Genomic DNA, 56,230 nt, shown 5'->3' on the forward strand with positions numbered 1-56,230 from the left:
CTACTGTTGCAGGACTTTCACCCAGGAGACCAGGAGTTTGTGTTCTGTGTGAAGTGAAAAGACAATGTTGGCTCCGCAAGTTAAGTTACGTAACCAGAAGGCAACGTTGACTTATTTTAAATGATATAGGGTATGTAAGTCATTTTTAGGGATGCACAGATCAGACTTTTTCAGTCCCAATACTGATACATGGGCTTTGTTGTGTATCCATTACGGATTACAGATCAGAAAGCAGTGTTTAATTAATAAGCTGCATGCCTCACTGTGTGGAAGTTTAGACTGATTAGACTGATATTGAATATCAGTAGCGGTGCAGCTCTAGTAATTTCAACCCAAACCCTGATCTTTTATTCGCTGAATAGAATGTAGCTTTGTTTCCTGTGGCGGCGGCACGTCATTTACCACCACCACATAATGCGCGGTTAAGAGGTCGTGGTAATTCCACGTATTACTTTGAGATTACGCTGCAACGCCGTCTCTCAAATGTCAGTCAACCGCTGCCATGGGTAATGGGCCCATCCACCCGAAGGGTTAACGCTTTAAGCAGCTGCAGTATCATCTTAGTGAACAATGGCTTACTCATAAAAGGAGGAGAATTCAGTTCAACTTTAAAGTCCTACATGGTCACTTCTAACCTCTGGAGTATATTTTTCTCGTTAAGGAATGATATAATGACATAATACTGCGGCGGCTACCACTACGGGACAACAGCCGCAGAAAGAATCCCTGACTAAACATTTAGAAAAATGCATGGCATCCAGATAGGCGCCTGAGATACCGAGCGCTGCGGACAGAGGGGGAGAGAAGGAGGGACAGGCGAGAGGATTGGTCTGGAGGGGTGAGACAACAGGGGACGCGGCGGGGCTGCCTCCACTTAGCATGTTGTGAGTCAAAGGTTCGCCGTGGGTCACGAACTGCAAACTCATTCATGAATAAAACAAATCATGTTCCTCCGATTTCTTGTTTCAAACTCAAACATCCCAGTTCCTCTGGGAATACATGGGAGGTTTTCTTTCGTCTTATTCTGGGCTTTGGAGAAAGCATGCTGCATTTTTCATAACCATGGAACTTATTAAACTGGAGAGTTGGCAGAAAGCAGGCCAGATTTTCTAGCCTTAGCCCTGGGATATTAGCAATAATACTACTCTGGTTCGCTACCGTTGGTCTTGAGACATGGCGCTCTTTTTTTTTTTTTCCTTTTCATTGTCAACTTGATGTTTCGCAGAGCCCTCTGAATCATAAAATGTGCTTACTCCAGAAAAAAACAAAAAATGCTCCGAAGCATCGCTGGCCGAAGTGTTTTCAGACCACAGATAGTGTGACAAGCTGATTAAAATGCCCACAGACTGGGAGAGCAAGACCTCCACTCTATTCACTCCACCCAGGCACGTCGTCACGACAACGACGGACGACAAAGGGCTTTCTTAGGCTATTGAGTTTTGTGAAAGAAGAGGCGGCCGTGTCTGTGTGTGTGTGTGACATGGAGTGGAGATGTGGCTGTACAAGCTGTAGGTGGTAATGTATGCAGCCCGTCCACAAACAAATGAATACGCATGCACGTCCCACTGCCACCTCCTCAGCATTCTGCCACACAATGACCATGCCAGCGTCCTCTGATGACGTGATGCTTCATCCGAGCATATGGCCCAACCCCAAACTAGCCACAGACGAGCCGTTTGAGCTTGCTTTGTCTCTTTGTAGACAGAATGCAAATCCCTTTTTGTCTGTTTATTTTTCCAGTCAGCTACGGTGATAGTTGTGGATAGATTCAGTGTGTTTGGTAGTGGCTCTAAAGCTCAATGCCTCAGTCAGGGTAATGTTTGATCTTCTACATTGGTAGTACCAGTCCGGTGAAGCTTTCTGGAGAACTCAGCTGCGCTTCCTTCGGTCCTCAGCAAACACACCTGCCATTCCTGACGCGGTTGCGTCACGCACCCAAGTCGCGGCTACTCTGAAAAACTTGTGAAATAAACTCTGATTCATGAGAAAAAAACACACTTAAGTGCGGTTACTCATGGTCAGAACATCGGTAAAATACACAATGATTCACTGAAAAAAAACACACCCTCAGCTGGTTACTTGCCGTCAGAAACTCTGCTGAAATACACTTGTATTGATTTCCAAAGAGGCGTGATCGTCGCATACTTACATAACCGCCGCGGTTTAGTGTTGCATGGTATACCGATACTAGAAAAGTATTCTGTTTTTACCTTTCACAATAAAAGCCCTAGAAATATACACTGCATTGCTGATTATGAGAGGGCACTTAAGTTCACTCGGAGCATTTCGCTAAGAGGCAACTGAACAAATGGACTACAAGTACTGCTCATACTTATCCCTGCAAGGGTTGAACCTGTTATAAGCAAGAGTTTCTCAAGTTCTGATTGGATATCAAAATGTATTTACACACTATGGTAGAATAATTCACTCCTGTTGTTTTCTGGCTTCTTTTCACGTTCTCCACTACCTTGTATTGACACCGTCAAACGTGTTCTGTTTTTTGGGGGTATTGTGACAACACTACCGTGTTTTATAATATGAATGTAATTAGTTAGTATGGCTAACTTGCATTATTTGAGTTAGTTTGGAGTGGCGCTGTTCCTGTGTCAGCTATCAGCCCGTTGGTTGTAACGTTATCCATCCAACCAGCTGTTTATATCCAGCAGCAAAGGGAACTGCAGTCAATGATTCCTTGTTTCATAGTTCAGAGGAACTGGTCCTGGTGTGTTACTATGGTACATTACTTTGGTCAGTTTTAGATTGCTTGATATTCATTTCAGGTTTGCTTAGATTTAAAGGAATAGGTCAACATTTTGGGGAATATGTTTTATTAGCTTTTCTACCCGGAGTTATATGAGAAGATCAGAACCCTCATGACTTTCATTACATGTGAAGCTACAGCCAGCAGCAACTTAGCTTAGCATGAAGTTTGGAAAGTTTCTTATTGCTTTGATTGGGTTTATTAACAATGAATCACTAGTGGTGAAATTGGCAGGAAGAGAGCTTAAAGGTTAGCAGCACCGGAGCTTAAAGCTTAGGAAAAACAGTTATCTTGATGTGTTCAAATGTAATCTTGTAGTTTTGGGCGAAACTTGAAGCAGTGAAAGTGAAAGTGTCATTTTGTTTTTGCATTGTCATCCCGCCGTTTCCCGCGTAGTCATCAAGTGTAGCCGACCGGCTGACTCTCCTACTGGTGGCCAGAGAGCGGAGGCCTGTAATTGTGGCAGCATTTGTTGGCTGTGCTGCTGTTTGCTCTCCAAGCCTATCAGCAGAGCCTCTTTCTAAGGATGTGGCCACTTAACACACTCTGTCTCTCACACACACACATACACACACACTAACACACAAAGATAATGAAAGCACGCAGCACTATATTCAAACATGCATTTTTAGATTTATAACGGGCATGCTTATTAAGTGGCCACGTTTTACTGCACTCCAGGGCCACTTGGGTCCCACAGCCGCTTGCCTGTCCCCGGTTTAAAAAGTTAAATCAGGCCTCAGCTGCTATTGTCAATCATTCTCTCTCTCTCTCGCTGTCGCTCTCGCTCTCGCTCTCTCACACTCTCACACTCACACATCCAGTCCGCCTACCTCCTGCTTCCTCCTGACTGCTCTTTGATCCTTCAGTCTGCTGAATGTTGAACTGAAGAGTTCCAGCACCATCAGTTCCAGTTTCGTCACATATTTCCATGACATCGCTAGTCTCCTCTCTCCCCCTTAGTCAAGATCAGAAGGTCAGAGGCCTCGTTGTCGGATGCTCAGAGAAACCAGTTGCACGTTACGTAAAAAAAAAATAACCATCTATATAGATATTATTCATTTTGCATTATAATATAGATGGATGACCAATTTATAGAACATGGATTTCAGAAGGATGTGAACATATGAAGTGTTTTAATAATACAAAATTAAAAATGTAATTTATGAAATAAATATGGTAAATCCACACACATTGAACACATTGAATTAAAAAAATAAAAAGTTAAATAATTCAATATAATAAAAGTCATTGTTTTGTTTAAATGAAATGAAATAATGATGTTTCTCCTTAGGACACTTCTGACCTGGTTGATCATTTAAAGTGTGGGGTTCCATAAAGATGTTAACATTACATTATTTCCTTTTTTTTCATCTGCATATTGATGAAGCTGTCATAGTGTAATGAATGGCCTTTTTGGTCTGCATTGATAATGCATTTTGTAAAACAAAAAGAAGAAAAAAGAGAGCTGGTGTGTGTGTACAGAACAAGTCCATTGGTCTCACAGTGGACCTCAGGTCAGCGAGGCATAACACCTGCTTATCCCCAGGGAGGGCGTTACTGTCTCCAGGGTGAAAAGATCCTGTCATAAAATTGTGTGTGTGTGTGTGTGTGTGTGTGTGTGTGTGTGTGTGTGTGTGTGTGTGTGTGTGTGTGTGTGTGTGTGTGTGTGTGTGTGTGTGTGTGTGTGTGTGTGTGTGTGTGTGTGTGTGTGTGTGGACTCTCTTTCCAAGGGAAGTGGCTTTTATCCTGTGTCCGTTCAGCGCAGCCACTCGGTGGAGAGAGATGTGAAAGGGACACTATTCCCTCCGGCGGCGGACAGAGAGCCCCTTCAGCACACCGGAGGGCTGGGGAGAGAGAGACTCTCTGTGTCTGCTTTTGAACCAGGGGGGGGAGAAATAGCCATGGACCCTGGAGAAGGCGACGGAAGTGGAGAAGGGCCAAGCATGTGTGCATCTGTCTCTCATAATATTAGCGCTCTCGCTGATCTAACTAAAGTAGCGAGACACAACCAGCGTCTACACGGTATGTGGATGTGCTCAATAGATGTAAATGTGGATTTGGAGTGACCTCCAGTTTGTTGTGTTTGGTCACGAGTGGAAAGTTGGACTTGGTTTACGCAGGCATTCCCTTTGTTTAGTTGGGTTCACACTCAAAGTAGCTTGTTTTATTGGAGTTTTTGTCACTCGTCGTCCCGTCAGGCCGGAGAAGTCATAAGCAGAAAGGGGAACAAGCATGATGGGCGGACTGCAGCAGTGTATGCACGAATCAGGCAACCCGGTCGAAATGGTTGTGAGCGGTCAACGGTTAAACCGTTGATCATTAACAGCCCTGGTGTATATTTATTTACCTTCAACAAGCTAATTCACGTCACTAAACAACTGCAATCTGCCAAGTTTGTGGGCAACCAGCGAGAACCGGAGAGTCCGGAATGGAGGAAGCCATTTTATTAGCTGCGTAACACCAGCATCCGACTTAAAAATATGAATGCAGAATGGAGAGCAATGCCTGTAGAGCTACGCGACATGAAATAGGGCTGAGCCACTAAAACAATTCTGTGTACCACTCATATATTTGGAAGGTTAGAAGAGCAGCACGGTTGAATGGTTTTTAGCATAGCGCTAACCAGACTTAAGCCGGCAGAAGTCTCTAAAGTAGCACGCAGCAGTGAGATGGCCAATGAGAATTGTTAAACACTTTACATATTTAATCAACCCTCAACAACCGGACCCATTGTGATAATAAATAAATATATTACAAACCATAAATAACCTTCTGGTTTCTTTGTTGGTTCTGTGTTAAGGAGAATACTCGTTTACACTGTAAATTCAACATTGGTATTGTTATCAAATATATGTTGTGATGATTATCGACGTCAATCAATATGAAAAAACAAAGGAGATAACTTTTTGGCCATATCGTCCAGACCTACTCCTAACGAAACTCGACACATCCAATGCATGACCCAAGAGCTGCCACTAAAGCTGGATTCATGCTTGGTGCTAGAGGTTAACAGTGCAGCCAAAGATACGATGATGTCACCGTGGGGATTGAGATGTCGCCTTTCTTCAAGACTTCCTTCATGTAGTTTCTGTCAGCATTAGAAACTTTTAGGAGAAAATACAGCAAATGCTTTGATTTTCTTGTCAAGAAAAAAGTGTTTTTAACTTAACTGTATCAGTCTCATGAACACCACTCTAATGCATACGGCAAGTCTTTCCAGACCTGACTTTTAAATCAATTCCAATTGTTAACTGGCCAACGTTTGTGCCTGTTCTGTATCTTCCTGCCTCCGTGTGGTCATTGCTGATCTCAAAACACTCTGATGCTCTTCTCTCTACATTACTCTCTGGAGTGTCGCAGAGTTTGGGGGGCCCCTGGGGGCGAGACCCAGCCGACCCACCAGAACATAACAATGCAAAGCAGTACTCCATGGCTCCAGGCCCACTGTCCCCCCACTGTCCCTGTGCTGCTGACCCCACATATTTTATAGGGTCTTAGGCGTTCAGTGGGCTGTCACGGCTCATTAGGCGCTTTAGAAATGAACTTGCACAGCAGACTCTCTCAGCGATTAATAAACATGGACAGAGAGAGAAAGGGAGGCAGATAGGAATGGTTAGGGCAAAAGTTCACTGAAGAGACCACATTCTGAGAAGTTTATAGGGACGTAGTGTATATCAACTGTTCTACTACTACCGATCGGGATGGATATGTCACCCTGCCGTCCGCAGTTCAAAGAAAGTCATTTTGGGTTTAAGTGAAATGTTGAAGTTGAGCTTCTGTTTCAGAAGTACAGAAATTCTGAGTGAGTCTGATCATCTGTCCCTGACCCTCAGTCAACTCACACTTCTTCAAGTCAAACCGTCTCTTTTTGTAGGCTCGACCTATAATGAAGTTTGTGCTCTGGTCCACTGTTTTGTCTAGTAAACAATTTAGTCATACACACATCACACATTGGTTGTATAATATATTGTATAAAGTCGCATCCTTAATGAGACGGGTTGGTGGGAGACCTTACGTACTGAGGACAGTCCAGCCGGTTGACAGTCAAACTGGGAGCAGAGGGCCCCATTCCTCCCTCCAGCGTGAGAGGGCGCTGCGGGCCCTCAGTCCAAGGAGAGGTCCGAGCAAAGGGTACTGTAAAGCGCTCAGCCGGAGCCGAGAGCCACCGTCATCCCAGGCCTTTCCAAGCCGACTTGGAGCCAGTTGCCCCACACCTCCACAGAAGAAATGCGCCCAACAAGAGCCAACATCCCAGGGAAGAGGTCCCATGAGGGGATCCTCCCACACCAAGCTGCCATACCTGTTGAATCCCTCGGGGAATCCTGCATGGACCCCACTGGTTGAGAAGACTAACTATTTTCAGCAAATGACCACATTTGACTATGTAATGTGCTCAGAATCATCACTGAAACTCATGCCAATGGATTTTCTGACGGTTTATAAGAAAAGTTTAAAAATGGAAGGAATCATCGTATTGACGAGTCAAATCTTATTCAACTAAAAGAATTGTGATTCGGGTACAGCCCTAGAAATCACTCATGTGTTTATTCATATGTTTGCTTGCATGTGAACATTTGCTCCTTTTTGTGACCTCCCGTTCCCCTCCCCAATTCAGTTGACAGCCTAATGGTCTACCAGAGGTTATTTATAGGCGTTGGACTGTGCCTCCTGGCCGAACATGCTGCATTCCAGACACAACTGATGAGCTCTGGAGATTGTTGGTGAACCCTCTGCTCCTCTGAAGGGTGGCGGTGCTATTTGGATTAAGCACTTCCACAGTAGGGAGTAAAAGAAGATGTTTCACTTTCAACGGTGAGACCGACTGTGGCAAAGGCCTGGGGTCTCATTTATAACCGTTGCACACGCACAACACGGGGTCTGAAAGAGGCGTACGCCACTTCCCACACAAACTTTCCCACGCATGTCACAAACTTGACGGGAGAATGTGAGCACCTGTACGGAAACCCCTGACCCATGCGTACGAACATTTTGGAGACACGGGAAATTAGCGACGCACATGGTGAGGTGGTGAAATGAAGCCAGACTGTAGAAAATACATGTGAGGCATCATTACAGAAATAATGATGCCTCACAATTAATTTCACTTCATATCACACGTTACTTTCACTTATATATTCTCTTCATGATAAACAGTCAAACCAGTGTTATTTGGGCTTGTACTCGTGAGCCATAACTAGAAGCACATTTCAATTGTTAGATATAAACCAACTCAAACCTCTAATCAAATTTCACTTCAGATTTTATCAGCACTGTCTGCTCTCCTCAGAGGAAATGAAATTATCATCATATATGTGTGTATATATATATATATATATATATATATATATATATATATATCTTTAAAGAACTGCAGAACAAAGAATACTCTTCTAATACTTTGCATATATTACCAAGTACAATTTTAGTTTTCATTAAGTGTTGCTGCTGTGAACACGACTTTCACATCTTCACCACCTGCAAATAATGAGTGTGTAAATAAAGGCAGGGACAGCTCTCGCACGATCCATATCTTCATTATCCTATTAGTCCTAATCATGAAGCCATAAGAAAACATAAGAATATAAATAAATACATTGTGTTCACCTATTAAACTTTATATTTTAATGATATCCAGGGTGGTGGATATCACCGATTGTCGTGATCATTTTGGAAGCAATCAGTCGGGTTGCTGTAAACATGAATACTAGGGTGAGACTCGTGACGAGTCATGTCGCACGTTAGATACTCTGGCACTGTTAGGACTCTGTAAATGGAAGAAATAGGAGGGAACGAGTGTTCTTCCTCTCGGTAGTCTCCGTGATTCACCGTAAAGACTCGCTGATCAGCAGCTCATTGATATGCAACAACGTTCATAAGGTGCTCTGCGTTGACCGTTTACGGCTGAATGTGGGCGTGTAGAGGGCGGGATGTGAGGCTGAACCAGCTGCGCACGTTTACAGCTTGATTTGGGATTCATAAAAGGAAATTGAGCTCTGGCAGGCGTACGCACGTTTTTGTGATCTGGATATTTTTCCGGTGTACGTGCATTTCCTCCTTTTGCACGTACGCCAACATTGAGTGTGGATCCTACGCACTGTTTTCTAAATGTAGTGAATAAATGTGAACCTCTTGGATCCACACACTCACTGGAATAATGGATCAGCTCTTACTTTAAAAGGCTTAAAAGTAACCTTGTTGATTCATGCCACTGAAAATCCACACACTTCCTCTAAGAATCACTTATTAAATGGATGATGATTGAAAGAGCTATCTAAGTTGAAGGGTCCTCGTCTGAATTAAGTGAAAGTGTCTCATAGCCTCAATAGGCCTCGGATAGCTTTTACATCAACCACATCTGTTCTCTCACAACCACAGTCATCAACTCTGATCTTGTGGTAGCTCATAGGAAGCCGTCATTGCTGTTTGGTAAGAGGAAGTTCCCATGGCGATGGGGGTCGTCGCTATAAATATGTCGGCCGGTCAAAGAGCAGGTGAGGACGCCCGGCTCAGAGTAGCAGCGAGCATTTGTCTAGGATTGTTCCCAGGCCCTCTGTTACAGAAGCTTAACAAGTCATTAGTCTAGGTACTTGACACACTTAACTGTTTCTAGATGTAGTCCAAGATACGTTCCTGAATAAGGACAATATGCTTTGGAAAGTATTCCATTATTCCATTCCATCCAACAAGTTGAATGCGCCGCAAAAGATTTAAGGTATCACCAAAGTTGTGACTGAGGTGACCGTGATTATCTGTCAGCGGTGGACCGACCATAAAGAGCCACGATAGAGAACTTGTATCTGAGAGCTCTAGATGTTCGGCTCAATAAAACATGAGGTTTGTTTTATATCTATATTTCATGACGACTATCCCTCCCCCTGTCTCAAACCACTGTGGATTTTTCTGTAATGGCCACTCCTCTTGACGCATTACACGCCCAACTCAAATCCTCTGACAGTGGGCGTGGAGGTTATTACTTATTATACGCTTTATCCTGCTCATGAATAAGTAAAAGAGGAGGCCTGGGACACACTCACCCACTTACCAGACACACTAAGACACATGCAGCTGCTCCTGGATGGCCCCCCTGGTTATGTACACAAGCACAAATCTACACCCACTCACGCAGAGATCCACGTTCTCCTCCCTTTCGACACCCCTCGTCCTCGTCCTGATTGCACCCCCAGGGGGTGGACAGCTAGGTGAGGTGGCGCTTCATGTCTGATGTCTTAGCAGTCTATTCACACTCCCATGTGATGGTAATTTTTCTAAATATCACAGTATAGTCATAGCTTTCTCGACACATTTTCCTCCTCTGTCATTACGCAGAGTGTTGGGGCATAAATAATACCAACAATGACAATTTCAATTTAGTTAATAGCCTGTGCATCTTAAGTCCCTTTCACACATGCATCCCTGAAACATTCAGGAACGTTCCCCCGCATGGGCTTGTGTGTGTGAACGGGAGCAGGAGATCAACATTCAGGGAAATCTGTGCCGTCGATGTCCCACCTCCAAGGTTGTTGTGGACGAAAGCAGTATCGTAGCAGGGACTGGACGGGGGATGCCCGTCTGACGGGAGACGCCCAACTAAGACCCCGCTCTGAATTCCACATGGTTTGCACCGGACAAAACCAATTCCTCGAGACGCCTCCCACCGCTTACACCTACATCTTCTTCTTCTCATCTGTTGAGTTTCATGGCGGTTGCACCATTAAGTGTTGCATTAAACATCATCTTGCCCCATCTCTAGCCTGAAAGGTTATCCCAGTAATGTAGTGATGTAGAGGGAACTGCGAAAGAAGCTTAATTCTGTTAAGAGCTCTTACACATCCCCGGTTTAAAGCTCGCTCCAAATGCTATACGGTGAACGGGAGCTATGCATTTCTATGCAACTTTTCCCTGTAAGGTCAGCGAGAGGTCTGAGGAACCTGTTCAATAATTAAATAGGTTTTTATCTCTTAATGCGAAAGGCTCTCAGTGTCCACAAACCACTCTCCTCTCCAGAGGTGTTGAGTGATGGCTGTCCAAATGGGGGAGTGAGAGTTATTGTTTTTGAATGCTCCAGCTGTAAGGGCCCGAGGCCATTTGTTAATATTTTAGATCCCAGATGAAACTGACAGAGGGGCGGGAGGAAAAACGTCACAAATGCAAATCTGTCCACCGCTTGCACACCACAGAGCCGTGCACGTTTAGTTCAGCAAGAACATCTTCACAAGGCAACATCGTGTAAAAGCAATTTTATTGAGGACGAACAACATGATGAGCCCCAAACGGAAGCTTGAGTCCAACTTGTTGGGTTTTCTCTCATTATAAAACGTTTTAGAATACATTACTACTCTATATACATACAGTATACATAGAGATTTTACTCCAAACTACATCGATGATACTTTCAAGACATGGGAAGTTTTACAGAATGTATAATGACGAAGGAAGGTTTCTTTTGAAAAATCTGTCTGTAGTAATAACTTGTATCGATATTGGCAAGTGACAGACTATTTGAGAAGTTTTAAAGCTCTCTGGGATCTCCACCCCTTTGTCAGAAACTGGGAGACTAAACATGAATAGAAAAAGACAAAACGACTCAAATATAAATGGGAGTCGGAACTGAGAACAAGCAGAGCTTCAAAGATATTTTCCTCTGCATTAGATCACTCTATTGGCAGGAATATGCTTGGGAGATGAATATAAGATACATAGGAACACCATCGACCATCGAGGGAATGTGGGGAAATGATTCCAATCGTACACATGTATTCTTTATATGTAAAAAAATAAATAAATACAAATCTACTGGTCAGATATTTCACACATACTAGAACAGAAATCCAGAAAAAAACAATGTACTCCTGGGAACACGTCCCAAAAGCCTACATAAGAAATTCTATCTTTATGGGATCCTCGAAACCGTTAACAAGAAGTGATGAAAAAATTATAATTGACCCGCAGCACATTATGTCAATATTAATTAAATATTTGTATAAATTCTATAAAATGAAATATTTACTAAAGAATATATGTAAAAACACATTTAAATAATGTAAATAGTCATACGTACTGTGAAGGTACTGTAGTAGTTAGTCACAGCAAGTAGGTCTACCTCTACGCACTGCATTGTCTGTTGGTAAAAGATAACAATTTATGGAAAGATCAGTTAAAACTGGAAAATCAATTACCTTGTAATGTAGATTTACATCACTTACAACAGCATGGTGTATCCAGTAAGATTGCTACTTCATTGGACATAACGTCGATTTTTTTCCTTTTGTCTTTTTACATTTTCTCATTCAAAGAAAAGATCAAAACTAAACTGTCTCTCAATACTTCCCACCTTCCCAAGCCTGTCTGTGGTACTACATCCATTCCTACAACAGCTTGGCACTGTCCTTTTTTTTAAGCAGCAGCAACTGAAACAGGAGTAGAAAAACGTGTGTGTGTGTGTTGGAACATGTCGGCCCGTACAACAGTGAAAACTTCTTCTCATCACATCTTAATATTTCTCTCTAAAACTCTTAAACTTGCACTGTACTCAACTATATAGAAGCAGCTTTTAACCTCAAACATCTGCTAGTGAAGGCCTCTAAACTGCTCCGTTTCTTTCCTCAGAATATTTGCCATGCCACATGGGAAGGCTCTGAACCCCACCCTGCTCTTACTCCTCATCGTCTTCGCCACAGCCCGCGGTCGCTCCTACCCTCGCTTCTCCCGCAATGACACTGAATTCCAGCACCTGGTGCTCCACCCAGACCCCTCCGTGGGGACGGTGTACGTGGGGGCCAGGGACCACCTCTTCCAGCTGGACGGATCGGACGGACTCCGGCTGGAGCTGGAGGAGACGACCGGTCCCGTGAGCGACAGCAAGGACTGCCTCCCCCCAGTGACCGAGTCCAACTGTCCCCAAGCCAGGAGAACCAGCAACCACAACAAACTACTTCTGGTGGATCCGAAGGCGCTGGAGTTGATCACCTGCGGCAGCATCCACCAGGGCACCTGCCAGAAACGCAGCCTGGCGTCGATCAAGAAGGTCCGCTTCTCCACCGAGAGGCCCGTGGACACGCAGTACGTCGCCGCCAATGACCCGTTGGTGTCAACCGTGGGGCTGGTGGTGGAGCTTCGCGGCGGTGAGAGGACAGTGATGTACGTGGGTAGGGGCTACACTGCCAGCCACCCACCCATCTCCACCCGCCACCTCTCATCAGAGCCCGTCTTCTCTTACGAGGAGACGGCCAAGCTAGCGGTGGCCGGGCGCCTGTCTGAATACGATCACCACTTCGTGATGGCGTTCACGAGGCGCACGTTCGTGTACTTCTTGTTTTACCGCCGCGACATCAAGTCTGCATCGAGGGAGTACCGGACCTATGCCGCCAGAGTGTGCCTGGACGACACCTCCTACTATTCCTACGTGGAAGTTCCTCTGGTCTGCCGATCCACTTCCTCTCCCTCCAGGAATTACAACCTGCTCCAGGCTGCCCAGGTACTTTATCCTAACTACTTGGTGTATGTGAATTTCAAGTCTTTCAGAAATGGTTTAACATCAAGGTATTACTGATGCTGGCTGTGTTGAACCGAGTTGTTTTCCCATGCCTTTGTTGCAACAGGTGGGACAAGGCGTCGGCCGGGAAGGCGAGGATCTGCTGGGAGTCTTTTCCACCCGCGGCGGCTCCACAAACAACGCCGCCTTGGATGCCTCGGCTCTGTGCGTGTACCCGCTGGATGAGCTCGACGGACACATCGACTCCACCCGCGACCTCTGTTACACCCAGGACGGCCGGGTGGAGGGAAGAGGAGAGGTGGCCTACATAGAGTACGAGGTCAAGTCCAGCTGCGCCAACCTGCCCATGGTAAGGATGTGGCGGATGAAGGACAGGGAAGGAAGCTGACTGTTTCCGTGACGGAGAGATGGGCTTTTTAAAACTGATTTTGTCAATAACGAGAGCAGGATTGCATGCTGGGTTTTTTTTCTGCTTTGACTGCTTGTTAGAGCATGGATGCGGGCCATAGAGTAGGGCATCATGACGAACTATATACTGCTGTCTTTATGTACCTTTAGTATATTGACTCAATTGGTTTCGGTGGTTAAAAAAAGACAAAACGGAAAGCACAGCCCAGTAACAAGGGATGACTGGATTGCCCAGATTAACTTTAGCAACAGGAAGAATGAAGGCATTGTAATGAGGCCCTGGTTGGAAAGCCCACAACTCCCAGATGCCCCAGGAGTAGCTTTTCCCAGCTGCAGCGCTCCGGTGAGCCCCTCTGCTGTCGCCCAGGTCCTGCCAGCCCTCAGAAGCATTTAATGGGACCATTAGGGATCAATACACCAAGCTAACCCTGAGCTGCTGTGCTGCTGCTTAATGAGCTCTGACAAGGGAGTTTTTTTTAAACCCACTGACATAAGAAAATAGAGATTATGGTTGAGAGAACGAGGGGGGGGGCACGCACATGGGAATAGAAAGATTAGTACACACAGCGACAGGGAGAAAGAAGAAAAGGAAACGCTGAATGACAGAGAGATGATTGAATGAGGAGAGGATGTATTAGATCACAGTTCCCCTTTAAACAACGATAAGCCATCTTTCTTTCTTTTTTTTTGATAAACTCTCTTTAGACTAACTAAAGATGTCTCATTCTACTTCCTCCTTCAGGGCCAATTATGTGCAGCCGGAGCTTTGAGACTTACCAGAAAGCAGGATTTAAAAAGCGTTTGTTTTGCAAAACCAAAACAGCCAGTGGCCTGTGTCTGTATGAGTCTGCTTTAATCTGTGGCGCAATACTTTTACAGAGTATCAAGAGCGTTTGAAGGCTCCTCAGGCAACAGCAGGAAAGAATGGGAACATGAACTTGTTAGTCTGAAGCTTAGGTGTTTGACATATTAAGAGCAATAAAACAAAAGTATTTTTGGTGCGTTCAGTTTAAATACATACGTAAGATCAATCGAACTTTCCCTCATGTGTTGCAGAACACCCTCAAGGCGTACCCCTGCGGCTCCGACCACACCCCCAGTCCCATGGCGAGCCGGGCGCCGCTGGAGGCCAGGGCCGCCTGGCACACCACGGCCGCCCTTCTCACTGCGGTGGCCGTCAGTGTCAGAGATGGACACAGCATCGCCTTCCTCGGAGACTCCAAAGGGACTCTGCACAAGGTAGCTCATCTCCACGTAGTGCTTTGAATTCTTTAAGCATGCCCCAGCATGCACTGGGAGGGAGACAGGGAAAAGCCCTGGGACACATCATTGGGATAACAGAGAAAAATTCAGACCACAAAACAAATTTCCTATTACAGCAGTTTCCTTATTTTCAGCCCTACCCAATGTGTCTGTCACTGCCTAACACGTCTAAGGATCAACATTATTTCTTAGCAAAGCAAACATGCCTCAGACTACGTAAAACTTTCGCAACCAAAGTCTTTGCCAGTTCCCATACACTTCTACACGGCTACAGCTACTGGTAGATTCCAGTCATTCCAGCACTCAGTTTTCCAACATACACAGACTAGCATACCGCCATGATCCCGTGCCATCTTTGAGCATGTGTTAAGATAGTGATATTTATGTATTCTTTTGGGAAGACTAGCAGAGTGTATTTCCTGAAAAAATATTTGTTATATGCCTTGCTTGTCAAGTTCTAAGTACTGCTTTCTCCAGTGTTGTCCAGAAACTGCTGTGTATCGCCACCTTTTTCAGCAACATCTGTATGTGATAGTCACATGTAGGCTGATTGTAGACATAACGCTGCAGAGGTGTAGTAGGTCTGTTTTTACAGTGTGTGCGTGTATGTGTGAGTGTTTGATGTGTGTGCAAATGAGAGAGGGGGAGACATTGTGCTTTTCGGTAGCAGATCAAAGCAGCACTCCATGTAGCCATCTGAAGTAAGCTACTGTAACAGGATTATGGTATAACAGCAGGACAAATTTGTGTGTGTGTGTGTGTGTGTGTGTGTGTGTGTGTGTGTGTGTGTGTGTGTGTGTGTGTGTGTGTGTGTGTGTGTGTGTGTGTGTGTGTGTGTGTGTGTGTGTGTGTGTGTGTGTGTGTGTGTGTGAATATGTGCAGTTAAAATATGAAGCTAAAGCTAGGTGAGTGTTAGCACAAACTCTGAAAGCAGGGCGAAACCGCTATGCTGACCTCCAGGGAGCCTGAGATTCAAGATTTCCATTGCCAATGAATGTAAAAACCAGGCGCGCGCACTTGATACGGGTGAACAAAAAGGCCATCAAACCTTTTTCGCGTCGCGCGCACAAATGTTTTTCTGAGAGCACGGGGCTGTAACGAGCATCGACCGCCCCAAGAGTTAACAACGCTCGCGTTCGTTAGTTGCAAACTGATATATTCAGTTCACAAAAAAAATAACTTTCAGTGCGTTCATGCATTACACTGTTTACCAAAATGTTGAGCTAGTTGATCAACCAATATCTTCCCGTTTGTCTCCCGAGCCTTAATCCAGTCACACACCTGTTGCACAGGTATCGCATCTTCAATACAGCATCGCATTCTTTAGAAAATGTGACATGCAAAGCTGCATAAAAGTCGCCGCCCGTAACAGAGCTACTTCCCATGCCATTATGCATTGAGTGCATCCCCTAATGGGACAACTGATTCTCCATCCTGTTCACAGCAATCAAGTGAGAGCCTTCTGGAAAGAGGCATGGAAACCTCTGCTAATCCCATCAACATGAGGTAACATGAGAGTTTGAGGGCCTGGGAATCACTTAAGCCAGAGGTGTCTTCCTGTGCTTCATATTAGATTTGGCTTTGCCGTAATCACATTCACGGCCACTTCTGCTGCGATTCCTGCCCAAGTGTGATTTGATTTGCGTTTGAGTTGTTAGCCGAAGAAGATATTCCTTTTTGTATTCTTTTTCTTTCCTTTTTTCGTCAGTTGTTCATTTGAGTCTTACACCAAAGTGTCTGATGTTTTCCTACAGGTATATCTGGGCCAAGACGGCCAGGTGGAGGTATACGCAAACACGACAATCCAGCTCAACTCGCCCATAACGGGTGACCTTTTATTGGACCAGACTGGAGCACACATCTACGTCATGACCAAAACTACTGTAAGTATACAAATGTAACACTTCTTTGGACAGTTATAGAGGTGGTGAAATGTCATTTTCTGTTTATAGCCTTCGCTTTTCTTTGAACTACTCAACAGATGTATGAACAGCCGTGCCCTTCTTGGCGCGTCTTGGCGCGTCTGCCCATTAAACCACTTGCCCAGATGTCTCCATACACAAGATCTGAACATGGCTTGTCATTCATCGTCAGACAAATGATCGTTTGTCAGAGTTTTTTCAGGCTTTGATACTTCCTCAAGCTGCGTCTCTCTCGCAGAGAAATAGGATAAAAGAATAAGAGGCAATGAACATAAGAGAAAACCGAGAGGCCAGCTGGTTGTGGGGGTCAAAGGCCACTAACCCCGCTGCAATGGGTACAACAGTCAGCAGGAGGTATAGGTCAGAAATAACAATGGTATTGATCAGGGAAAGTGGCCTCCATTGTGTTGGCACACTCCCTACTGAGTGTCTGTGTGGGAAGCCATAGATGCTGATGAATGGGTATGGGACACTGCCAGTCTATACATTGAATGGCTAGTCTCAATCCCAGACCACTGAAGGCCTTCATCTAATCAAGTTATATTTAACATGAATCTATAACAAAATATGATCACAAGCATTGCAGGTTGCAGTAGAGCTACTGATGTGTGCATGAGCTGATTTAAGTTTAGTTTCTTGGAGTTAGAAATGTTATTATAGTTTGTGTATGAGTGTGAGCAAAGACAGTGAACCACAGATTCTCTGGCTAGATAAATAACACTAAAGTAGAAAAAGATAAGAAGATTGAATAGTATATAAAAAACAGCTATAGTACATAAATAGAATAAGTACCTTACACAAACATAGTAGCTAAAAATATCTATTCTGTAACTAACTAGAAGCCAGTGTAAAACTTTCAAAACTGGAGTACTGTGCTCTGTTCCCGTAGTCCTGGGTAAAACTCTGCTTCATGGTCCCTCTGGGAAAACCAATTAAGAAGCCATTGCAATTGTTCATCCTCCCGGAAATAAAAGCATGGATGAGCTTCTCATGGTCACTTTGCGACACCAGATCCTTCATTCTTTCTTTTTCAGATAGAAGGCTGTTTTAGCAACTGCTGTGATATGACTGGTGAAATGAGATCTGAACACCAGATTTCACACTTGGTTTTGGGCTTTTAGAGCCCGAGATTGGAGTTTATTAATAGTGATTATTATTAACTTTTGCTCTTCCAATTATTTGGATAATTGGATTATCTGCTTTTAACAATGTTACAGTCTTACTGGCTTTAGTCATCAGGTGAGAGGACTAGATATATCTGAGTATCATCTGCATAACTATGATAATTAATGTTGTAGTTATGTGCATGTATGTAAATAACAGAAAGAAACACAACTTGGTTGATCTAGGAATTCAAAGCTCTGAGAAAAGCCAGTAAGTGAACCTTGAGTTTTATTTTCAATCTTTAATTTCATTGTCAAGATAACACAGACTCAACTAGTATCATACCTAGCTAGCGGAATATCTGTGAGCTAGCTGGTATTGTTATGGCTATTTTGAAGTAGGTTGGCAATACGCTTTCCTAGCCAATAATCAATGACTAGCATGATTAGACTATAATCTTAGCTGCAAGAGCACTAAAATGCAGTTAAGCCTACACACTGAAAGAGGCAAGTGGTAGAAGAAGCAACGTTAATGGATAATGGAATAGACCTGAACACTCATTAGTAGCTGAGAAAATGTGTCAAATTTGAAGCTCTAGCTTACTAGAGGTTAATTATCTTGCTAGATTTGATGGGGTAGTATCGCACATTTGAATTTGGAAGGCTAACGTTAACGTTAGCTAGTCAACATGGATAACTATAAATGGCGAGACTGCTTTTTCAGTCAGCTTGCAGCTGGCTTAACCACTACTTGGTCTTTAACATTATTTAATCATTACTTGCCTGTACCTATCCAGGTAAGCTAGTTAGCTACAAGCTAAGTAGTATTGGCTACAATGAAAGCAAATGGAAAGTAATTTTTATTCTATCGATTATGTTTTTTTAAAGAGTGTTACATATGAAAAATGGAACTGGAAACCATTGAAGCGTAATTTACGTGTCCGCACAACCAAAGTGACGACACACCCTCGGACACGGACCTTGCAGGGGTTCCCTGCGACGAGTTTTTTGTATGTTCATGCACATCCAAACATTTTTTAACAAAGCGGATGCAAACGGGCGGAGCATAACCAAGGCCGAAGTGCTCTCCAGGATTTGGCGAACAGTTATACTACGGCAATGATTATTCTGCTTACTCAGTCAGTATGTTAAGTCTATAACGATATGGTTAACAATCAAAAGAAATCCAAGGCACTCTGATGTAAGTTAAAAATCTCTTATGAGGTCTCATGCCTTAATGAAGGACTCCACACTGATTGTGAGTGAGCTGAGCAATCATAGCTTTGTTCTTGTTCATGCCGGGGAATGATGAATGATGATACAGTGAGTTTCCAAAGATAAAGTAGTGCAGCAGCCTTTGTGATGAAGTGTGTTAGAATGTTTTATTTTATTAGTCTTATGAGGAGACCATGAAGGTGAAAATGACACGATCACCACTAGCAGCACACCCCTGGTGTCCGCCTAAATTCACCACATGGATCTGTCTTTGAGTACTCTCTTACCTGTCATTTTCAGATCGAGAAGCTTCCGGTGGCAGAATGCGGAGACCACCTGGACTGTCAATCCTGTCTGTCCGCCAAAGACCCCTACTGTGGCTGGTGCGTCCTGGAGGGACGGTGAGTCAGTGGACATGTAACGGTGGGGCTACTGCCAATGCTCGCTCGCGCCCCCCCGTGTCTACGATTGTCTGTTCCTTGTTTCTCTCACCTCTCCGTGTTGTTTCAGGTGTGGCCAGCGCTGGGAGTGTCAGCGAGGGTCCGTGCGGGGCCAGTGGCTGTGGAGCTTCAACCAGACGCAGCAGTGCCTCAGTATCCAGCGCCTTAGCCTCTACAACATCAGCCGCGGGGAGAAAACCGATGTAATGCAGGGGGAATCGGTTTCCGATCACTTTCCTTTTCTTTTCCATCTCCCTCCTCTCTTTTCTTGACGCCCCTGTCCCATTCTGTCTCCCTCCCCTCAGATTACAGTGTCGGTAGAGGGCCTCCCAAGTCTAGGAAAAGGAGAGGCCTACTCTTGCTTTTTCCAAGACACGGAAGCTCCTGCTTTACTCACTGACATCGGTGTGATATGCTTGACCCCTGAAGCCAGCAGCCTGCCTCCCATTACTCATGGAGATGGTGAGTATTTTCTGAATTTGGTCAGCAATTGTACCCAATGGGACACCTTTTTTTTTTCAGTATGCACAAAACATTAAGGGTGTCACGATACTCCAAATATATGATTCCATTGGACTTTCAATAAAAAAAGGACTGACAGCTATGCCATTGTTAGGTTATTGGAATCTTGATTTTGTCCGTCTGTCCGTCTGTCCTCAGGAACTTCATGAGCGAATTTCGTTACATTCGGTCCCCATGTCCACCTTGACTCAATGATCAAGTCATTAGAATTTGGGGGTCAAAGGTCAAGGTCATTCTGACTTCACGTCCATCCCATTCTTGTGATATCTTTGGAACGCCCTGATATGGAGTCCAGAAGATTGTGTAACAACAATAACTAAAATGTTATAACAATCATTTATTTTTCCAATCAATTGAGCCGCTAGATGGCAACAGCATGCGTGGTGGTGAGGCATTGTACAGTACCCGCATGTATGATAGCCTGCAAACTGTAGTTTTTCTGTCAACGTTCCTTGTTTACATAACTTCCGGGGAAAACCAAATTTTGCCACACTGATTACTTCAGGGAAGCAGGATTTTCCAGTTCTGTTGTTTCTCTGTCATCTCAGAATTCAGCAGTGTCTGGAGTCTAGAAAAGTGCAGATGGAGGCTACCAGTAAGCTACGCTACTTCGTAGTTTTTTTTTTTTTCTCGTGCACTCAAAAAAATGGACGGGGGGCGGGAATATAAAAAACTACGGGGAGAATTGACTTTCCTGCTTTTCATATCGAAGCTCCATTTTGATCGATTTTTAATTGACGCTGGAAGTTGCAACACCTCTATGAACGCAAAGTTGAGTGCAACAAGGATATTTAGAAAACTGCCAAAGCAGCACTGTGATCCTTTGAAGTTGACATATATTCGTTCTGATGCAGAGTTCGTGATGGTGGCCCTGTCGCTGCGTTTCACTAACGTGACGGTAGTGGAGACCGAATTCACCTTCTACAACTGCAGCTTGGTGCAGCAGCTCTCTGGACGCAGGCCGTGAGTACACACACACACACACACACACACACACACACACACACACACACACACACACACACACACACACACACACACACACACACACATCGATGGATAGTTTCTTTTTTTAAATTATCATTCCTAAACATTCACTATATGTTGTTTTGGGGAAAATAGCATTTTTTATTGTACACTGCCTGTACCCATGCTGTGTGCTCCGCTAGATGCCAAGGGTGCGTCAGCAGTCGCTGGGGCTGTAACTGGTGTATCCACCAGCACGTCTGCACGCACCAACACACCTGCAGCCGAGGGGTCACCATCTACAACCACAATGTGAGTCAACGTTGAGTCTGTTAAATAGTAGTACCTTATATTCTGAGGTTTTTATTTTTATTTTGTCAAACATCATTAACATCAATAAGGGGGCACATTATTAGAGTATAGCCTCATTTGCAGCCTCTGACCAAGGAAGACATTTGAATCAAAACCTTTGTTAAACTGTTTTAACAAAAGCAAAACATTACATCCTTTATGAAAGTAGGGTTAGTTGTAGGAGAGTTGTGTTTGACTGCAATGGTTTTAGCTAGGTGTAATAAACTGAGTGTTTACTGTATATTTAGGGAACATTTTAGTGTCATTAAAATGCACACGGTTTGTATCATACTGCACTGTGCAACATGCTGCACATATTAGTGTGTTTATGTCTCTTCACTCTGTTTGGTGTAGTTTGTCTTTTTTATTAGTTGTTTTTTTTACCATAAATCTTTCTTTTTTTTTTCTCCACTCATGAGTTGTTTCTCAATGTATTTGCATACCCTTTCTGTTTTATCCTAATTTTGTCTTCCCCTGCTTTTTTTTTTCTTGTCCCCCTCTTGTCCTCGCTTTGTACACTTGTGCTTCTCCATCATCAAGTTCAAACCGCCAACACCCACCATCCCACCACCCGCCAGAAATCTGACCCCTTTACCTCCTACTGTCCGGGCTGCTGCAACAACAACAACACAGCCATCACTCACAGAGACTCCTACCCCCACCACAGCAGCTGTCCCTTTAACCTCCACCGCAGTGACACCACCCACCACCCCTACCGCCAAGCCCACCTCCCCCCTCACCCTGGCCACAACCGCCCCCTTTGTCGAGATCTTCAGCCAGGCCATTACAACGCACACCGATGCCCCCACCACAAGCGAGGGAACAACCGAAGGAAACGGTGGCACTGCAAGTTTGTCAGAGGACGAGGAGACCGAAAGCTGGAATATCACTGACAAAACCCCCCACACTACGTTACCCAGCAGCACTAGAGAAAAGGTAGACCGTGATGTGGGGTTTTTAGAGCCATCTGGCAAAGCCTTTGGCTCTTCCTCCGACGTAAGCCCGACCGCCTCCAGAGAAGTGTCCCGTTTAATAGACCTCTCTGTTAGCGACACTAAGGACGCCATTCCTCCGGTCAGCTATGAAGAGAATGACTCGCCTCTGTGGTCGAGTGAGCGGGAGGAGCCCGCCGTGGACTCCGCAACAGGTCCATCCGTTGCTGGTGCCAGCGAAAAGCCGCCCATCTTCACACAACCACCTGAAACAGTTATCGACCCCATCTCTGAGTCTGCAGCAGACTATCAATTAGATTCATCAACCAACTCTTATTTTCCGGTGAGTGCAGAAGCCTCGCGTGCAGCTAGTCTAGAAATCGTACCACGCTCCAGTCGCCATGAGAAACTGTTTAGAGTCCCAGTGAAACAACGTGTTTCACAGTTAAACCGAATATCTCAGCGGTGTGCATTTCACCTGAGGGGTCTAAATCAAATCCTGCGCATTTGATTGGAGTGTTAAAGAAAGTGGGCGGGCTTAGAGTTTAGCGCGATACGGAGCTAGGGAGGACTGTTTGCTCCTCACACACACACACACACACACACACACACACACCTCCCTTGTTGTTGAGAGAGATGGGAGGGACACTTCCCCACATTACATGTAGAAGAACGGCACCAGGCCTATCTCCGTGCCGCCAGCACCCGAGCTTCGCTCTCATCCGGCGAACATCCGCTTCCCGTCAATGAGTACGACCTCAGCCACATTGTTTTTGGAAATGAAAACAAAGTTTTTATCCACAGATATTCAAACACATATTTATTTCTATCTCTCCTTATTAGTTGTATTAACAACTACTATCCACAAACAGCAAAGAGCAGTTTTATATGACCGGTTGGGCTAGCTAGTTGTCCAAAGTTACATTTGATTGGATTACTTTTCGTAATTGCCCCTGAGTGCAGGATGGGTCATCAAACATTTGACATTGTAGCAGAAGCTAAAGACACTCTAACTGACTCTTAAAAGTGAAGCCAATGCAGAAGATCCTTAAACCTGCATTCTCTCTAATGTCCATCAGGGGGCGACTCCTCTGGTTGTATAGAAGTCTATGAGAAAATGACTCTACTTCTCTCTTGATTTATTACCTCAGTAAACATTGTAAACATGAGTTTATGGTCTCAATCTCTAGTTTCAAGTCTTCTTCAATACAGCATGATGTTCATTTAGTAAATGATGGTCCATTTAGAGTCAAATAGACCATAAAGCAGAGTATGCTTTAGGGTGGGGCTACCTGGTGATTGACAGGTCTCTACCAATGCGTTGTCTGTGCTCGTCCGGGTTTTTGTTTTGTCTTACAGCTTCCCCTTTTCACAGTGTGTTTACAGTTCATGAAAGTTAATTGCAACAATTGTACTTCCTTGTCATTTCTGGTTGCAAAAAACCAAGATGGCAACGGACAAAGTACAAAACTCATGCTTCAAACCGCAGTCCACAAACCGATGGGTGACACCCCGGGGACTATGTCGACTTCTTATGTACAATCTACTCTCTAACTCCAGTTCCACTGGGACTTCAAAGGAAAGGTTGTTCTTGCCGAGAGTTGGATGAGGAGAACGATACCACTCATTTATATGTGATAAACATGAAGCGCCAGAGAACACTTAGCTTAGCATAGAGACTGAAAGCCAAGGCGGACAGATTATAACGTGGTATCCATCTTCTGATCTTGGACTAAAAAGTGCATTACCCAAGCTGTGGACATTTTCCTGTAAAAAAAAAACACATGATAATTAACCCAAGAACATCTCAGCTTTAATCAACAGTAAATATATAACTACTTGGTCCTCTTTCTACAGCAAGGCCAACAATGACGAATACTGAATTCTGCACTGATTATCTTTACTAGCTCTCCTGTCAACAAGAGAGGCCAATCACAAAATCAATGTCATCTCAGATGCGAGGATGGAACTGAGAAATTCGAGGCACTTAACCCGACAGGTCTTATTGACTCCTCTACCCTCTCCACTCAGTCCACTCAGTGAGAGATGCACTTCCTCCCATGAGCTCAGGAACATCATGACATTTTCAAGTCAACGTTTCACTCGAACGTCTGATGTCTCATCCATGTGGTGTGTTTTTGTGACTGTGGTCGCTAAGTTATTGTTTAAATAGATTTGGAGGATTGGGGAAAGCCCAGCTCCATAGTTGGTAAGGAGGAATAATTAAGAGAACGCAAAAGTTCTCAGCAGTTTAGACCCACCATGTACAAATGATTGTGTAGTGTACCTGTTCACTGAGATCCCTTCGAGCAGGATGTAGATAAAGGTTTATAAAGTATAGCTGTATTTTCTTTTTTCCCTTATGTGTAGATATTTCTCATTGAAACGGTTTATAATGTTTCTTCAGGAGTGTCCGTGTGTGGAGAAAGTTCAGGATTCCTCTCTTCTCCCTGTAAACGTGGAGAGGAAGGTCACTCTGGTGGGACAACACCTGAACCTGTTTCAGGTAATGTAGCCATCTACTATCTTGTCTTAGCATTAAAGGTGGGGTCAGCCATTCTGGAGAAAGATCGCTGATGTTTGAACTCAACTACCCAAACAAATAATACCGTCCCCTCTCGCTCCCACTGCCTTTCTCTTGACACACCCATGGCCTTTCCCCTCTCCTGACTGGAGTACTGTTTGTTTCCCATTCACACTGTATCAACACGGCGCACTCACAGCGGACTGATGGACAAAAAGTGTATTGGACTAGAATCGTTGGGTGCACCTTTTTAAAGTTGTAATCATGCATGTTATTCATAAATCGTATAGCTTCAGCTACAAAGGTTCAGGGATTTGTTTACATGTTTTTAATCATTAAAAAATACTAGTTATAGAGATATTAAGGCTCAAATTAAAAGCTATAGTTCACAGGAGTTTTTATGCATAATGTATTATTATGTAAAGACTTCATTAGCTTTTGCAGTGACTCTTCAGTACTCACTGTACTCACTGTGCCCGCTCACTGCCATGTATGTGGTGTTCACATTTAGGACGAGAAGCTGGACTACGAGTGTGTGCTGGACGTTGAGAATCAGTCAGTGGTGGTCGACGCCTCCGTGGAGCCGGACGCCACTCAACCATCAGCCTTCTTTATCAGCTGCCAGCCCCACCAGGTCAGAACGTGTCTCAATGCAGTGATCCATCTCGGTGGTGTTGTGTTTAGTCCTTGGACTATTCGTGTCTTCTTTTTCTTTATGAACGGTTTGATTGACACCTCATTTGTCAGTCCCGATCTGATGGGGTACCCCCCCATCCTGTAGCGTCCATAATGACTGTAATTGTGTGTGTAACGGACCACAGTTGATCAGTGATCCGTACGATCCCCCTCACAGTTCCTCACACATGTGAACCGCAGAGTGATGACACAGTTTAACATTAACCATCACAGTGTGGAATACAGCTTTACCGACGATCAGTATCCACCAATATTCATTGAAATATGTGATCAGGACGTCATTTATGCTTTTTAGTCGCTGATCTCTGATAACGTGACAATAACATTTAGAATTGTTGATGGTTTACAGACTTCAGAGCGGTTGAAATGATTTTTGGGATGGTGGCAAAAACAACAACAAATGTTCTAGATCCTTGTAGACCAGCTGCTATAACCAAACAACAAAGGATCTGGATCTGTTAATATGGACTGTCAATGATCATCAGTTAGTATCGGCAGCAAAAAAAAATGTAATCGGGGAACTAGAAGTTCTATTTGTTCCCTTTTTTCTTTTGTGCTGATCCGATCTGAGACTCTGATCTGTGATCCGATCGGAACTGTGAGTTCTATGATCCGTGGCACCGCTAACTGTAAATCTCTTTAAATCAATGAGAGGAACCGATAAACCTCGCTGTCTTCACACGTATCAATAACCTCAAATCATGTACGTCTGCATCTCCATCAGTGCGTTTCATCAGCTCTCGTAGCCAGATAACGTGACACATGCTGGAACTGCTTTGCACGTGGCTGCGCATACCATCAACTCATATACCGCATCACAAATATGTATGCTGGTTCTGGTTTCAGTACGCCTACTCTGCCTCGATGGAGGAATACCTGGCCACCATCAACGTGAGGAGGAAAAACTACTTCCTCATCGACAGCGCCGAGGATCTGTATGGTGCGTGTTTTATGCCGGCGTGTCCGAGACGTGTTGTTTGACGCCAAATAATGTCACTTCCTCACAGACCTTTCCCCCGTCTCTCTTTTATTTCAGTGACTCTGTTCAATTGTTCAGTGGGGCGGTCGGATTGCAGCCGGTGTCGCACCGCCGACCCCAAGTACGGCTGCGTCTGGTGCGGCGGCGATGCCGGCTCTCGCTGTGTGTACCGGGACTCTTGCGCTGAGGAGGTCAAACACACCTGCCCCGCGCCCGTCATTCACTTCGTAAGTGTTATTCGTCCTTTCTTTGGAACACAATGGGGCACTGAGACGCTACAGATGTGTTTCTTGCTTTGAGAGGGACAGTAGGAGAAATGTACGGAAGGCCTGAGAGGCAGGTTCTAATCTGATCTAAAATGTTCTCTCTCCAGGTGAACAAAACGCTTTTCTCAGGATTCTCTTTTTTAGTTCTTTACATTATTATTTTTCTCCATCCGGGCTCGTCTTGTTGAATTTACTTTGCTCCCGTTCAGTTAATGTCAGCGCTGTTATGCTGTCTGAGGCAATAATCAGGATGTACGTTTCAAACATCTGGTCCTCTTGTGTTTCAGCTGGACCCGGTATCCGGTCCCGTGGAGGGAGGGACGGTCCTGACTATTTCGGGCTCCAACCTCGGCCAGAGAAGTGAAGACATCCAGAACTCGGTCACGGTGGCCGGGGTCCCCTGCAGCGTCATCCACAGCAGATACGAAGTCTCCTCGAGGCGAGTTGTCCTTTTATTCAAGGATGAGCAAATTATAGTTTGGAGGTCAAAGGTCAAGGTCACTGTGACCTCACGTCTGACGTTCTAGTGGCGTCTCGGGGAACGTATCGAGTGTAATTCCCTCAAATTTTGCACAAAGGTCCACTTTGTGCTTTAGGACACACTGATTAGAATTCAGAGGTCAAAAGGTCACTGACTTGACAAAACATGTGTTTGGTTTGAACCCAAGATGTCCTCTGCTAATAAGATAAAGGGATGGCGTGATGGTGGGTGGAGGCATACAGCAGCGATGCGGCGTTTGAAGTTGTAATAGTGACAATCGTACGTCTTGATCCCGCAGGATAGTGTGTGAGACCACGGGCAGCGGAGGAGAGAGGAGCGGCCAGGCCTCGGTCAAAGTGAGGGGAGGAGGAGTCGGACTGTCCGCTCAGATCTTCAGCTTCCAGGTAAACGCCTCAATAGTCAGTCACGTTTACATGGGCGGGAAAGGAAAAGAAGTCCTGTGACATTTTGTTCATGCAAGTTAGGTGTAGAAGTGCTGCAGTGCTGTCACCACAGCTCTACCGCACTGTTTCTAGGTCTGACGAGCTCACTTCTTTTTAATGTTTAACACCAGATTATTCTCATTTTTAAACTAATAGTCTTTATGTATAAAGATAAGAAAGCAAAATTCTATTTTTTCAAACCAATTATGACTACGTCCACTTCTTATATACAGTCTATGGTCTGTACTAATACTAATAAAAACACCCAGTTATATGAATAACATGTAACTTGCATTCTGTATTTGTACTGTGTCCATTTTTGATGGCAAGATGCGTTTTATTATTATATGCGTATTATTTATTCATGATTTGCGTCTGTATTTATGGATGTTGTGATTGTGAATTCATTATTTAATAACCCAGAATATGAATACGGTATCTTTTGGAAATTATTTATTCGGTTAAATGTTTCAGGGAAAATTAAAATGTTGTAACTCGTATCAAAGCCCGACACTCAGGAAGTATCAACCTCGCGTGACTCAATGTAAAATGAGGATCAATTATGTAAAAAAAGTGTTTGTCTCGCTTCTCTCTCTCCCCTTTTTGTTCAGTTCTTTGATTAACTCATTAATGGCGGATCAGAGATCAAAGCAAAAAGGCCATTGTGTTCTCCTTTAGTGCAGAAATAGGAGCTTTGAGAAGTCTTTAAGATGGTGAGGACATATCAAATAAGAGACTTGGGATGCCCCCAAAGAGTTGACGGTGACTGCACTCGTGCATGAAAGCTTTTCAACTTCAAACACCTGTTTTACAGCTGATCCTAAAACGAAGGATTGACTTGATCGCTTGAGGACATTTATGAGACTTCACTTCATGCAGCCACAAAAGGCGAGCACATTTAAGTGCATGCAAAGCAAGCGACTATTCCAGCAGCGTCTTATAATACAGAATCAGCTTTATTATGCTGAAGCAAGTGCTGAAACAAGCAGTTAAAAAACAAAAAAGTGAAGACATCTCCAGCATTTTAACACCCAGGTCACAAGCAGCACGCACTTTCAAGCCTTGCATGCCCCTGACACAAGTGTGTGTGTGCGTGTGTGTGTGTGTGAGAGAGTAAAGCACGACTCCGCCCCTCGTGCAGAGACAGACAGACAGACAGACAGACAGACAGACAGACAGACAGACAGACAGACAGACAGACAGACAGACAGACAGACAGACAGACAGACAGAAGGTTTGAGACGTGCTATTTTCCGCGGAGATCATTTATAAAGTACCGACAGCAGAACCGTAAACTCCGGACCTTATCAATACTCTGGTATTTTACTAGTTTAGAACCAAGTTTCGGGGGCATCCCTACACATAGATGTGTATTTTGGATGTTTTCTTTCCACTAGTCTGAAAGAAAAACCTGTTATGGAAGCAGCTCCCACATGGCTTTCATTAATCAGGCATCACTTGGAACTGTGCCGTGTGAAATGTAAGTGAACCACTGCAATGCACTGAAGTCACAGCAGCACGTCTCCTCATTACCATAACAGCACAAGGACTGTAGGTAGACTTAATTAATTAGCCCGAGTGACAAGCAAATGAATTGCTGTACTAAGCAGACCTTCTGGCGTTTTCCCAGAATGCCCCAGTGTCTCTTTTATCTGCCCGATAAATCACCAGCTCAGTATCGGATTATTGATCGTACGTTTTCTGTTTCTCTCTCTTGTGCATCTTTTGCATTTTATCCTGGACATCTTCCTTCTTCTCCTCGTCCCTCCACCACCAGGATCCCGTTCTGAGCGGCATCTTCCCACAAAGAGGGCCCAAGGCGGGGGGCTCCTCTCTCACCATCAGTGGCTGGAGACTGAGGACCGGACACCCGAGCGAGGTCGGCGTCCTGATCGGAGGAGTGCCGTGCGTGGTGTAAGTGTCTCTAAGCGACAGTGATTTAAGACTATTTTGAGTTATTAACATTAAGAGTTATAAAGGCAGACTTTCTCTATTTATATTTGGAATTCAAAAAAAAGTTCTCTCTCTCTTCAGGCTCAACATCCAGGAGGATCAGATCAGCTGTCTGACCAGAGGCAGCAACAGAACTGGAGAGCATGGCATCACCGTGCGGTTTGGTGGCACAGAGCGCCACCTACAGGGTCTGGTGTATCATTACACCCCCAACCCCAACATTTCAATGGCTGCTCCCTCCAAAAGCTTCCTCAGGTGCTTATCAGTCTCAATAACGAAATCTTGACCCATGTACATAATCTAGATTGCATAACTGCTAAACTGAGGTGATAGTCTATCTTAAGCTTGTGGCCTGGACACTGTGACTTTTTAACATCTTACTTTAGGCAGAATATTTGTCTGTCCTGATCGTCATCTAAAGGTCATGACAAGGAATCTTTTTCTTCTTTTCCACTACTCTGCCCTTCAGCGGAGGCCGAATCATCAGGGTCTCTGGTCAGAACCTTGATGTGGTCCAGGAGCCGAAAATGAGGGTGACCCTCAGTCCCCCCGATACTCTCCCTCCCAGGAGGAGGAGGAGGAGGAGGAGGAGGAGTGCCAGAGGGAGGAGTGAAGGGAGCTGGACCGGAGGACGGGTTCATCATCAGGGTCCACTGAAGAGATGGAGGAGGATCGTCCCGGAGGCGGACTGCCCCGAGGGAGCGCTGTGTCATGTCAAACAGGTATGGATCATACAGCTATGTGCATCTGTGAGGGTTTCTTTAGACCTGGAGAGCAAATGAGTGTAAAAAAAAGAAAAAGAAGGTTGTAGTCATAAATATAATTCAGAATGGAGAGTAGGGATTATGATCACAATTTACCTTTTGATTCTTTTTGTCTTTATTATTATTATTTTTTTCCAAAAACATTTTCATAAATGCAGATTTCCAAATGTACATTTTAGGACAAAAAAAAATCTGTATTAAAAAAATAACAAAGTATAAACTGGAAGAAAATATAACCATTTTGTCTTTGTAAGTATATATGTACACATACTGTATATATACTCACACATATACATATACATCATTTTCACTAAAAAAGCTCATATTTCTATGTTTTATTGCTCCTCCCTCCAGTACGAGACTCGCTGCACAGTCAATGGCTCCACCCTCATTCTGTGTCCGACTCCGGCGGTGGGTCCAGAGGCCAGGAGGGCCAGGGTCAAAGTTCACTTCCTGTTGGACAGCCTCCATTTTGACTTCGGCACCGTGGGGAACGGGGCCTTCAGCTATGAGCCCAACCCACAGCTCTACCTGCTGAACCAGAACGATCCCAGCAAACCGTACCACCACAAACCCGGCAGCATCATCTCCGTCGAGGTGGGCGCCAATAACTACAGTGCAGTAATAATAGTGATCCGCACTTAAACTCCCTATATACTTTGTAAATATTGTAGTTTCACTCATTTCAAATCTGCCCGCTCCAGGGAGAGAACCTGGATCTAGCGATCTACAAGCACGAGGTGGAGGCTCGGATCGGGGCGGGGGTGTGCTCCGTGAAGACCCTGACACACAACCACTTGTACTGTGAGCCGCCAGCTCAGCAGCCCTCAGTCACCGCTGGCAAGAAACCGGATGGCATGGACAGTCTGCCTGAGTTCACGGTGAGTTAATGTTACCGTGGACCTGGAATTCAAGTTGCACATTGAAGGATTCAAGGATCATTTATTGTCATTCTGCAACACAGGGATGCACAACGAAATGCAGCTGCAGCCCATTTTCAACACAACAAACTCATAACAAAAATCAGTAGCACATTCCTGTAGTAGATTCTTTTGAATTATCATCATAAAGAATGTAAACCGCAGCAACAACAACAATTCTCTGGGCAGGTGATATGGCCAACCTCTTCACATTAAATATTCTACATGAGGAAAGCACTGTCCATCAACTGTGACTGTGTTTGAGCACCAAGCATCATGATGTGAACACAGAGTCCTCCTCCTCTGGTCCACCAGAGTCCTGAGTCAACAAGTGCAGCTTGATCCTGGACCACAATGGATCCAGGTCTCAGTGAAGACCTCCCGCTGCTTTCATCCATCTTATTTTTCTGCCTCCCGGGCATCAGATGAAGTAACCTTAAGTCCTAGCTGGGTTAGCTTAGCTTCCATCTTGATGACTGTATTCTGTATTCTGGCTATTAGTGATAAACAAGAAAACAGAAATACAAAAATGTAGCGAAATTCACGTGAGCTACTGGCCATAGCACGTACATGCGCCACCACCAGTCATACTGATTTTTTTCTGCATTTGAAGCTTCTATTTAGGAAATCAAGCTTTGCTTGTCAGACTGCCCCGTTAATACAGGTGCGAATCTCACTTTGTGTACGGCTTAATGCCAACAAATACGATTGAAGCCGAATGTTTTGTTAGATTAAAACATGTCGTGGATTGTGGAAATGATTCTCTTATTTTGACAAATGTTGACTTTTGGACATTACAACACTTTGGAAATATTTGGATCATATAAGTTGGAAACAACACAGCCACCATTGAAATATAGGTGGACAAATAGTTACTAATAATGTAAGTGTAGCCTGATGTTGATCTGAATGAACACACGTGCAAAAAAAGAAGCTGTGCAGCGTTCTAATACTGATTTAGAATTTCAACGTCAGCCTAGACTCTGGGTAGGAGTGCGCGTGTGAAGGATTAGGATCTGAGAGTTTCATACTCATGTGTTTGATTCAAACTTGTTCCTCTTGACCTCTTTTTGTTTTTTACTTGTTTACTGTGTCAAAACGTCTCTGATTGTGTTTTCCAGGTGAAAATGGGGAATCTGAACTTCTCTCTGGGCAGAGTGCAGTACGACAGCCAGGCCCAGTCTACGTTTCCTCTGGAGGCTCAGGTGGGAGTCGGGGTGGGGGCCTCCATAGTGGCTCTCATTGTGCTCATCATAGTCCTCATATACAGGTAAGCAGACTTTTCCTTATAGTCCTCAACGGGCTGCTACAGTAGCTGGAATATGATTTTCAGTCATACAAGCTATTCTTTAGGTTTGATTGGCCGGTATCTGATTATATCAAAATCTGTTCTGCCGATTCCAATTTTTTGCCAATTTTTCCTACAAGAACTATAATTAATAACAAGGATCCAGAATTATTTTCTACCCTGTCCTGAAAAAAAATGTCAATCACCCGGAAGTCAGTTTAAACCATCAAAATCTCTAAATGTAATTGTTTTACTTTCCTATTGTCAAATATAATGATTATTTGCACTAAAACACACAATTCAAATGAGTAGGAAATACATTATTGCATTTTATTTTATTTTTTTAAGAAAAAACAATCGTGGCATTAGTAGTTTTAGTGATATATGATACATTATATATTAAAGCTACTGTTAGGGTGTTCAACAGCTCATGATGCCCTCTTTAATATATATTTTATATTGCTGTAAAAAAAAAATCTCAACTGTATTTAATAAAGTTTCTGTCCGAAAACTACATTTTCAAGATGTGAACACATGACAGCGGTATAATTGACCTGCTCCTAATACTCATCTTTACTGATTAGAGCTGGACAATAAGACATCATAGTGCAAGTCAATCACTCTGAGCAGCAGGCATGGGAATGAAATACTACATGAGTCTGATCAAGTCCTTTTGGACTTGTAGTTGTGACAAATTTAGTTTTCACTAGCGCTGAAGAACTTCTACACCTAGTGTGTGTGTGACGTCCTTCTTTTTTCTTCTTCCTTTGTTATTTGTTCTTTCTTTCTTCCTTCTCCCTGTTCTGATAACACATTGCTGGTTTATCTTTTAGCCTGAATGTTGTCTGTGTCGTTGTCGTTTGTCAGGAGGAAGAGCAAACAGGCCATGAGGGACTATAAGAAGGTGCAGATCCAGCTGGAGAACCTGGAGACCAGTGTGAGAGACCGCTGTAAGAAGGAGTTCACAGGTACACTCCTCTTCACTTAAAGGAAATAACATCAGCTCACCAAAATCAGGAAAGATACCCAAACCAATGCCCTCGTTACCTTTCCTCCCCTCCTTCAGACTTGATGACGGAGATGATGGACGTGTCCAGTGATTTGGTGGGTTCAGGGATCCCCATCCTGGATTACCGGGCGTACGCCGAGCGCATTTTCTTCCCCGGCCACCAGGAGTCGCCACTGAGACGTGATCTGGACGTCCCTGAGAGTCGCAGGCAGACTGTGGAGCAAGGGCTGGTTCAGCTGTCCAATCTGCTCAACAGCAAACTCTTTCTCACCAAGGTCAGACAACAGGGGAATGAATATTTTTAAATAAGAGCAGTTTGTCATTGGGAAAGGTCTTTACATCGATATTCCCATCCTCTCTGTCAGAGTTGGGGCCAATAGAATAAATAGAAAGTGTAATACAGATTTTCCCAATAACTCGCTGTTACAGGTAGAAGTTCATCTTCACATCTTCTCCCCGTCGTCTCCACAGTTTATTCACACTCTGGAGGTCCAGCGGACGTTCTCCCCGAGGGACCGGGCCTATGTGGCCTCCCTGCTGACCGTAGCCCTGCACGGTAAACTGGAGTACTTCACGGACATCCTGAAGACACTGCTCAACGATCTAGTGGAACAGTATGTGGCCAAGAACCCCAAGCTGATGCTCAGGAGGTGAGGGCGAAGTCAGGTGGTCAGATCATCGAGGTGTCTTCAGCACATTCATCCATAAATCGTGTGCTTACTTTCTTCTTTTTCCAGAACGGAGTCAGTGGTTGAGAAGCTTTTGACGAACTGGATGTCCATCTGTCTGTTTACCTTTCTGAGGGTATGTCCACTAGTATCTGTGACACCTGGCCAGAGATCAGTGAATAAAGGTTGTGTTCAAACACAAAACATGTTTGCGCAACATAACCTTTTCAATTTAATTATCTTTTTATTTATCTAAGGACCTCATTTATTTATCTTTGCACCTTTTCTTGAGCCCCAACATGTTATTTTACGGTTTCTGTTTCTTACTAAATTACAACTTTGGTACTGCAAAGTTGTACACAACAATCAATAATCTTAATACTTTTTTATACACAAATGACACATCTTTTCAGTTAAAATCAATTCACAATAACTCTCCATTGAAGCGAGTGCATATTTAGTTCAGCAGCTCGGTCAGGACGGTCACTGAACGACTCCTAAATGATGGTCTGTAGTGGGAGGACACTGTTGACCTTCCATTTTTCATGCTTGGCCAGGAATCCGCAGGGGAGTCCTTCTACATGCTGTTCAGAGCAATAAAGCACCAGGTGGACAAGGGACCTGTGGACGCCGTGACGGGGAAAGCCAAGTACACACTGAACGACAACAGGCTGCTGCGAGAGGACGTGGAGTACCGCACGCTGGTCAGAACACACAATATGAAATATACTCACACAGGCCGGGTTAATATGTTAACAATGTCAGAGTCATGGCAAGGACTGTATATTACTCCTACTCCTTGTTTTTCATGCTACTTTTCCGAATTGTTTATGGAATTAAAGGGTAACATGTATTTTTCAACCTGGATATGTCCCCATGTTTTTGGTGTCTAAATGACTAATGGGGACAGAAATGTATGAAATGGGTCCAGTATGGAAGGAGAACGCTGCAGCCGCTAAACTGGCTGCAATGTAATCCTATCTGGCAACTTCTCACCGTCGATGTACGTCGACTAAAAGTGCTTGTTATTGGCACTGACAGGCACATTACATTACATTACATTACAGTCATTTAGCAGATGCTTTTATCCAAAGCGACTTACAAGAAGTGAATTCAACATCGGTATTCAAGAGAACTACTAGTCACCAGAAGTCATAAGTGCATCTCCTTTGCTAAACAAGTATCTAAGAGCATAAACCAGGGCAAACGTACAGTGCAGAAACAAACATACAATAAGTGCAACGAGCAAACCCGCAATACAATAAGTGCAACGAACTAATACGATTACAATAAGTGCAATAAGCTAATACGAATAAAATAAGTGCTAAGTGGAAGGCTCAGGGTAGCACTTCTTGAAGAAGTTGTGTGGGAGAACTTGGGGCGCTCGAACACCAGACGAGCTGCAGCTTTCTGGACAAGCTCCAGCGGTCTGATGGCCGACGCCGTGGCTCCGGCAAGTAGAGAGTTGCAGTAGTCCAGGCGGGAGATGACCAGAGTCTGGATGAGCACCTGCTCCGTCTCCTCAGTGAGGAAGGGGCGAATCCTCCTGATGTTGTACAGCAGGAATCTACAGGAGCGTGTAACCGATGCGATATTTGCTGAGAACGACAGTTGGTCATCCAGGGTCACACCCAGGTTCCTCGCAGTCCGAGTTGGCCTCACCACGGTATCGTCCATGGTGATGGACAGGTCTCGGTGCGGGCAACCCTTTCCCGGGAGGAACAGTAGCTCGGTTTTGTCGAGGTTGAGCTTGAGGTGGTGTGTCATCATCCACTTCGAGATGTCAGCCAAGCACGCAGCTATGCGTACCTCCACTTGAGTGTCACCAGGAGGAAATGACAAGACCAGTTGGGTGTCATCGGCATAACAATGGTAAGAAAAGTCATGTGAGCGAATAACAGAACCCAGAGATGTTGTGTAGAGCGAGAAGAGAAGGGGGCCCAGGACTGAACCTTGTGGAACCCCCGTAGTCAGCAAGCGTGGTTCCGACACGGTCCCCCTCCATGTCACCTGGTAGGATCGACCTGTCAGGTAGGATGCAAACAGGGAGAGTGCAGAGCCTGAGATGGCCATCCCCTTGAGGGTGGAGAGGAGGATCTGGTGGTTCACAGTGTCAAATGCTGCAGATAGTTCCAGGAGAATCAGGACAGAGGAGAGAGAGTTAGCTCTTGCGGTGTGAAGGGACTCCGTCACCGCAAGGAGGGCTGTCTCAGTCGAGTGACCCACTTTGAACCCGGACTGGTGGGGGTCCAAGAGGCTGTTCTGATGGAGATAGGAAGACAGTTGGTTGAAGACAGGGTAGAGACCATGTGTGTAGGTGGTGGACGTAAAGAGGGAGAGGAGAGGGAGAGGGAGTAGGCCACGAAGTAGTGGTCAGACAGCTGGAGAGGAGTGACGGACAGGTTGGCAGTAGAACAGTGTCTAGTGAAGATAAGATCCAGCTGGTTGCCGGCCTTGTGGGTAGGAGGAGAAGGGGAGTGGTAAAAGTCAAAGGAGGAGAGGAAGGAAAGAAGAGGTTCTAGCTTATCAGTCTGGATGTTGAAGTCGCCGAGCAAGATGAGTGCGGAGCCATCGTCATGGAAGTGCGAGACTAATGTGTCGAGCTCCTCCAAGAACTCACCAAGAGGGACTGGTGGGCGATACACAACAGCAATGTTGAGCTTGACTGGATAAGTGACAGTAACAGCATGAAATTCGAACGAGGACGGGGAGAACTGTGGAACAGAGACAAGAGAGTATTTCCATTTAGGGGAAATTAGCAGGCCAGTACCACCACCTCGCCTCGCAGCAATGGGATTGTGAGAAAAAGAGTACACATCTGACAGAGCTGCGGTTGTGGTGGTGTTTTCTGGTGTGATCCAGGTCTCAGTTAGAGCAAGAAAGTTTAGGGAGAGCAAGGAAGCATAGCCTGAGATGAACTCAGCTTTCGGCACTGACGACTGGCAATTCCATAGTCCCCCCGCCACCAACTGCTCTCCATGAGCCGAGAGAGTAGGATAGATGAGGTTAGCGGTTTCACGGCACCTGGGAGTGACCCAATGTCTACGTGACCACCGAGCAGAGGAGCAACCAGAAATAGGGTGCAAACACATGGTAGAGAAATAGAAACTCCCCAAGTACAAGCTTGAGGGGTCAAGCTTGACGAAGTCTGGCTTGAAAAAGTCGCCCTGTTGCCTTTGTTCGCCCTAGCCTTCGTTTGCCTGACGCTCGAAAGCTGACGTTTCCAACCACCAGCAGTGGTTAAGAATAGCAATCTACTAACTGCTCATTGTCTGCCAGGAGTGCAAGTTCCTCCCCCTGCAATCAGCAGAGCTATTCAGTAGGAGTGACTAAATCACACCTACTCAGACAGGCAGAAACTCACAGCCCAATCACAACTGAGGCAGGCCTAAGTAAAGCTCTAAAGTCAACTAAGTTAAAGCAAGAATAAAATACCTATCAGATTCTGGGTGAGTCAGAAGTTCAGTTGTTGCTCCAAGAGAAGAATACAGTCACATATTGTTATTCTAAGTGTCTGACAACATTATGGAAAGAAAGAGAAATAAAACCTTTCTCCTTACTTTGCTTCACCATGTCTCGCTCAAGAGAAGTCACCGGAGGTGAATGGCTGCGAGGAGACAACGGTGGAAACCTGAATGAGAGCCGGTGTTGTCAGTTAGTTGTGTTGGAGAACAGAAAGTACAGCTTAGTGTGATTTCCACGATGTGGATGTGAGGCGAGATTTCAGAATGAGACTTCTCTTTGCATGAGACTTTGTTGGACACAATAACAAACAAACCAGTTCAAGCTAAAAGGGGGGAAGGGAAATACAAATTCAGACACTTAGAATAACAATATGAGCCTGTCCGTGCCAACAACAAGCACTTTTAGTGGACGTACCTTGACGGATTACATCGAAGACCGTTTAGCAGCTGGAGGCTGCAGCTACTGGACCAATAGGACTGAAATTACACAAAAACATGGGCAAATAGGGTCCAGGTTGAAAATACCAAAAATCCCCTTCAGGTTAGTTGTTGGCCTTCTTTTAGTACTATTCAAATTTGAATGACATAAATTGATAACTTTAGATTACAAGTTTGACTCAAACCAATATTATTTCCAATATTTCCACCACTAACCTGTTCCTAATCTGTCCAGACCCTAAATGTAGCGATGCCGGCCTCAGCCACCAGCGGAGGTGCCACCACGCAGACGGTGCCGGCCAAAGTCCTGGACTGTGACACCATCACCCAAGTGAAGGAGAAGCTCCTGGAGCAAACCTGGAAGGGAACCTCCTTCTCCCAGAGGCCACACGTTGACTCGTTACACCTCGGTAAGTCCAGTTCATTTCACAACACCAGGCTTCTCCTTAGTATCGGAGGAGTCCATCACAAAAACTAGTAGTGGTGTAACGGACCATAGTAACGGACCCCCCTCACGACTGTGTGAACCGTGGATTAATGACACACTTTAACATTAACCATCGCAGTGTAAAAATAAAGTTTTACTGATGATCGTTATCCACCAATATTCAGTCAAATGTGTGATCAGGACATCATTTATGCTTTTCTAGTCTCTGATCTCTGATAACGTTACATTGTAAAACAAACTGTGTTTAAACTGAGAGCTGGTAACGTTAGCAGCACCGCTAACGGCTAACAAATGAAGATTACATTATGATGCGTTCAGGTTCTGTTCAGTGAAAATGAGTATTGGATAAAGGAAAATTATAGCGTTATCATGATGTGATGTGATGAAATGTAGAACAAAGGGATCTGTATCTGTTAATATGGATCATCAATGATCATCAGTTAGTATCAGCAGCAAACAAAACGATCTGGAATCTCTAGAAGTTCTATTTGTTCTCTTTTTTCTTTGGTGCTGATCCGATCTGTGACTCTGATCAGTGATGTGATCCGAACCGCAAGCATTATGATCCGTTGCACCACTAATAGTTCTAGTGAGTGTGTTTCCATTTTTAGTATTCTTGAAAAAGCACAAGGTTCCTTAACATTTCCTTCGTTTTCCCTCCAGAGTGGCGTGCAGGTGTCGCGGGTCACCTGATCTTATCAGATGAGGATCTGACATCGGTGGTGCAAGGCTTGTGGAAGCGCCTCAACACACTGCAGCACTACAAGGTGAGCGCGAGTCACACTAACGCTGGAACGCACACACAACACACTGTTTGAGGCAGGAAGTGTGAACGTTGTTATGTGACTGTGCGACGCAGGTCCCCGACGGAGCGACGGTGGCCCTCGTCCCCAGGAACACCAAGAACCACGTCCACGACAGCCACGATTACATGCCTGGAGAAAGTGAGTGTCCCCACTACAGCATTCAGATATGGATGGTTATTAACAGAAACTTCTAGTAATAACAGTGTCACCTTTAACAGATTTGTTGATCAGTGCTGGATGAAGCTCCGCTGATATTCTTACCTGGTGATCTGATATTGAAGCCGGCACTTTGCATTACTTAACAAGAAAAGTGCATGTTACACAGCTTTTATAGACCAATGTCATCCAAAACATGCGCGCATGTTTGCAACGGAAGTGGCGGTTTGCCCCCCCCCCTCCATCTAGACGAGTCAGCAAACTTTAAACGTTGAATTAAAACTGGTAACGGCAGCAAAATGTCTCCATCGATATTCCAACAGCGGACTTGAGTTCTACAGGATTCACAATAGAGGATCAGGACCGTCTCAGAGCAGAAGGTGTTTCAGTTTAACGAGTGAACGTGTTAACTGGTGACTCTCGACCAAATGCGTCCATGGTTGCTCTTAATAACGTACATAAATAGCATAGATAATAAACACAGGTGAAGATGTATTTAAAATAGATTGAAGGCTTTCTCCTTTTACACCTTCATGTTCTGTTGGTGTTTTTAACAACATCTTCAGTGGAGTTAAGCTTCACAAGGAGCTCAGCAAACCACACCTTCACACACTCACAAGTTATTTGTCATCGCTGCACACTATGAAGAGCCGTAGAAAAACACCTTCACCTAAATAAACACTCATATCCACGTGTGTGTGTTATGTGTGCCAAATGTCACCACTGTACTAGCTAATGCAGTCGAGTTTTATCTGAACAGAGTGTGAACAACCAGGGGGGGACGCTGTTTGACTACAGTTGTTCTGTTTTATTGGGTCGGATGAAGTGGGAGAGATGAGTCACTTAGCAGCCGAGAAAAAGCCAAATACATTTAATTGCAGCCCCAAAAATATGAACCTTGATTTCACACCGTTTGAAAACAATGAAGATACCCAAACAAGTGCATGAACACATATATGACCCAAGAAATGACACAAAGTAAGACTGGGACAAAAACCAAAAGGGATGGAGGTCCAGTAAAGTGTGTGTGTGTGTGTGTGTGTGTGTGTGTGTGTGTGTGTGTGTGTGTGTGTGTGTGTGTGTGTGTGTGTGTGTGTGTGTGTGTGTGTGTGTGTGTGTGTGTGTGTGTGTGTGTGTGTGTGTGTGTGTGTGTGTGTGTGTGTGTGGGGGTGTGGTGGCGTGGTGGCAGGGTTGGAGACATGGGTGACAGTGTCAGCGGGGCAGGCACCACACCAGACCATCAAAGAGCTTTAACAACACCTTGCTCGGTGTATCTTAGCCCACCAGCCATACTGACCCAACCGTTGTCCTCTCTCACCAGAGACCCCCATGCTGGACGACGGGGAGGAGGGAGGAGTGAGGCTCTGGCATCTGGTGAAAGCCGGCGAGGAGTCGGAGCTGCCCAAGCACAGGAGAGGCAGCGTGAGGGAGCGGGGCGGCGAGAGGGCCAAGGCCATCCCCGAGATCTATCTCACACGCCTGCTCTCCATGAAGGTAACCCAGAGGATCAGAGCCGGTGTCCGTCAAGGCCGTGCCAGATGTGTGTAGATGTAAAAAACAAAAAGTGTTACAAGCGATTGTTGGTGGCGGTTGCTCCGCTGTAGATACACTAAGTAAGAATAAACGTGAGATTTTTCCAGACCAGCAGAGGAGCTGAGTGAGACAACTACGAGTGCAGATTTGTGAATGGATCTGGTTCTCTGTCTCAGGGCACGCTGCAGAAGTTCGTGGACGATTTGTTCACGGCGATCCTCAGCACCAGTCGCCCCGTACCTCTCGCGGTCAAATACTTCTTCGACCTGCTGGACGAGCAGGCTCTGCAGCACAACATCGTGGACCCCGAGACCATCCACATCTGGAAAACCAACAGGTAAACCGGTTGGTCACTAAAAGGCCAGGACCGGTCTCTGGTCACAAGTTATAAACACCCATGTTTTTACTATGACCTGTTCTAAAGATGCATTTGATATATTCTTTTCCTATTACATATCAATATGCGTTCTTAATAAACATCAGAACCAGTGGGTCACTGTTTTCTTCTCTTGCCAAACAGCTTGCCGCTGCGGTTCTGGATCAACATCCTTAAAAACCCTCAGTTCATCTTCGACGTGCAGACCTCAGACCACGTGGACGCCGTGCTGTCCGTCATCGCCCAGACCTTCATGGACTCCTGCACCATCGCCGACCACAAACTGGGACGGGTGAGCTCAACGTTTCAAGGCACTTCCAATGTCGTAGAAAACGAATGTTATACAAATCGAGGACGCGTTTCATGCATACGTCTTCCTCGCACAGGACTCCCCCATCAACAAGTTGCTGTACGCCAGAGACATCCCGCGCTACAAGCAGATGGTGGAGAGGTAAGAATATGGCAGCCAGTCGCCCCACTGACCCCGGGCATAAAAACATTCTGGAGGAGGGAGGGAGGCCGAGGACAATCTGTCAGTACCAGACAGAGGGTAGACCAAGCCCGCGAGGCTTCCATGCATGGATGGTCTGAGAGCAGACTGTTACACTTGCTACTGTCTGCTGTGCTTTAAACTCTGCAGATTCCACCGGTGGTGTGTTCAAGCTTTGTGACAAATAGGCCTGTTTTATAAGCCTTACTAGTCTGATCTAAATTTTAAAAAAGGATAAAGCTGCAGGAAACCGTGTTCTATACTCTTTCTCTTCATATTTCCCCCCTCACTGACATGCTATGGATTCATCCAGTTTAACCATTCCCATTTCACTGGCTGATGATTGCTGGCTTAATTTAAAGTAACTTAACAATCAATGTACCATGTTGCCAGTCTCCAGTTGTTTTAAAGTCTCACCATACTGCAGTGATGTAGAAGTGTACTCGGTACACTCTGACATCACTGCACGGTGTTGTCGGATGAGCAAACGGAGTATCACAAGGCTTCTCAGCTTGGCATTAAATAAAATAAAATGAGTCTTTGTGTTAAAGGAGAACATATCATGCTTATTTTCAGGTTCATACTTGTATGTATGGGTCTCTACTAAAACATGTTGACATGCTTTAATGATTAAAAAACATTAGTTTTCTCATACCGTCCGTCTGAATATACCTTTATTCACCCTGTCTGAAACGCTCCGTGTAAGTGCCTGTCTCTTTAAGACACCCTCCTGAAATTAAGTCAAATTTTCTTCGATTGGCTTTCGAGAAGAAATGCGGTGTTGACTGGGTTGTCTTTATTTCACAGCGTGTGGGTTGTCAGGCACTTAAGATGTTAGTGCACAAGCACGAAAGTGAGTTTTTCATGATATGTCCCCTTTAAAAGAAGTCTGTCGGGCCGAGTCGTTCCAGAGCAGCTGTATATCTACATGTACAGCACATGTGTTTCAATGAACAGGCCGAACAGCTCATCCGAACAGCAACACTTCTGTTTCCTGCTCATATTTAAAGCTGCTCTAATCATTATTTTATAACGGCAACGGCAGAAACATGTGTTCATGTCTTTAGACTAACCCTTTCACGTTACACAGAGAGAATAATCACCCGGAGCAGACTCCAAATTACAGCCCATGTGTAAATACATCAATGTTTGTGTTCACTTTAGCAAAAGAAATGTTATTGCAGGTTTCAGATGAAAGTATTAAAAACATAAATTCAATTTGTGCCATTAAAATACTGCCATGAAGGGGCTCAAGACATGCAAGGCTTCAAACTCCATTGAATTTCAAATTCAAGGTGTAGGGTATTTCCTGTAAAACAATAAAATAGCAGAAAGAGCATCTGCTGTTTTTATGTCATCAGTAATTCCATTCAGTTCTTTTCTGTACACGACTCTCCTCTCTCTCTCTGCAGGTACTACGCAGACATCCGTCAGACCATCTCCGCCAGTGACCAGGAGATGAACTCGGCTCTTGCCGAACTCTCTCGTGTACGTTACCCGCTCTTTGTTTTTCCCATTTTAAAAGAGTGAAAGGCTAACAGTTGAACACATGAATCATTTCAGGTCCTGGAAGTTTCCATCTGGGTGGGCGCCTGACAAGCTAGATGTGCAGTTTGAAATAAAATATGAATGACAACCGATGCAGCTTTTAACGGCCTCCGCTCACTCACACACACACACACACACACACACACACACACACACACACACACACACACACACACACACTCTCTGACGTTTCCTCTCCTCTCTGTTTTTTTTTACTCACAAAACAGAATTACGCCGCTGAGGTCAACTGTCTCGTGGCTTTACACGAGCTGTACAAGTACATCAACAAATACTACGACCAAGTGAGTATAACACAAGTACAAAAATAAGAAGAATGTCATGCTGTGGTTTGGATGCATCTCGACTGCATGTGAAAGTGATTGAATCTCTGAAATTGTGAAAATACAGAACCACATTAGTTAAATAATAATATATATAACATAAGCCCCGCCCCTATAGTTACCAAGATACAGTGCCACGCTTACATCAAATTTTTTAAAAGACGGTTCCTTGATTTCAGACAATTGAAAAAGCTTCCCTGTTCTAGTTGGCGACTGTCAATTCTTTTCAGCTGCAATGAACTCTATCGATGGCAGATCAGCTGTGGCTGGCTAGCTAGTGAAGCTAACGTTGGCTTCACGTGTAGGTTGACAACACAGTCTCGGGCCAATATTTAATTTCCAGCATAGTTTTAAAACAGGAATCAAACTATTATGCAAGGAATCGATGTACTTCACACTTGGCGAGTGGGGCTGCAGATATACCGTTTTAGCATCGACATGCGTCACAGCGAAGGAAGTCATCGCCCAGACCTGCTTGAAAAAAGTTTCACTTACTGCTTTTTTTTTTGCTCTCAAAGTCCACAAGATTGATACTTTTTACCTTTTGTACAAAATGTAGGTTTTTTCATATTACAAAATCGCATAAAAAAATATTGCATCGTTAGGTTTTTCCAGTTTCCAGTTTTCCAGTTTCCAGTCCTCGGGTCCCCAGTATTACTGGGGACCCGAGGACATTCTGTGAGACATTGTAACCAGGCGGCAACCTCCGGTTCTGGCGAGTGAAGCTAATGCAGAAACTTGCATTATATCTACTGACCAGCAGGGGGCGACTACTCCGGTTGCAAAAAAGAAGTCTGATTGTATAGAAGTCTATGAGAAAATGAATCTACTTCTCTCTTGATTTATTAGCTCAGTAAACATTGTAAACATGAGTTTATGGTCTCAATCTCTAGTTTCAAGTCTTCTTCAATAAAACATGATGTTCATTTAGTAAGTTATGGTCCATTTAGAGTCAAAGCAGAGTATGCTTTAGGGCGGGCTTACTGTAATTGACAGGTCACTGACACAACCAAGGTGCCACTGTGTCACTCCACATTCCAAATATGGTAACTTCCGTTCATTGGTTGCAAAAACAACAATATGGCGGCGGCCGTAATCCAAGATGGCGACAGCAAACTCGTTGAACTCGAGACTTCAAAACAGCAGTCCACAAACCAATGGGTGACGTCACCATGACTACGTCCACTTCTTATATAAAGTCTATGGTTTCAACCCTTGAACTTTGTGTTCCTTCGCCTTGATGTCACCACTTTCATAAGAAAACTAGCCAGGAATGCAGACCAATACTCTCGTTCAATTTAATGTAAGCTATAAAACGACACCGCCCTCCAAACTCTTTAAACGCAAAGTATCTCTTACTCAAGCACACTGTTTCAGAGTGTAGACAAATAAGCTTGACATATCTACCGTGCATAGTTACAGTTGCTAAGCTATAATTGGACAATTGCTTTTTGGGGGAGGGGTTTAGCTAAGGCCAATTCTATATACCAGTGGTCGCCATCCGGCCCGCGGGCCGGATGCGGCCCGCCTCCACATTTGGTCCGGCCCCCTGAACAATACCAGAGACGCATTATGATTTTTTTTCAGTCTGCACAATTAATCGAAATTTAATCGCGATCACGATTTTGGCTGCCACGATTAAATGAGCATGATCGTCTGCGATATTAACGTTTAAAATACGTGCTCTGCTACATATCAAATCAAACGCTTCCTGAATCAGCCAACAACCAGGGGGCGAACGAGATGAGAGCTGTCATGCGCGCACCCTGTAGAAGTAGAAGAGTAGAAGAAGTAGAAGAGCAGAGAGACGGGAGCTTGAAGGACGAGTACTTGTGCTTAATTTATTTACACGCCGGCATGTCATGTCTGTCAATACATGGTCGCGCGTTTTCAATTCCCCTGCTCTCTTTATCGCGCACGGCGGTGTTCCGCCCCGATCCGCGCGCACGATGCAACAGTCGTTTAACACAATATTTCATAAATGTCTACATCTGTGAACCTAATGGCTTCCATTCTGTCAGATCATCACAGCCCTGGAGGAGGACGCCACTGCCCAGAAGATGCAGCTCGGTTACAGACTCCAACAGATCGCTGCCGCCGTAGAAAACAAAGTCACAGACCTATGACCCAAAGGGGTACAATTCATCCTTTAACCTTGAAGTGATGGACAATGATGGGGATGAAGGTTCTGTCTCCCGGAGAAAAGTCCTCCCTCGTTTTTTCAAGATGAAGGAGGACAACGGATCATTGTGGCACATGCTGTGATTTTGTTGTCATTTTGACGGACTGATTTTTAGCGAAGGGATCTCAACAGGATCAGTGATACTGGGCAATTTCCACAGGTCCTAACACTGGGAGGAAAGTGACACAGCTGGGGGGGGGGGGAATGAAGCACATTAAAACAAAGGGATTTCATGACACCTCTCGTAAGGATTTCCTCATATGAGAAGCGGTCCTTCTGTTTTCACCTCCGACTCTACGCGTCTCGGTGGACTTGAAACTGCACTGAACAGTCCTGCACGTTTCCAGCCCCACGTGTTAGTCCTCTGCTGTAGGCGTGCTAGTTGAAGAAACCGTTAAACGAGGAGGGAAAAGGGAAAAATTAGGACTCAAATGTCGACAGCTGTGAAGTTTTCCTCCGATGTGTCAAAGTCTTACATGAAGGACGAAGCGATACTGGCAGAGCACCATGGAGGCCTGTTGTATTGGAACCATGTTTTCATTCTGCTTTTATCTTCCTTAAATCATTCTACCGAGTCTTACTCTTTGACCTTTTATTAGCTGTTGTTGGGCAGCTTGTTGTCTTGTGTAAACAGTTTCCCTTTTTTTAAAGCTTCACATCGCCACTTGTGCTTTTACCGCAATTTCTACATGCTGCCTGTAGTTTGAACTGAACACCGGCATTTTGTGAAAGCGTTGATTTTATTTCGTTGAGGATGTGGTACACAAATACTATGATGACCTACTGCTATTGTGCATGTTCCTTTACTTAGGCACAGATGTTTATCCAGTTTGGATGTATTACCCCAGACAATTTGGCAGAGGAACTTACAGCTAACTCGTTAAACTGATCCGTCCTTAAGAAAACCACAAAGTAAAATGAATTACAGGCAGACAAAACCCTTCACAGCTGTACCGTTATCTGTTCTAATTCAATGACAACAGATCTTATAATGTATGAAAGACCAAGCTGGACTTTTTGGATAAGAAATGCACAAATAGATGAATAATGTCTAAAGGAATTGAGGAATTAGTAGGTTTTACTGCCACAGTATTTATTTCCCTTCCTCATTTTTTAGTTGTGTAATTTATTTCACTTCAACATAATGTTTTTTTGTGTGTGGTTGACAGTATTTGAGGTGACTGTAAAATATATGTTGCAGAATGACATCGCTACATATTTATACAGTTACCTTGCATACAGGTGCATTTCACAGATGTTTCAATAGCTTTGTCCAATCTTTTTTTTTTTTTTTCTTTAAGTCCGACTTGATCTTCCATATTACTAAGATGTGTCGCTATTGCCTATACTTTATGTTCTGCTTTTGGATTTCCACACAGCCAGTTCCCAAAAGCTTGGTTATCTCTTCCCCCACTTAAATACACAGCAGTCACATTTGGCTATTGAAATTTAGTCTATACTATTACTAGTACCTTTCAATATTATGGGCTTCTATTGATGCTGAACAATATCAAGGAAACGGCTGCCTCCACTGGATGGTTGCTATGAGTTCTGCACACAAACATTTCATGCTGATGGAACAGCGCCATGACATTGTTCCAATGGCCCATTATAACGAAACCCAATAGAATAATAAAATGGCCCATTGTTCCGTAAGTTTGTCTGACAGCCCATTATCCTGAAAACGAACTCCCATTGCTCCGAAAACACAAACTCATGATGCAAAACTCATTCCGCAAAACGACATTGTAAGACATTACCCCCACCCCCCCCAACTCTGCCTCTGATTGGCTTTCCCTGATTTCCTTACCTTAAACTGACCTAATCTAACTACTCATACCTAAAACCTAACCCAGCCAACCAACAAAGATTACGATTACCAAGAAGAAGGGTGGCGCGTCGTGCCTTCACCAATAGGAAACAAAATATCTGGAAAGTGCAATGACATCATTCTGCAATAATAATTAGCAATATGCTTCTTTTTGCAACAATGGGCCTTCGGAATAATGGGCGTTTGGTTTCGGGATTAGGGGCTGTTGGACAAATGGGCTTTCCTCCTCAGTGGGACATTTTTCGGACTATCTAGTTTTCAGAATAATGGGTTTTTAGAACAATCGGCTGCCAGATTTGAACCGTGTTAAGCAAAGCTGCACTTCTTCCATCTTTTAGAAAGTCCTCCCTTTCTCTCAAAACTTATATCAGACAATATGTTTAATAAACAAAGGTGCCACGTGTAAAGTCTTTTACTATTTTTTTCAAATTTAATTTATTTTGTATTTATTATCTATTGCATATGTGGTTGGTTATTATTTTCTGATTCATGAAATAATACTGGTTATGCCCCTCTGAATCTGAGAAGACATCATGTGTATTTTTTAAAGAGAAAGCAAGGGACCTTTTTATTATTTATTTTTATTACCTATGTTTTCTTTTTGTCCGTTGTCCTACTCTCAAGTCAAACTCAAATTCACATCAGCTGTCCTGAAATTCTGAAAGTTTCAATCTCTCCTTTTATATTTTGCATCCATTTTAGAAGCAAAAGAGAAATATAGTATTTAACTTTCCATTCAAACACCATTCTTTGCACATTAGTGTTGCTTGTGTCTTACTTGTGTATGCAAAGTTCAGATGTGTGTACCATTTTCCTGTAGATACATTCTGCTGTTAACTACTCCTGACTTAAGAGTTCTCTGACTAATTGATAGGATGAACCTAACACCGACTTAATGTACGCAATAAAGTGGTCCCGATGTTAAAGAATGTCTCACGTTATCTTGTTCTTACTTAATGCATGGAAAGTGTTGATGGTGTCTCGTCGTTAGTCCGCTGTTGATCCAGTTAAGAAAAAAAATGAAATCCTTTGAATCAAAAAAGCGAAACAAATTACTGCATTTTAAGTATTTTTCAAAATGACACAGGCCAACTTATTGTCATAGAAAAAGATATCTTGCGGAGAGTTGTTTTTTTAGCTAACTATTAGGGATAGATCTTCGTGCTTAACCGTGGGATCGTAAATAAAAGTTGCCAAACGAAGATGGACGTGTTGTTGGACAGTTCATTTTAAGGGTGCAACATAATTTTTGGTGTTTCCGCCCAGTCTAAGCAAGTTTTCAGACGGAAAAGGGTGTGTTTTTGTCGACGAGTGTAGCCAAGCTAGCTTGTTATGGCGGCTAGCAGCAGCTACCAGCTCACCGATGCAGCAGAAAAGACACACGTGGAAGGAAAATAAAAAAAAGCACTCTTGCTTTCTTCGAGCTGTGAGTAATTAAAAGACTGAACAAATATGGAGAGTGAGTGGGAATCGCTACTGGCTGATGTTGAGAAGAAACTTGTAACTTTATCAGTAACTGATCTCAGTGCAGTATGTCAGGAGCTAGGACTTCAGCCCAGTGAGGAGATACAATCTTCATGTCGGTTACTGAGAAGGCTGATCCTGGGTTACCTGGAGAGTGAAGATGTTACTGGTTTGGAGGATACAGGATTTTCAGTGCTTTTAGCCACGAACGATTTTATTGACAACTTGAGAAAAGGGACTGACGATGCTGGTGGACAGAACGTATCGGAACGTGTGGAGGAGACGAGTGGGCAGCCAGAGGCAGTTATGGGGCGCCCCCTGTCGACGGTAGATGGTACTACACCGCAACCAGCTTTGTCACCACAGAGGTCAAGCAGCTCAACAGGCTCAGTAAGAGACTCAGAACAAACCAGAAACAACGGAAATCTGCATCCCATGTACAGGAAGGATTTCAGGATTATTGGTCAAATTGGTGAAGTGGGCCAAAAAGACGAGCTGAATTTCACCAGCCTTGAAAGACAGATTGAACGTGGACTACAAAAAGGCTACGATGAAGGTGAAATTGTAGAAGCAGTAATCCAGTCTATTGTACCTGAAGTCAGACTGAAGAGCTACTTGGAGAGCAGACAAAAACTATCACTGAACTCTTTAAGACAAGTCCTTAGGACTCATTTCGTCGAGAAAGATGCCACAGAACTTTATCATTCACTGACCCGTGCTGTCCAAGAGCCAAAAGAAACCCCTGTGCAGTTTCTAATCCCCACTATGGACCTCAGACAGAAAGTTCTATTTGCATCAGAAAGAGCCAAGGTAGGGCCGAAGTATAATCCAGAACTCATACAGACCCAGTTCTTGCAAACATTGGTGACAGGGTTACAAGATGATGCTGTACGTACCGATATCAAGCCTTACCTGCAGGATCCAGCTGTACAGGACGAAGTGTTACTTGAGAAAATGAGCGCCGCTTACAGTGTGGAACTGGAGAGGAGAAATAAACTCTTATCTGTCTCCAAACCAAAAGGAGTGAAAGTGGCCATGGTTCAAGAAGAGGAGAACAGTGAAGTTGAACAGGTTAGTGGTGTGAAGAACAATAAAAGCCACACAGCTAAGCCTAATCCTATACTTGAGAAGCTTGATACTGGTAATAAAGTGATCTGTGAAGCGCTCCAGAACCTCACTACACATGTGGCTGGTCTCAACCAAGCAAAGAGAAATAAAGAAGACAAACCAGCTAAAGCTAAGCAGAACAACTCTGGTTATGTGACACGAAACCCGAGAAAGTGTTCTGAGTGTGAAAAATCCAACCCAGACAGCCGATGTACACACTGTTACAAGTGTGGCAGCAGTGAACATTGGGCTATTGGCTGTCGAAAGAGAAAAGATACCACCGCCAGCACATGCAAAATAGAAGTGGCCGATGTTAAGTTGAACGATGATGCTATGCTAACTAGTCAGACCATATTGACAAGAAAACAAGAAAGAACAGCAAAGTTAGTGGGACGCAAAAGTCTTGTCCAGTGTAACCTTGGTGGAATTCAGACTACAGTGTTATGGGATACAGGATCCCAAGTGTCTATTGTTGACATGGATTGGAAAATGACACACTTACCAGATGCTGAGATTCGACCAGTGCAAGAGCTCTTTGATGAGGGTATATTGGATCTCTCCGCTGCAAATGGGACAAAGATACCTTATGAGGGATGGATAGGAGTGAAGTTCAGCCTAACAGAAAATAAGGACAGTGAACTACTAGTGCCGCTATTGGTGACCACTAACCCACTTGCAAAACCAATAATAGGGTTCAATGTGATTGAAGAGTTAGCACAGACCAACTTGTCTACTAACAGAACAGTAGCAAGCAAATTTGTGCACAGTCTTGGATCAGCCCTCGATGTCGGACACAAAAAGGCAAGAGCAGTATATTCAGTTCTGAAAAAGCAGAACACCATCTCAGAGAGTCAGATTGCAAGGCTCGGAAGACAGGATGTTATCATCCCAAAGCACAAGATGGTAAAGGTGGTCTGTGGGAAACTCAACAAGAGCATATTGAGGGAGCAGTATGCAATACTGGAACCAAATGAAGACACCCCATGGCCTGCTGGACTGGATATAAAGCAACAGTTGGTACAGTTACCCAGTGAAGATAAAGCCACTATTTTGGTTGTGATTGAAAACAACACAGATGATGACATCAGACTACAAAACAGAACTGTACTTGGTTGGTTATATGCTGTAGATGCTGTAAAGGAAGTTAAGGAAAAAGCCACATCTGAAACGCAAAATGAAAATGCAGATTTGAGCAAAAATGAACAAGTGAGACCATGTCAGGAAACAACAGTCGGAAGTTGTAATGAAAGTAAACCAGAAAAGCAACTCTGGGATCCACCTGTCGATCTCTCCCACCTAACATCAGAGCAGCAGCACCAAGTGAGACAGATGCTTAGGGAAGAGAGTGAAGTTTTCGCGAGGGATGATTGGGACACTGGATGTATTCCTGATCTGCAGATGAAAATACGCTTGAAGGATGACATCCCAGTGACAAAGAAATACAACTCCATCCCACGTCACCTGTATGAGGAAGTGAAGAAACACATACAAGACCTCCTCAGCAGAGGATGGATCCAGAAGTCAACCTCTTCCTACTCATCACCGATCGTGATTGTGAGGAAAAAGGATTCTACTATCAGACTCTGTGTAGACTATCGACAGCTAAATGAAAAGACACATCCTGATCGACACGCCATCCCAAGAATCCAGGAAATCTTGGAGAATCTTGGAGGAAACTCATGGTTCACAGTGCTTGATCAAGGTAAAGCCTATCATCAGGGCTTTGTCAGTGAAGAGAGCCGGACATGTACCGCCTTCATCACGCCCTGGGGATTATATGAATGGCTCAGGATCCCCTTTGGACTGACAAATGCTCCTGCTGCTTTCCAGCGGTACATGGAGGGTTGCCTTGGAGACCTGAGAGATGAGGTATGCGTGCCTTACCTTGATGACGTCTTGGTGTTTAGTAAGAACTTTGACCTCCATATAGAGAATGTGAGAAAGGTGCTGCAAAGGCAAAAGAACTGTGGAATCAAACTCAGACCAAAAAAATGTGACTTCTTTAAAAAGGAAGTTTGCTACGTGGGACGTGTCATTTCAGAGGATGGATATCGAATGAACCCGACAGAGGTAGAGGCTGTTCAAGCTCTGAAAAAAAGAAAACCAAAAACAGTCAGAGAGGTGAGATCCCTGGTTAGCTTCTTGGGCTACTACAGGTCATTCATTGCTGATTTTTCCAGGATTGCCAAGCCTCTTTATGAGCTAGTGTCGCACCCAAAGACTGAGAAGAAACAGATGAAGAAGGGTCGAGGCAGTCGTTCTCCCCAGCTACCTCCATCTCAGCCAGTGGAGTGGACAGCACTACATCAGCAAGTGTTGGATAGACTGGTTGACACACTGTCAGATCCTCCAGTAATGGCATATCCTGATCTTGAGAAGCCATTTGTGCTACATGTTGATGCGTCTGAGGAAGGTCTTGGAGCCGTTTTGTATCAGCGTCAAGAAGGAGCATTGAGAGTGATAGGATACGGATCGCGAACATTTACTCCCACAGAGAAGAACTACAGACTCCATTCAGGGAAGCTGGAATTCTTAGCTCTCAAATGGGCTGTAACTGAACGATTCCGGGATTATCTCTTCCATGCCCCTCACTTCACCGTGTACAGCGATAATAACCCCCTGACGTATGTGATGAAGACAGCAAAACTAAATGCGGTGGGACATCGCTGGGTGTCAGAGTTAGCAGATTTCCGCTTCACTCTGAAATACAGACCAGGAACTGTCAACCGCGATGCAGACTTCTTATCCCGCCAACCAGCAGAAATGGACCAGATGATAAAAGAATGCACAGAGCAGTGTAAACCAGATGACATCGCAGCAGTTGGAGAAGGACTGCGAGCTCAGAACAAAGGTGACACTGATTGGATTTCAGCCATCACATGTAATGTAGATGTGCTACCTGAACTAACCACTACATGCGAAACTACTGTAAAACCAATACCAGTCGAAGAGATTCAGGCAAGTCAAAGAGAGGATGAAGTGATAAGCAGAGTCATCACGTTAAAACAACAGAACGAACACCTGATACAGAGATAAAATTAAAGAGTCAATGACAGTGAAACGCCTCCTGAGAGAGTGGCCTCGTCTTCACTTGGATAAGGATGGAATCCTGCGACGAAAGACAAACTCCAGAATCCAGCTTGTGGTTCCTGAAAAGCTCAAGTCACTGATCTATCAGCAACTACATGAGGAAATGGGACATTTAGGAGCTGACAGGATGATATCTTTAGCCAGAGAGAGATTCTTTTGGCCAAAAATGAGAGAGGAAATTGAACATTATGTGACAAAAGTGTGCCGGTGCTTGAAACAGAAAAAGCCAAACAGAAAAACAAGAACACCTCTGCAGAGCATAACAACATCAGCACCTTTTGAAATGATTTCGATTGATTATCTGCACCTGGAGAGAAGCAACGGTGGTGTGGAATACATTCTGGTGATAATTGACCACTTTACAAAGTTTGCACAGGCTTATGCAACGCCAAATAAGTCAGGCAAGACAGCTGCACACAAGATCTTTGATGACTATATTTTGAGATTCGGCTTCCCAGCCAAAATTCACCATGACCAGGGAAGGGAATTTGAAAATGAGTTGTTAAGTAAGAAACTGCAAAGCTACAGTGGGATACGATATTCAAGGACGACTCCGTATCATCCTCAGTCCAACCCAGCTGAGCGGTTTAACAGAACTTTGTTGAGTATGCTCCGGACATTGGAAGAGATGCAAGAACCTAACTGGAAAGACCATTTGAACAAAGTGGTTCATGCATATAACTCCACTGTCCATGAATCAACAGGATTTTCTCCTTTTTTCCTGCTGTTTGGTAGAGAGCCTACTTTACCCATTGATCTGATGTTTCCCAGAGAACAAGCAAGTCAACAGTCGCATGCTGGATATGCTGAGAAATGGCGAGGGTCAATGCAGGAAGCATATAACATTGCACAGGAAAACATGAGAAAAGCTGGTGAAAGAGGACAAAAACACTACAACCAGAGAGCATGGAGTTCTGTACTTGAACCTGGAGACCATGTACTGATCAGAAACCTGTCCGAGAGAGGAGGACCAGGAAAGATACGTGCTTACTGGGAAAACAAAGTACATGTGGTCAAAAACAGAAGAGGAGCAAACAGTCCTGTGTATGTTGTGAAACCTCTGGATGGAGAAGGTAGAGAGAGAATCCTACACAGAAATCTTCTGTTACCTTGTCCTTACCTTGTTGATGAACAGAGCATCAAATACCAGAAAGAAAGAAATAAGGACCATAAGAAAGAGAAGAATAACAATCCAAAACCGAGAGTAAAGGCTCAGACTTACCATGGAGACTCTGAGAGTTCAAGCGAGGAAGAATATGCTTTGTGGGTGCCTGGACATAGTCAAAAGACTCACCTTAACCCTCAAGCCCCAGTCTTCAAGCCCACAACGAAACGACTTTCCAGAGTAGAAACTCAGGTTGAAAGACCCATTCAGAACAGAAGGAGTCAGCCACAGGAGGAGGACACTACTCAGGACAGAGGTCAAATGGGGGAGACAATACTTCAGGAGCAGGAGATGAGGCAGAGTCAACACTCAGATTCTGAGGAAGAACCAGAACACCAAGTGTACGAAAAGGATGCAGTGTCTTCAGAGGACGACCATGAACCTGAGAGAGCCAGACGTTCTACAAGGACACGCCAACCAAGGTGTATCCTTACGTATAGTGAATTAGGGAAACCTAGTGTTACACACTTGAGAAAGTAGGGAATTGGACATACAGTGTTTGAGTTCATAGTCAGAAACACAGCTAACGTGAATTTGAGTATTTATATTTGTTCGAATATTTGTTAAGTAATACAGATGCAGTGATTCATTAGTCATTATTCAGAAATTCAGTTCTTGAAACTGAAAGAAAAAGCACAAGTTTATTTGCAGAGAAAGTGGTGTTACAATGTAACAAGGTGACACAAAAGGTATCCTGTGAGTAATAGTACTACACCTTAAAGCATGTATAATGTTAATGTACATTAAGTATGTTGGAATGGTAGATATTGCCATATGTGACTTAATGGACTTGGGAGGCCTACCAATGTACCGAAAGATTAAGACAATCCAACCAGACAGGAAAATAAATAGTTGCCTATCTATCCTGTAGTCATGCTGTGGTAGTCATCAGATGTGTAGCTATTGACATTTGTATAATGTAACTGTATACTAGTCAGTACTCATTTCACAGTGTTCAAATGTGTTATTTTGGTGTTAAACTAATGGTGATACCACCCAAAGAAAAATTTGTTGCCAACATTTTATTATTTTTAGTGGGGGAGGGTGTAGCGCACTGGAATATTTAATTTCATATTTCTTGCTGATGTAGTGTCACGGTGTCTATGTAAAATCATTTGCTGTCAATATGTGTTTAAGTTCATTCATATTTGTATTACTGCGCTGTCGCTTTAAGAGAGTTGAAAAAAGAACGTGATGTATGCAGGCTGAAGAAAAGATGTGCTCGTGCTTAACCGTGGGATCGTAAATAAAAGTTGCCAAACGAAGATGGACGTGTTGTTGGACAGTTCATTTTAAGGGTGCAACACTAACTTTCGGCAGCGAAGTCCCTCAAAAATTAGCTGGATCCGGTCTACAATCAAAAAGCATTTAATAAACAAGCGACGCAAAAACAGTTGCAAACTGAATTACTCAATTGATGGA

The 56,230-nt window shown here is 44.2% G+C and overlaps 1 protein-coding gene across 1 annotated transcript; it reads left to right on the forward strand.

The window, feature by feature from the left end:
• Positions 1-12,380: 12,380 nt before the first annotated feature.
• Positions 12,381-46,095, forward strand: plxnb1a (plexin b1a; the record flags this gene model as incomplete). The annotated part of the gene is made up of 37 exons (XM_079172299.1): positions 12,381-13,238; positions 13,363-13,605; positions 14,721-14,903; positions 16,682-16,810; positions 19,468-19,568; positions 19,678-19,810; positions 19,913-20,069; positions 20,984-21,092; positions 21,299-21,407; positions 21,987-22,721; positions 24,786-24,884; positions 25,414-25,536; positions 26,445-26,538; positions 26,635-26,804; positions 27,131-27,282; positions 27,623-27,728; positions 29,545-29,681; positions 29,802-29,975; positions 30,190-30,442; positions 30,839-31,081; positions 31,189-31,365; positions 32,526-32,674; positions 33,560-33,660; positions 33,759-33,976; positions 34,173-34,351; positions 34,439-34,505; positions 34,927-35,073; positions 38,507-38,681; positions 39,383-39,486; positions 39,579-39,663; positions 41,003-41,175; positions 41,391-41,551; positions 41,735-41,882; positions 41,977-42,041; positions 43,493-43,568; positions 43,856-43,930; positions 45,991-46,095. 37 exons carry the CDS (start codon positions 12,381-12,383, stop codon positions 46,093-46,095), a joined length of 6,513 nt encoding a protein of 2,170 aa, XP_079028425.1.
• Between the last annotated feature and the right edge of the window lie 10,135 nt (positions 46,096-56,230).

Source organism: Pholis gunnellus, assembly GCF_910591455.1.
Source record: "Pholis gunnellus genome assembly, chromosome: 2".
Classification (NCBI taxonomy): domain Eukaryota; kingdom Metazoa; phylum Chordata; class Actinopteri; order Perciformes; family Pholidae; genus Pholis; species Pholis gunnellus.